Genomic DNA, 72,089 nt, shown 5'->3' on the forward strand with positions numbered 1-72,089 from the left:
AAATAACATATAAATGCATATAAAACATCCAAGATAGATAATATAATAGCATGGAACAATAAAAAATTATAGATACGTTGGAGACGTATCACATGCCCATCTAAATTTTCAACCAAGAGATCTTTAATCATAGCAACACTAGGTTCTACCTTGATTTGTTCAGCTGGTTTAGGTGCTCTAATATTAGTTTTATTAACCATAATTGAAACTTTAGCATGTTCCTTTATCCTAACAGGGAAAGGTGGTTTTTCAATATAAGCAGTAGGAACAACCGGATCAATATTATAGATAATAGTTTCATCTTTAGCTACTACCAGTTCTTTAATTTCTTCTTTAATAGGTGGGTGATATTTAAACCACTTCTCCTTAGGGAGATCAACATGAGTAGCAAAAGATTCACAAAAGGAGGCTACTATCTCAGAGTCAAGTCCATATTTAGTGCTAAACTTTTGAAATGCATCGGTATTCATAAAATATTTAACACAATCATACTTAAGCTTAATACCTGACTCTTTACCTTCATCGAGTTCCAATCTTCAGAGTTGCATTTAATTCTTTCTAAAAGATCCCACCGGAATTCAATAGTCTTCTTCATAAAGGAACTAGTACAAGAAGTATCAAGCATGGATCGATCATCATGAGAAAGCCGAGCATAAAAATTCTGAAAGATAATTTCTCTTGAGAGCTCATGATTGGGGCATGAATATAACATTGACTTAAGCCTCCCCCAAGCTAGAGCGATACTTTCTCCTTCACGAGGCCAAAGATTATATATATAATTCCGATCACGATGAACTAGATGCATAGGATAATTTTTTTGGTGGAACTCCAAATTCAATTGATTCCAATTCCAAGATCCAATATCATCGCATAGCCTATACCATGCCAATGTTTTTCCCTTCAAAGATAAAGGGAAAACCTTCTTCTTAGCTTCATCTCTGGGTAAACCTGCAAGCTTAAACAATCCACAAATTTCTTCCACATATATCAAGTGCATATTAGGATGTTTGGTTCCATCTCCTGCATAAGGATTAGCTAGCAGTTATTCTATCATACCCGAAGGAATTTCATAATCAATATTTTTAGTAGGTGCAGTAGGTTGAGGGGTGACTAATTGTGGTTCCGGTCGAGGCGAAGATACCCCGAACAAACCTCTCAAAGGATTGTTTTCCATAGTAACAAGTGACAGTAAATTTCAACACGTAGTAATAATTTTTCCTTACCAATTTCCACCTACCAAGAGCGCTTCACTCCCCAGCAACGGCGCCAGAAAAGAGCCTTGATGACCCAAAATTATAGGGGATCAATCGTAGTCCTTTCAATAAGTAAGAGTGTCGAACCCAACGAGGAGCAGAAGGAAATGACAAGTGGTTTTCAGCAAGGTATTCTCTGCAAGCACTGAAATTATAAGTAACGAGTAGTTTGATAGCAAGATAATTTGTAACGAGCAAGTAACAATAGTAGTAACAAAAGTGCAGCAAGGTAGCCCAATCCTTTTGAGGCAAAGGACAGGCCAAAACGGTCTCTTATGATAAGCAAAGCGTTCTTGAGGGTACACGGGAATTTCATCTAGTCACTTTCATCATGTTGATTTGATTTGTGTTCGCTACTTTGATAATTTGATATCTGGGTGGACAGGTGCTTAGGTGATGTTCTTACTTGAACAAGCCTCCTACTTATGATTAACCCCCTCACAAGCATCCGCAACTATGAGAAAAGTATTAAGAATAAATTCTAACCATAGCATTAAACTTTTGGATCCAATCGGTCCCTTACGGAATAGCGCATAAACTAGGGTTTAAGCTTCTGTCACTCTCGCAACCCATCATCTAATAACTACTCCACAATGCATTCCCTTGGGCACAAATATGGTGAAGTGTCATGTAGTCGATGTTCACATGACACCACTAAGGGAATCACAACATACATACTATCAAAATATCGAACACATATAAAATTCACATGATTACTTGCAACAAGATTTCTCCCATGACCTCAAGAACAAAAGTAACTACTCACAAATGATAATCATGCTCATGATCAGAGGGGTATTAAATAGTATATTGGATATGAACATATAATCTTCCACCAAATAAACCATATAGTAATCAACTACAAGATGTAATCAACACTACTAGTCACCCACAAGTACCAATCTATAGTTCCGGTGCAAAGATTGAACACAAGAGATGAACTAGGGTTTGAGAGGAGATGGTGTTGTTGAAGATGTTGATGGAGATTGTCCCCCCAAGATGAGAGAGTTGTTGGTGATGATGATGACGATGATTTCCCCCTCCGGGAGGGAAGTTCCCCCGGCGGAATTGCTTCGCCGGAGGGCAAAAGTACTCCTGCCCAAGCTCCGCCTCGAGACGGCGGCACTTCGTCCCGAAAGTCCTCTCCTGATTTTTTTTCTAGGTCAATATGACTTATATACTAGAAGATGGGCACCGGAGGTGGGCTGGGCTGAGCACAACCCACCAGGGCGCGCCCTGGTGTCTTGTGCTCACCAGGTGGGGCCCCTCCGGTAGTTATTTGCTCCAGTATTTTTCATATATTCCATAAAAATTCCTCGTGAAGTTTCAGCTCATTTCGAGTTGTGCAGAATAGGTAGCCTGACGTAGCTTTTTCAGGTCCAGATTTCCAGCTGCCATAATGCTCCCTCTTTGTGTGAACCTTGCATATTATGAGAGAAAAGGCATTAGAATTACTCCAAAAAGCATTATCATGCATAAAAACATTATAAATAACAGTAGGTAAACATGATGCAAAATGAATGTATCAGGGCGAACCGAAGGGAGGAGCCCTAGGGCTGCCGCCACACCTGTTGGGGTGCCCTAGGGGCTGCCTCCTCCCCTCCCACACCTATATATATGTGGGGAGGGGTGCCACACAAGACACAGCTTATTCCACGCCGTGTGTCGGCACCCCTCCGCCTCTAGTTTACTCCTCCGCTCTAGATCGTCGCAGTGCTTAGGCGAAGCCATGCGAGATTACTTCACCACCACCATCACCACACCATTATGCTAACGGAACTCATCTACTACCTCGCCCCGCTTGCTGGATCAAGATGGCGAGGACGACACCGAGCTGAACATGTGCAGAATGCGGAGGTGCCGCGTGTTCGGTACTTGATCGGGTGGATCGTGAAGGTGTACGACTACACAATCGCGTTGTATAAACGCTCCCTCTTATGGTCTACGAGGGTACGTAGACACACTCTCCCCCTCGTTGCTATGCATCTCCATGGATAGATCATTGCATGTGCGTAGAATTTTTTTTTGTTTTCCAGGCAACGATTCCAACAGCCACATCAAAGTTGAATTTGGTATTTGAACATCAAACCACCCTTTTCATACATATATTTGGTCCACATGCAAGTGTGTTCGTGTTCTGACCCTCTCCCACGCCATTTTTTGCCAAATTTATGAACATTAGACAAGTCAGATGACGCAACAGACACGGTTCACTCACACTAACCGTGTGCCACGCCAGTGCCCCTGTCACGCACATCCGCACAGTACATTGGGTTTCACGAGGCTTACCCTCTCAAAATATCTACCCGCATGCAGCTTTTTCTGTTTGATAACACACGGTTATTATGTTTCGACCGTGTGTGATGTTTCTTGTTCCCACTCCGCCTGCATCCCTCGAAAAGATTTGCCCGCCTCGAGGGTTTTTCTGTTTCATAACACACGGTTGTTATCTCCGGACCATGTGCGATGCACCATCATCCAAATTTTCAATAGCCCCGCCATTTGACTCCCGTGTAGTAAAACTTTTAGTAGCCGCATCATTTCCTCAAACACACCCCCCGCCCACCCTCCACACACACACACACACCCCAAAACCTCCTCGGGCGCACGCGCGCACACACACACACACCCCTCCGTCGCACCCTAGCAAGGTTGCCGCCACCGCAAGGCCTCTAGTGTCAACATCTGCCGGTTTGCCCGTGCAGCTTACTCACCGATCTCCATACCCAGGCCGCCCTGAGTTTCTTAGATGACGCCTGCCAAACACCCCCATTCCCACATATCCCCATCCCCCGCTCTAGAGCGTCGCAGCCTAAGCCCGGCTATGCTTCCCGTGGAGCTCGAGGAGCGACTAGCCCAAAAGAGGTGTATAGCGGTCTCTTCGCCCGACGTCACCAAGGAAGCTGACGACCATTACTGGCCGCAGACACTCAATCAGCGGGCTAGAGTATGCGGGTATGTCACAGACGCCGGCTATGACATCGAGGTCATCGACAGCGACGGCCTGAAGCAGGCTATGTCATAGGTTAAGTGGCCCACCCCCAACCCCCCGGGTTCAACTGCCGACGATCTCATCCATGGCCCCGCCACTGATCTCCTCTGGCTCACTGTCAAGAATTTGCCATCCTACATCGCCATCGAGCCCCTTTTCTCATTTATGAAGGACACGTTCTGCGACGCTAGCTTGGGATCCATAGCTTCCAAGTCAGACCTCATCGACGGCGACCACGATGAGGCCACCCTCTCCAACTCTTCCAAGGGGAAAGAGCTCATCTGCTCTTCCAAGGGGAAAGAGCCCGTCTGCGACAACAGGGAGGGCACCCTACAGGCGTGCTCTTCAAAGGGGAAGGAGCCCATCTGCGACAACATGGAACGCATCCAGGGTTTGTGCTCTTCCCGTGGGAACGAGCCCATCTGTGACAAGTGAGGAAACCCATGATTTTTTTTTCGTGCCTCTTCACATGGGGGAACCCATGATTTGTTTTGTCAAGTCCCTTTTGTAGTGTAGTGAGAATATGTCCAGTTTTAATTGCTATATTTGGTTGTTTGCAGTATGTCTTGTTTATTTTAGTTGTTCACAATGTGATGCTCTATATGTGCAATTATTTATTGTGCAGTACATTTCATCAATCCAGTTTTAAACATACCGATAGGAATGCATATATTTGCTTGCTGTTAAGCCTGTTATAGCTACCATATGCCTCTTTTAAAGTTTTTTGATTGTTCGGTTGTTTGTAGTTAGCATATGCCCAGTTTCAAATGCTATCTTTGTTTGTTCGTAGTATGCCTTGTTTATTCCATTTATTCACAACGCGGTGTTCTATATGTGCAAGTATGAACTATGCAGTTCAATTTCATCAATACCAGTTTCAACAATACCACTATGATGACTATATTTGGTTGCTGCATCTTGTAGTTAACACGAATTTCCATTTTTATTTAACAATAACTAGTGTACTTAGACTGGCACAATACCAGTTTGAATGACTATGTTTGCTTGTTGTTAAATGTTAGGCCTGTTGCAGTTACACACATTTCCACTTGTTTTGCTTTACTAGCATGCTTAAACTTGCACACTGAAGCTATCTTTTGGAGATTATTTTGTCTGCCATGGATATATTTGGTTGATGTTTAGCCTGTTGTGCTTAACATGCCTCTCGATGTACCTACACAGGACAATTTTGGGAACGATTGATGTTTTCCATCGAGGTTAGTTTCATCCCATGGCTTATATATACTCACTGTTCAGGATATCGGTAGCTAGTACCATATAGGCCGGGAGCTGATAAGGGACTAATCGGTGAATCGTACTTTTAACTGAATATATCTGTAACCCATTTATCGTTAGGTTAACTAGGGCCATATGTAATATATCCAAGGCTACATAGCAACATGCATTGTTATTAATGTCTAAATATGCAATCCTAGGCTACATAGCAACAAGGAAGAGTGTTACCTTAATGTTCTGATGATGTCTAGATATACGTAGAAGAGCACCAGCAACAACAACAACACAGCCCTGTTTGGATACTCAACTTAGCTAGAGGTTAGAGTTAGTTTCTAGCTCATGACTAACCCTGAACTAACTCCATCCAAAGAGGTGTTTGGATGGCAGGGTTAGATTGACAATAAATGCACTAGGAGAACTAGCTCCAATTAGCACCTCTTGGGTTGGATAGTTTTTTGGGTGGGTTAGATGCAACTAGCTCAAACTAGTCCTCACGTTTGGATATACTTTAGGGCTATCTGAGCCCGAACTAGCTCAAACCAACTCTAACTCATGGATACAGCAGCAGTTAATCAGCCGATAATTTGTAAGAATGCAATAAACTCCTTCCGGCCCATAATATAAGATGTTAATTCATCTAATATGTGAGTATATTGGATGTTATAAGATATTATAAAAGAGTGTCGTACTACATCATTGTGCAATTGCTGTTTAGCTTCTAATATTAACTTGGTGCTTTTAGGTACATATGTCATTGGTAAAGATCCATGCTTCAACCCTTTCTGCGTATGGGGCAATGAGATATCGATGAACCAACATCAAGTGAGGAAGCTGATAAAGATTGTTAGTAAAATGGGTCAAAATATGGCAATTAAACTATTTGTTTACACTTTATCGAAGACAATAGCGAATTGCAGGATGGTAAGTAAGAACTCTGCACCCTTCTTTTTACTGCCCATATGAGTTGTGTTAGACAACAATGTTTGAACCTTTTTTCTTTGCAGTGGTTCCCAAAGCAGTTTTCTCAAGATTACCTCTCAAACTACATGATTTGTGGGCATGCAAAGGTTAAAGTATTTCTACCAGAACACGATGATTATCTAGATGTTTTCATGAAGATCGTGAAGGATGGGCGGTCAGCCATCACAAGGGGTTGGACTAGAGTCGTGCGTTCCTTCTGCATGGAGGAGGGCATAATATGGGCATTTCGCTTCACCTTGTTCAGCAACCAGAAGGTATTTCACCTCTTTATTTACCGTCTTTAATAGTACAAGTATACAACTGTGGTTCATTATTCTTTATTTGGTTCTTATGTAATTCTTGAACATATGTACCTATGAATCAAATAATGCATTGGTTGTTTGAACCTGATGGATATGAATAAAGTTATAGCATACATTCAAATTCAAATCCGGTACAATTTGAAATAGCAGCAATTAAATTACGGTGAAATTACGCTCTGCAGGTCATTATGGCACACACGGTTGGTAAAACACAAACGTCTGCGATATACACCATAATCCGACATGGTTCACAGAGAGGAAACGTGTGCAAGCATGCACACAGTTGCCGTTTGCAAAGCGTGTGCAATGTCAGACAATATCATAAACGGTGCGGGCAAACTAAATGTTTGTGATAGTTGCCTTATCATACACGATTCGCAACCATGAACTATTTCTGATGTGGTATGCATCGTAAACGTTGCACCACAGAATAGCATATGCGATAGTAGTCGTGTACGACAATGTTATGACGGTCCGACGTTTCGTAATCCTGTCCGACACTCGTACGACGACTAGCTAATCTTCTTAATTAGTTATCGCATATGGTTTGGGAAAAGTGAATTTGTGTGATTACCTGATTATCATACACGTTCTATAATAGTGAACCGTTTGTTATGGTGCGGGTTGGGCCTGTTTCCAATCATATATTTAGGGATACCGGTACATTATCGGAGACTCACAAATGTTGAATGGAAACACGTCGAGGAGAGACTACAAAAAATATTTAGCAGTTGGAAAGGTAAACTGTTGTCTCTTGGTGGAATATTGGTCCTCATAAATTTAGTACTAAGTAACATGGTACTATATATGATCTCCTTCTTCTAGTTGCCGAAAGGAGTTTTATGTAGATTGGATTATTTTCGATCAAGATTCTTTTGGCAAGGAGATAGAGAGAGAAAGAAATATCGACTAGCTAAATGGAGTGTGGTTTGTCGTCCCAAAGACCAAGGTGGGTTGGGCATTCATGACCTTGAGGTTAAGAATAGGGCCCTCCTTGCAAATGGTTGTTTAAATTACTGACCAAAGATGGTGTATGGCAAACCCTCCTGGGGAGGAAATATGTGGGTTCCAAGGCGGTATCCTAAGTATACTGGAAGCCCGGGGATTCTCACTTTTGAGCAGGTCTAATGGCCACAAAGAATTATTTCTTCTCTTATGGATCCTTCTCGATTAAGGACAACTCGGCAATTAGATTCTAGGAGGACAAGTGGCTAGGGAATGCCACACTCCGGAAACAATATCCGGCTCTATACAACATTGTGTGTCACAAGGGTGATACTATTGTTGGGGAACGCAGTAATGTCAGAAAAATTCCTACGCACACGCAAGATCCATCTAGGTGATGCATAGCAACGAGAGGGGAGAGTGTTGTCCACGTACCCTCGTAGACCGAAAGCGGAAGCGTTATGACAACGCGGTTGATGTAGTCGTACGTCTTCACGATCCGACCGATCCTAGCACCGAAAGTACGGCACCTCCGTGTTCAGCACACGTTCAGCTCGATGATGTCCCTCGTACTCTTGATCCACTTGAGGCCGAGGGAGAGTTCCGTCACCACGACGGCGTGGCGATGGTGATGATGAATTTACCGGCGCAGGGCTTCGCCTAAGCACTACAACGATATGATCGAGGTGTGTAACTGTGGAGGGGGCACCGCACACGGCTAAGACAAATCTTGAGTCCCTTTGGGCTGCCCCCTAGACACGTATATAAAGGAGGGGAGGGAAGAGGTGGCCGGCCCAAGGGGGGCGCGCCAGGTATGGGGAATCCTACTAGGACTCCCCGGTCCAAGTAGGATTCCCCTCCTCTTTCCTATTCGGAGTAGGAGAGAAGGAAAGAGAGGGAGAGGGAGAAGGAAAGGGGGGCCGCGACCCCACCGCTTGTCCAATTCGGTTTGGGCAGGGGGGAGGCGCGCGCCACCTCTTGGACCTTCTCCCCTCTCTCCACTAAAGCCCAATAAGGCCCATTACTTCTCCCGGCGAATTCCCGTAACTCTTCGGTACTCCGAAAAATACCCGAATCACTCGAAACCTTTCCGATGTCCGAATATAGCCTTCCAATATATCGATCTTTACGTCTTGACCATTTCGAGACTCCTCATCATGTCCATGATCTCATCCGGGACTCCGAACAACCTTCGGTACATCAAATCACATAACTCATAATACAAATCATCATCGAACGTTAAGCGTGCGGACCCTATGGGTTCGAGAACTATGTAGACATGATCGAGACACATCTCCGGTCAATAACCAATAGCGGAACCTGGATGCTCATATTGGCTCCTACATATTCTACGAAGATCTTTATCGGTCAAACCGCATAACAACATACGTTGTTCCCTTTGTCATCGGTATGTTACTTGCCCGAGATTCGATCGTCGGTATCCTCATACCTGGTTCAATCTCATTACCGGCAAGTCTCTTTACTCGTTCCGTAATGCATCATCCCGCAACTAACTCACTAGTCACAATGCTTGCAAGGCTTATAGTGATGTGCATTACCGAGAGGGCCCAGAGATACCTCTCCGATACACGGAGTGACCAATCCTAATCTTGATATATGCCAACTCAACAAACACCTTCGGAGACACCTGTAGAGCATCTTTATAATCACCCAGTTACGTTGTGACGTTTGATAGCACACAAGATGTTCCTCCGGTATTCGGGAGTTGCATAATCTCATAGTCAAAGGAACATGTATAAGTCATGAAGAAAGCTGTAGCAATGAAACTGACACGATCATAATGCTAAGCTAATGAATGGGTCTTGTCCATCACATCATTCTCTAATGATGTGATCCCATTCATCAAATGGCAACACATGTCTATGGCTAGGAAACTTAACCATCTTTGATTAACGAGCTAGTCAAGTAGAGGCATACTAGGGACACTCTGTTTGTCTATGTATTCACACATGTACTAAGTTTTCGGTTAATACAATTCTAGCATGAATAATAAACATTTATCATGAAATAAGGAAATAAATAATAACTTTATTATTGCTTCTAGGGCATATTTCCTTCAGTCTCCCACTTGCACTAGAGTCAATAATCTAGTTCACATTGCTATGTGATTTAACACCAATAGTTCACATCACCATGTGATTAACACCCATAGTTCACATCGCCATGTGACCAACACTCAAGTGTTTACTAGAGTCAGTAATCTAGTTCACATCGCCATGTGATTAACACCCAAAGAGTACTAAGGTGTGATCATGTTTTGCTTGTGAGAGAAGTTTAGTCAATGGGTCTGCCAAATTCAGATCCGTATGTATTTTGCAAATTTCTATGTCTACAATGCTCTCCACGGAGCTACTTTAGCTAATTGCTCCCACTTTCAATATGTATCCGGATTGTGACTTAGAGTCATCGAGATCGGTGTCAAACCTTGCATCAACGTAACTCTTTGCGACGAACTCTTTATCACCTCCATAACCGAGAAACATTTCCTTAGTCCTCTAAGGATAATTTTGACTGTTGTCCAGTGATCTACTCCTAGATCAAAATTGTACTCCCTTGCCAAACTCAGGGCAGGGTATACAATAGGTCTGGTACACAACATGGCATACTTTATAGAACCTATGGCTGAGGCATAGGGAATGACTTTCATTCTCTCTCTATCTTCTGCCGTGGTTGGGCTTTGAGTCTTACTGAACTTCACACCTTGCAACACAGGTAAGAACTCTTTCTTTGACTGTTCCATTTTGAACTACTTCAAAAACTTGTCAAGGTATGTACTAATTGAAAAAACTTATCAAGTGTCTTGATCTATCTCTATAGATCTTGATGCTCTATACGTAAGCAGCTTCACCGAGGTCTTTCTTTGAAAAACTCCTTTCAAACACTCCTTTATGCTTTCCAGAAAATTCTACATCATTTCTGATCGACAATATGTCATTCACATATACTTATCAGAAAGGTTGTAGTTCTCCCACCAACTTTCTTGTAAATACAGGCTTCACCGCAAGTTTGTATAAAACTATATGCTTTGATCAACTTATCAAAGCATATATTCCAACTCCGAGATGTTTGCACCAGTCCATAGATGGATCGCTGGAGCTTGCATATTTTGTTAGCACCTTTAGGATTGACAAAACCTTCTGGTTGCATCATATACAACTCTTCTTTAATAAATTCATTAAGGAATGCAGTTTTGTTTATCGCCAGATTTCATAAAATGCGGCAATTGCTAACATGATTCGGACAGACTTAAGCATCGCTACGAGTGAGAAAATCTCATCGTAGTCAACACCTTGAACTTGTCAAAAACCTATTTTCGATAAGTCTAGCTTTGTAGATAGTAACACTACTATCAGCGTCCCTTGAAGATCCATTTATTTTCTATTGCTTGCCAATTATCGGGCAATTCAACCAAAGTCCATACTTTGTTCTCATACATGGATCCCATCTCAGATTTCATGGCCTCAAGCCATTTTGCGGAATCTAGGCTCATCATCGCTTCCTCATAGTTTGTAGGTTTGTCATGGTCTAGTAACATGATTTCCAGAACAAGATTACCGTACCACTTTGGTGTGGAACGTATTCTGGTTGACCTACGAGGTTCGGTAGTGACTTGATCTAAAGTTTCATGATCATCATCATTAACTTCCTTACTAATCGGTGTAGGCATCACTGGAACTGATTTCTGTGATGAACTACTTTCCAATTCGGGAGAAGGTACAATTACCTTATCAAGTTCTACTTTCCTCCCACTCACTTCTTTCGAGAGAAACTCCTCTAGAAAGGATCCATTCTTAGCAACGAATATCTTGCCTTCGGATCTGTGATAGAAGGTGTACCCAACAGTTACTTTTGGGTATCCTATGAAGACGCACTTCTCCGACTTGGGTTTGAGCTTATCAAGATGAAACTTTTTCACATAAGCATCGCAACCCCAAACTTTAAGAAACGACATCTTAGGTTTCTTGCTAAACCACAGTTCATACGGTGTCGTCTCAACGGATTTAGATGGTGCCCTTTTTAACATGAATGCAGCTGTCTCTAATGCATAACCCCAAAACAATAGTGGTCAATCGGTAAGAGACATCATAGATTGCACTATATCCAATAAAGTACGGTTATGACGTTCGGACACACCATTATGCTGTGGTGTTCCGGGTGGCATGAATTTGTGAAACTATTCCACATTTTTTAATTGAAGACCAAACTCGTAACTCAAATATTCGTCTCCACGATCAGATCGTAGAAACTTTATTTTCTTCTCACGATGATTTTCCACTTCACTCTGAAATTCTTTGAACTTTTCAAATGTTTCAGACTTATGTTTCATCAAGCAGATATACCCATATCTGCTAAAATCATCTGTGAAGTCAGAAAATAACGATACCCGCCGCGATCCTTAACACTCATCGGACCGCATACATCAGTATGTATTATTTCCAATAAGTCAGTTGCTCGCTCCATTGTTCCGGAGAACGGAGTCTTAGTCATCTTGCTCATGAGGCATGGTTTGCAAGCATCAAGTGATTCATAATCAAGTGATTCCAAAAGCCCATCAGCATGGAGTTTCTTCATGCGCTTTACACCAATATGACCTAAACGGCAGTGCCACAAATAAGTTACACTATCATTATTAACTTTGTATCTTTTGGCTTCAATATTATGAATATGTGTATCACTATGATCGAGATTCAATAAACCATTTATATTGAGTGTATGACCATAGAAGGTTTTATTCATGTAAATAGAACAACAATTATTCTTTGACATAAATGAATAACCATATTGCAATAAACATGATCCAATCATATTCATGCTCAACGCAAACACCAAATAATATTTATTTTAGGTTCAACACTAATCCCGAAGGTAAAGGGAGTGTGTGATGGTGATCTTATCAACCTTGGAATCACTTCCAACACACATCATCACCTCGCCCTTAACTAGTCTCTGTTTATTTTGTAACTCCCGTTTCGAGTTACTACTCTTAGCAACTGAACCAGTATCAAATACCGAGGGGTTGATATAAACACTAGTAAAGTACACATCAATAACATGTATATCCAATATACCTTTGTTCACTATGCCATCCTTCTTATCTGCCAAGTATCTAGGGCAGTTCCACTTCCAGTGACCATTTCCTTTGCAGTAGAAGCACTCAGTTTCAGGCTTGGGTCTAGCTTTGGGCTTCTTCATGGGAGTGACAACTTGTTTGTCATTCTTCTTGAAGTTCCCTTTCTATCCCTTTGCCCTTTTCTTAAAACTAGTGGTCTTGTTAACCATCAACACTTGATGCTTTTCTTGATTTCTACCTTCACCGGTTTTAGCATCGCGAAGAGCTTGGGAATTGTTTTCGTTATCCCTTGCATATTATAGTTCATCACGAAGTTCTAATAACTTGGTGATAGTGACTAGAGAACTTTGTCAATTACTATCTCATCTGGAAGATTAACTCTCACTTGATTCAAGCAATTGTAGTATCCAGACAATCTGAGCACATGCTCACTGGTTGAGCTATTCTCCTCCATCTTGTAGGCAAAGTACTGTTAGAGGTCACATACCTCTTGACACGGGCATGAGTATGAAATACCAATTTCAACTCATGGAAAATCTTATATGCTCCATGGCATTCAAAACGTTTTTGAAGTCCCGGTTCTAAGTCGTAAAGCATGATGCACTAAACTATCAAGTAGTCATCATACCGAGCTTGTCAAACGTTCATAACGTCTGCATCTGCTCCTGCAATAGGTCTGTCACCTAGCGGTGCATCAAGGACATAATTCTTCTGTGCAGCAATGAGGATAATCCTCAGATCACGGACCTAGTCTGCATCATTGCTACTATTATCTTTCAACATAGTTTTTCTCTAGGAACATATCAAAAATAAACGGGGAGCTACATCGCGAGCTATTGATCTACAACATAGTTATGCAAATACTATCAGGACTAAGTTCATGATAAATTAAAGTTCAATTAATCGTATTACTTAAGAACTCCCACTTAGATAGACATCCCTCTAGTCATCTAAATGATCACGTGATCCAAATCAACTAAACCATGTCCGATCATCACGTGAGATGGAGTAGTTTCAATGGTGAACATCACTATGTTGATCATATCTACTACATGATTCACGCTCGACCTTTTGGTCTCCAGTGTTCCGAGGCCATATCTGCATTATGCTAGGCTCGTCAAGTTTAACCCGAGTATTCCGCGTGTGCAAAATTGGCTTGCACCCGTTGTATCTTATCACACCCGATCATCACGTGGTGTCTCGGCACGATGAACTGTCGCAACGGTGCATACTCAGAGAGAACACTTATACCTTGAAATTTAGTGAGAGATCATCTTATAATGCTACCGCCGAACTAAGCAAAATAAGATGCATAAAGGATAAACATCACATGCAATCAAAATATGTGACATGATATGGCCATGATCATCTTGCGCCTTTGATCTCCATCTCCAAAGTACCATCATGATCTCTATCGTCACCGGCACGACACCATGATCTCTATCAACGTGTCGTCACATGGTCGTCTCGCCAACTATTGCTATCGCATAGCGATAAAGTAAAGCAATTATTTGGCGCTTGCATCTTATGCAATAAAGAGACAACCATAAGGCTTCTACCAGTTGCCGATAACTTCAACAAAACATGATCATCTCATACAACAACTTATATCTCATCACGTCTTGACCATATCACATCACAACAAGCCCTGCAAAAACAAGTTAGACGTCCTCTACTTTGTTGTTGCAAGTTTTACGTGGCTGCTACGGGCTTAGCAAGAACCGTTCTTACCTACGCATCAAAACCACAACGATTTTTCGTCAAGTGTGTTGTTTTAACCTTCAACAAGGACCGGGCGTAGTCACACTCGATTCAACTAAAGTTGGAGAAACAGACACTCACTAGCCACCTGTGTGCGAAGCACGTCGGTAGAACTAGTCTCGTTTAAGCGTACGCGTAATGTCGGTCTGAGCCGCTTCATCCAACAATACCGCCGAATCAAAGTATGACATGCTGGTAAGCAGTATGACTATTATCGCCCACAACTCTTTGTGTTCTACTCGTGCATATAACATCTACACATAGACCTGGCTCTAATACCACTGTTGGGGAACGCAGTAATTTAAAAAAATTCCTATGCACACGCAAGATCCATCTAGGTGATGCATAGCAACGAGAGGGGAGAGTGTTGTCCACGTACCCTCGTAGACCAAAAGCGGAAGCGTTATGACAACGCGGTTGATGTAGTCGTACGTCTTCACGATCCGACCGATCCTAGCACCGAAAGTACGGCACCTCCGTGTTCAGCACACGTTCAGCTCGATGACGTCCCTCTTACTCTTGATCCAGTTGAGGCCGAGGAAGAGTTCCGTCAGCACGACGGCGTGGCGACGGTGATGATGAAGTTACCGACGCAGGGCTTCGCCTAAGCACTACGACGATATGACCGAGGTGTGTAACTGTGGAGGGGGCACCGCACACGGCTAAGACAAATCTTGAGTCCCTTTGGGGTGCCCCTGGCCACGTATATAAAGGAGGGGAGGGAAGAGGTGGCCGGCCCAAGGAGGGCGCCAGGTGTGGGGAATCCTACTAGGACTCCCCAGTCCAAGTAGGATTCCCCTCCTCTTTCCTATTCGGAGTAGGAGAGAAGGAAAGAGAGGGAGAGGGAGAAGGAAAGGGGGCCGCGCCCCCACCCCTTGTCCAATTCAGTTTGGGCAGGGGGAGGCGCGTGCCACCTCTTGGCCCTTCTCCCCTCTCTCCACTAAAGCCCAATAAGGCCCATTACTTCTCCCGGCGAATTCCCGTAACTCTCCGGTACTCCGAAAAATACCCGAATCACTCGAAACCTTTCCGATGTCCGGATATAGCCTTCCAATATATCGATCTTTACGTCTTGACCCTTTCGAGACTCCTCGTCATGTCCGTGATCTCATCCGGGACTCCGAACAACCTTCGGTACATCAAATCACATAACTCATAATACAAATCGTCATCGAACGTTAAGCGTGCGGACCCTACGGGTTCGAGAACTATGTAGACATGACCGAGACACATCTCCGGTCAATAACCAATAGCGGAACCTGGATGCTCATATTGGCTCCTACATATTCTACGAAGATCTTTATCGGTCAAACCGCATAACAACATACGTTGTTTTGTCATCGGTATGTTACTTGCCCGAGATTCGATCGTCAGTATCCTCATACCTAGTTCAATCTTGTTACCGGCAAGTCTCTTTACTCGTTCCGTAATGCATCATCCCGCAACTAACTCATTAGTCACAATGCTTGCAAGGCTTATAGTGATGTGCATTATCGAGAGGGCCCAGAGATACATCTCCGATACACGGAGTGACCAATCCTAATCTCGATATATGCCAACTCAACAAACACCTTCGGAGACACCTGTAGAGCATCTTTATAATCACCCAGTTACGTTGTGACGTTTGATAGCACACAAAGTGTTCCTCCGGTATTCGGGAGTTGCATAATCTCATAGTCAGAGGAACATGTATAAGTCATGAAGAAAACTGTAGCAATGAAACTGACACGATCATAATGCTAAGCTAACGAATGGGTCTTGTCCATCACATCATTCTCTAATGATGTGATCCCGTTCATCAAATGACAACACATGTCTATGGCTAGGAAACTTAACCATCTTTGATTAACGAGCTAGTCAAGTAGAGGCATACTAGGGACACTCTGTTTGTCTATGTATTCACACATGTACTAAGTTTCCGGTTAATACAATTCTAGCATGAATAATAAACATTTATCATGAAATAAGGAAATAAATAATAACTTTATTATTGCCACTAGGGCATATTTCCTTCAACTATCTCCATGGTAATGCAATCATTTCCACCAAATGTGGCATTCAGAAGAGATTTAACTGGACCCAGACTTCAATCGTGGTACATCCTGCTCCAGCGGTTGTCCACGGTGCAACTGTCACATGAGTCTGATATATTTCGATGAAACCTACATGGGAATGGTCAATTCTCAGTGGAGTCTATGTATAGAGCGTTAATCCAGTCTGATGTGCCAGTTGATAACAACAAGAAAATCTGGAAGATGAAGATACCTCTTAAGAATAAAATCTTTGCATGGTATCTTCGTCGCGAAGTCATTCTTACTAAAGATAACCTTATTAAGAGAAATTGGCATGGAAGTCCGCGATGTGTCTTTTGTCACCATGATGAGACAATAAAACATTTGGTCTTCCAATGCAAATTGGCTCGTTCTATATGGTCACTAATCCAGATAGCTTCTAGCTTGTATGCTCCTTGTAGCGTTGCTAATGTATTTGGCAACTGGTTACATGGGATTGCTCACAGGTTCATAACTCTTCTTAGGGTGGGAGCGCTTGCCGTTATTTGGTTGCTTTGGCTATGTAGAAATGATAAGATTTTTAATGATAAAAGTACTTCTCTCATGCAGGTTATCTACATATGTACCGGGACTCTTCGTTTATGGTCCTCTCTACAACGCGTGGAAAATCTAGACCTGTTTACGGAGGTGTGTACACGATTGAAGGATACGGCAAGGGATACTTTTACCCAACATGGGTGGCAGCATGATCTTAGGATTGGCCCACCTCCGCTTTAGTCGTTATACAGACTCTACATGTTTCTTGGTATTTCGCCTTTTTATTTTTTGTTTGTGCGAGAGGACTTTATTTGGTTGTGTGCATCTTAGTTATACAGAGCCGGGTGTAAGGCTTAAACCTTTCAAGTAATAAAGCGCCCCTTTTCGAATATTTACCCCACGTCACTAGTAGGCAACAACCCAAAATTAGAAGAAGAAAAAAGATTTTTCCACATGCCATTGCAAAACAGCATAAATAACACCATGGACCACTAATCCACACACACAACCAAAAGCTTGCCCATGAGCGAATGGCCATCATAAGAGCAAGCAATGGTGGTTCACAATAAAAAAAACCCAACGTTAATCCAGGCCAAAACTCAACAAAAAACTCTAAAGAACACCAAAAAGTCTAGACACTCAAAGAAAATGAGAAGAACACACCACCCTATGGGAAGACGACGAACAAATGAAAGGAAAAGACACCACTCCCGCCCGATACGGTCTCAACCACCGATGACCTAGCCAGGAAAGATCGCTCCCAGCTAACGAGGTTGCAACAACCGAATGTCCAACCGCCTGGTTGCAGCTGCCAAATTGCCGATTGGAAAAGACGCCGCTCCTAGGCGCGTGCTCGCAGCCACCGAACGCCCAACGGGGAAGATGCTGAACTCCCCTCAAGCCGCGTACTCCAAGCCGTCGTGATCTTTTCAAGTTGCCTTTGCGCACAACCGCATCTGATTTTTCCCTCTCTGCCTTCACATGGTCTTTTCTCTGCCAACACAACCAGCACAAACAGTAAAAGAATCTCTTGTCACCTAGAGACGCAATGTGGCAGGAACGGGTGGCACGATTGATGACACCTGGACCAAGGCGTGCAAGACGTGGTTAACACCGGTTGACTAGTGGGGAAAGGAGCAAAACAAACTCCAGATTGACGTGGACTCGCAAAATCATTGCCCTGAATCAACTCGTATCCCTCCACCACGCAGCCACATGCCAATGGTCCACCCATCAGCAGATTACTTCACAAATCACAACGCGTTGCCCAAATCAAAATCATAGACCAAATCTCAAATCGAAGACCTCAGTTGATTAAGAGAGCTTCCACCCCTAGGGAGGTCATCGTGAATTAAACGATTTGGTGTTACAAGTAGTATCAGTTAGAAACCTTTTAGCTATTGAGCATAATTGTAAAACATGAGAGTATTCTCCTGTCAATTCTCATCATTGATCATTCGGTAGAGCCCGGCCAGAAAGAACATCCCAAAACGAAGTTGAAAAGCTGAAGCCACCAGGAGGCATTTCAAACGTTCAAATTTCACCAGTCCTCGCGCGTTACCGATACTTTCCGCTGCAGCCCTCCTGCGCTTCCTACTGCCCTACTCCTACAGGCGTCCCTTCTTGGAAGAGAGAGAAAGAGGCCAGTCCCCTTGTTTCTGTGGACCAACTCCAGTAGACCGTCTTGGCTGACGCGGCGGCCTATGGGGAACTCGATACACAGCACCCGGTGGACCAACCCCACCAAGCTCTTCTAACAAAACGTCAAAACCGACTCCTCGTTCGGAAAAAACTCCTCATTCCGCTCCGCTAGTCCAGTGTCCATCCAGTCCACAGCACACCGCCCGCGATGGCGCTCCGGCTCCACTCTGCCCTCTCCGCCGCCGCCTCCGGACGCCTCTTCTGCCACCGGGCTCTCTCCGCGGAGGCCACCTCGCGCCCTCAGTGGGGTGTGATCGCCGGCACGCGTCCGGTCAAGTCGCCGGCGCTCGGTGCGACCTTCCACCTCGCCGAGCCCCCGCGCGCCTCCCGCCTCCTCGTCCCCGACCACCTCCTCGGGTCGGGGCCACTCCCGGGCGTCGACAGAGGAATCATGGGCGCGCTCTTCTGCGACGTCCGCACCGTGAGCGCCGACGGCTTCCTCCTCCTCAACTTCCTCGACGTCCGCACCACGGGCCCCGTCCTCGAGAGTCAGCGCGCTGACCCATTTCGGGACGCGACCCTTTCAGCGCTCCCCGAGGCCACGCGGTTCGTCTGCAACCCTCTCAGCGGCGACCTGTTCCGCCTGCCGGACATCGACGGCACCAATAAGACCCTGTGCGACAACCGCCTCGGCCTCCTCACCAAGGCCCGGCGCGGTCACGGCCCGCCCGACAGGTACGCCGTCGCCGAGCTCCTACAGGAAAAGGAGCCCTCGAGGCGCTTCTCCATGAGGCGGTTCCTCTCCGAGACAGGGGAGTGGGAGAAGCTCACGGGCCTGCCGTCCCCGCTCCCACTCCCGCTGGCGCGTCGGATGGAGGTGGACCACGAGGCCGTGGCCTTCGGCGGCCGGCTCTGGTGGGTCGATGTGAGCTGTGGTGCCGTCTCCGCGGACCCGTTCAGCGACCGGCCCGAGCTCCGCTTCGTGGAGCTCCCGGAGGGCAAGGAGCGAGTGGCCCCTGATCCCCGGACCCTGTGCAGATACCGGCGCGTTGGGGTCAGCGAGGGGAGGCTGCGTTACGCCGTGGTGTCCCAGTGGGAGCCCTTCCTTCTCCGCTCGTTTGCCCTTGATGGCGACGACGATTGGACACTGGAGCACGAGGTGGCGCTTAGCCCACTCTGGACGAACGGGGGCTACCCCTGGCTGCCTATGGAGGAGACACCGCGGATTGCCGTCATCGACCCCATGAACGCGAGCATCATGCATCTCACCATCGGCAACTATGTTGTCACCGTGGACATGGACACGGGGAAGGTGGTTGCTAGTGTAATTGTCTCGGCGGAGCATCAGCTTGATCTAATCATGACCGATGGTTTCTTTCGGGCTTTTGTGCTCTCGCCGTGGCTTGGATCAAACAGGATTCCTCGTGCAGGTAATCGACTTGTGCATGACTCATTCTTCTGAAATGCAAAAGTTGTTTAGCATATAAATAGTAGAATAAGTAAGATCTAATGAAAGTTGTATGTTAAATACTTAATCGTAATGTGTGCACTAAAATTCAGAGAGGCATTTGACATGCACATGCTAAGTACAATACTCAGCTATTAAGCCATAAAGGACACAATTTGTTAATCGATTGGGATTTAGAAATACACGAAGAGTTTGATTTGCCTTGGCGAAAGATTGTGTGAACCTCCCAAAATGATTTATTGGGAATTAGGTGTGAAACTGTAATCATGCTTTTGAACTTTGTGTTCGAACGTGAGAATGGTTAAATATGAAGTTACGTTCTAATTCAATCAAACAATGTTGTTGGCTTCGCAAGGATAGGATTAGTTGACTGGTGTGAGAATAAGAAGTAAGGGAAGCGTGCGTTTGACCCATATCCACAATGAATTATTATTTTCTGCTTCAAACTAGCAAAGCTCCCAATTTGTTGACTTGCTGCAAGCTAAAACATTTCCAGTCTAAAGCATGGTAATCTGCCAAATTTCAAAGTTACCGATATATGTTGTACATTTTTTCATCTTTTTGTCAGACAGTTTTAGGTTAAGGATGTTGTAGCCTTTTAATCATTCCTCTATACTTCCTTTGTTTCATGGACTACTCAAGTATACTGTTGTCCCAAAAAAAAGTTTGACCGCTCTAACTAGCGTATGCTGTGATGATCTACTGGAAAACTTAAATTCTTCATTTGTTTCGGAAGGAAAAACTCAGTTCTTAACTTTAGTGCACAGAAAACTCAGTGTTATACTCCCTCCGTCCTAGTTCTTTTGCGTTAGTATTGTGGGCTGATGCTATCGTTTAAGTTTTTTCAAACGTTTATGACGAAAAAGAGCTATTTTCAGGCAAGCTGGGCAATGCCAGGAACAAGACTCTGGCAGACGTTCTGATTCGCTCAAACTGATACTAGAGCAGATGAAGCATGCAAGGTAACCAGCCAATATATATCTGTTGATACTTTCTCATATCTAATGCTTCTATGGCATCATGAGGATACTGCGTTCCTTTCTACCCATCCAGCGTGTATACATATCTGTGCTCCTGCTAGGTATTCTTGTTGTGTGTTCAGACTTCTGAGAATCTGTAGGGGAGTTGTTGATCTGGATAAAACAGATCAGGGGTGCTGGACAGCGCTAGTTTAGATTGTTGCTGCTGCTGCTCTTTCCTGGCCCCTTTGGCGTACCAAAACGATTTGAAATTTTGAAGCTACCAAGCTAATCCATCATCTGGCTGATGCAGTTCGTCAATTTGCAGCAACGGCGCGCGTTTTGGAGTTAGATGCAACAGGAGGCGTTCAAGATCCTCTTCGGCGGGATTCAACCTATCATCATCAGGGGGGCCAGTGGAGTTTGGGGAGTTCTTAGCTTCGATCAAGACTCTTGCCTTTCCAAATTTTATTTTGCTTTGTATGGCTATCTTGTAAACAGGGCCAAACCTGAAACCTGACAACTTTTGAATGGAAGCTGCGCGATAAACCTTTTCTCTAAAAGCGTTATGCATATTTTACCAATTATATACTACTCCCTCCGTTCCAAAATAAATGTCGTGGCTTTAGTTGTTAATACCGGTTCCTAGATATTGATTATAAAATACTCCATCTATTCACTATTATAAGATGTACCAACTTTTTTTTCTAAATTGAATGCATGTAAACATGTTTTAGTGTGTTTGTTCACCAATTTCAGTCTGTATGTAGTCCATATTAAAATATTTGAAATATCTTATAATAGTGAAAGGAGGGAGTAGTATACTGAGAGCAATACGTTATGTATTTGTTGTGGTTACATCAAATCCAACCCAGGAGTCCTGCCTAATCAAATTTAGCAACATTATCAAGGTCAGGGCAAGTCAAAGAAGAAAGAAGATAAAAAGAGGAAGTCAAAGATGAAGGCACATGAAGAAAGAAGCACATTCAGGTAAAGAGATTGTAGGCTAGTCCATGATAAACCATGCACCACCTCATTGTCCTTACCTTTCCATAGACAAGTGGACCAACTTATCTTGATAGCCTCGATCTTTTATGAAGGATTCCTAGCTTATGTACACCCCAAATGGGAAGCTCGTTCATCTAACAGAGTCGGCATCTAGAACCGTGCCCTTGCAAACCTGCACCAGGTGAAGGGCCATAAGACTTTTAGGGAGCATTTCGGCATGACTACTCACCTTTGTTTGATCACTTCCTTGACTTTGATTACACCGACTACATCAATTTCATCGCCATGACCAGCACTGGCAAGAACACAACCGATGTTTTTTTTTCGTAAAGGGGGGTTGCCCCGGCCTCTGCATCAGAGTGATGCATACGGCCATCTTATTAACCAAATAAAAAGGTTCTAACAAGGTTCCAAAATCTCTGACTGAAAAGAACTAAAAAGACAGCTCACACAGAGCTAAAAAGGCTAGAAAAACAAACTAGCCAAGATAAGACGCCACAACCGGCTGGCTAAAGATAGATAGGTAAACTAATTGCCTATCCTATTACATGACCGCCATCCAAACCGGTTGAAGATATCCCGAGCTACCATCTCCCAGCGGATAGATCCAGTAACCAAATGCTCCCTGGCCTCCATCGGAGTGAGTAGCGACCATGAACGGATCACGGCCGTGGCTCGAAAAATAACCTGCAAAAAGTGAATACGTGATGTTCTGTTAAAAACCAAATCATTTCTGCAAGTCCAGATAGTCCACAACAAAGCGCAAACTCCAACACGAATATGTCTCGCTAAGTCAGGCTCAATCCCAGTGAGCCATGTCCCAAATAACGTGGTGACAGAATTCGGTGGAGTAATATTAAAGGTAATGTGAACCGTCCGCCAAAGGACTCTGGCAAACGGGCAATCAAGAAAGAGATGTTTGATCGTCTCGTCCCGATCACAGAAGCTACACCTCGTAGGTCCTGTCCAATTACGCTTAATCAAGTTATCCTTGGTTAAAATAACTTGTTTATGGACAAACCACATAAACACTTTTATTTTCAAAGGAACTTTGACAGCCCAAACATGCTTGGAGGTAGGAATGGAGCTCGAATTAATAACATCAATATACATTGATTTAACCATGAATACTCCAGACCTAGTCAGTTTCCAGCATAATTCATCGGGTTGTTGAGAAAGCTGTACGTCCATTAGTCTCCGAACTAGAAGGAGCCATTCTTCCCAACGATTGCCCACTAACGACCGTCTGAACTGAATATTAAGGGGGATAGATTGAAATACCGTTGCAACGAACACCTCACGTCGTTGAACAATGCGATATAAAGACGGATATTGAATGGCCAAGGGTGTCTCGCCGAGCCAAGTATCCTCCCAGAAGCGTGTACTAGCGCCGTTGCCAATAACAACCTTTGTCCTATTAAACAAAGATTGTTTGACTTTCATCAGTCCTTTCCAGAAAGGCGAGTCAGTTGGCCTGACTGTGACCTGGGACAAGGATTTTGTCTGTAGGTACTTGCTGCGAAGGATTTGGGCCCACATGGCATCAGTCTCAAAAGAGAGCTTCCACAGCCACTTACTAAGAAGGCATCTGTTCTTAACTTCAAGATTTTTCAATACCAAGACCCCCTTGGTCTTTCGGTCTACAGATGATATCCCATTTTGTAAGTCTGTATTTTCTTTTTAGATCATCACCCTGCCAAAAGAAACGCGATCGATAAAAGTCCAGTCTTTTCCTAACACCAACTGGGACTTGAAAGAACGATAAGAGAAACATAGGCATACTCGTGAGCACCGAATTAATCAGAATTAATCGGCCTCCGTATGACATGAGCTTGCCCTTCCAGCAACTCAGTTTCTTCCCAAACCGGTCTTCGATGCACTTCCATTCTCTGTTAGTCAGCTTTCGATGGTGGATTGGAATACCTAGGTAAGAGAAAGGTAAATCCCCCAAGTCGCACCCAAACAATTGCCTATAAGCCTCCTGTTCGTCTTTGGCTCTACCAAAGCAGAACAACTCGCTCTTATGAAAGTTAATCTTTAACCCGGTCAATTGTTCGAAAAGGCATAACACCAGCTTCATATTTCTCGCCTTGGCCAAGTCATGCTCCATAAAGATGATTGTATCATCAGCGTACTGAAGGATGGATACACCTCCATCAACCAGATGAGGAACCAAGCCACCTACTTGACCATTCTCCTTAGCCCTTCCTATCAAAATGGCTAACATATCAACCGATGTGATCATACTGTATGTTCTGATCACTGTTTTGTCGGTTCATGCACTTGTTGTTCATGTCAATTGCAGTCTTTGTTGCGCACTCGTGTGTCTACTTTTTGGCATGTCAACAATATCGCTATCATGCTTTTATCTGAGTTAAATTAATTTAAAAAATAGCTAATTATATTCTAATAAACCAAGCCGGTTGTTGTGTTTGTCAAATTAAGTCGAGCATCTTCAGGTAACTTAGCCAGGTTCAATCTCCTTGCAGTGTAAAAAAAGGGTCCAATCTCCTTTATGTCGGTTTGCTTGTAGAAGAGAGCCAATATTTGATCATCCTTGTGTACTCTTATTATTGTCTTTTGAGTTCGTTTTTACCTCCCGTTAGCTTGATCTTGTACTGTCTTAAAACCTTGATCGGTCTCGACCTGACTTCAGGAAGACCAACAGCAGTAACTAGGGAGAAGTAAATCAGTGGAGAAATTGGCGTGCCGCATGATGGTTTTGTGAGAATCATCACAGACGGGGCGTTCTCGTCTACGACCTACTTCTGCTCAAGGGCAGCTCTGCGGGGTGAGCCAAAAAAGATTTTACATTATGGGACGGAGGAAGTATTTGACATGATATTGTGGCCTGAGGCAATGGAACGATTTCGTTCCACCAAAATAACAAACTTCTAAATACGATCCGCAAAATCGCAAATGCAATGCTTTCCCTTATCCATCCAACTGTGCCCCAAATGTGCCAAAACTGATTCAGATCAAAACAACCTGTGTTGAGAGGCTACAATGCCAGAAATACATCAAAATTTCTGTAGCGTCGACACGGGGTGTTAAATGCTGCAGTACTGGAAACACAATGTTACTATATATGCCTATAAAACACTGACTGATCCAGGAGAAACTAATGCCATATTGGAGTGTCAGCAGATATGTGCAAAATGGACTAAAAGGGAATCTTCTAACTCTCCGGCCAATCCAAGTGCCTGATCGGCCCTGCACTAACATGCCACGCTCCTTCGGATAGCTCGTCAAACAGTTGGCTGTAACCCCAACCAGCGTAGCCGAGGAAAAACCACAGGTCCTCGGCAGATTGCTCGCCTGCTCTGATCCCCGCAATTACCCGGCTTGTAGCAATTATGTTTCCGTAATAGAGGTCGGGTATGACTTGCGTGTACCCCTCCAGGGCGGCTCTGGACAAACTCACAAGGTGGTAACCCTGCACCACAACAGGTCCGCCGTAGAAGAGAGGGGCAAGTTTGATAGGCTCCAGGGAGCTGTCCAGGTTCTTTAAGGCGTCCCAGCTTAACCTTTTGTTGATGATTAGTCCATGAAATCCCTCGTGAGAATCAGCCGATACGATGAGCACTCGAGCATTATCGAATGGAACTGCAGCACCAAGCTTTTCGGTGGCGTCGAGGATGGACCCCGTGATGATATGCACCTTGCGCTTTTCAGGTTGACTTGGCGGATCGGAACCAACACTGCTGCCGCTCTTGTCCTTCATGTGAAACCGGACCGTCTGCGGTGCTTCATGTTGCATTACCATCCTCTTCTTTCGCAGAAATCCTGTTTGCCAGAAAGAGCAAGGGTTTAGAATGTTTATTATATATCACAACATTACCGAGTAATACATTCATAATAACTTTCTTGTTATCTGTGATAGTTGGGGATGCAAGAGTCAGCTGTGAAACAGTCAAGTAATACATTATAGGCAATATTCCCTCAAATTTTGTTTGAGCAGAACTTTCTTGTTGTGGCACTCTACAAAGCATGGACACGGCCAAAACAGCCGAATTGCCGTTAGTTCGGCGGGACACGGCGATACGGCTGGATACGCCAGGATTCGTGTATCCCCCAGTATCCCCTGATTTCCGAATTAGAAAAAAAAAAGTACACGGCGTTAGGGACACGGGAAGCCCAGTAATAGTCTCGACCAAATACAGCGCCACGAAAGTAACGCTGCTCCACGATCCAACGAACATGCCGCTGCTGCCTGGACTCGACGCTACTGCCGCCTGGACTCGGCCTCCCGACGGCAACCACGCTCGAGCGGGTAACCCAGCAGCCTCTCCTCAACCTCTTCATATATTTCCTCAATTTCTTGATGCTGAGTTGCTGCTGCTTCCTTCCCCATGTGCCCATGCCATTGTTGTTTGCTGTTGAGCTGCCGCTCACTTGAATGCTGGTGTTGCTGTTTTGATTGTTGCTTGCTGTCAAATTGTTCCAAATATCGGCCGGGCGAGTTACTGCTACTCGGAGGGTGCCCGGTACGAAAAAACCCTGATCGCTGCGTTTCTCGGCCAGCCAGTTAATCGGGCTGTCAGACCGATTTATCGGCTGTCAGAACGAGAAATCGGCCCGCAGCGATTAACTGGGCTGCCACTTTGGCCTATTTAGAGCCCAAAATATCCACCCCGTCCACATCTCACAGCCGCGCCCGTGTCTAGGGTTAGGGAAATTGGGGCTCCCGCGCGTCCTCCTCTCCTCTCCCGCTCACAGACGAGCAGCCGCCGGCGCCACCTCGACCACCAAGCAGTGCAAGGACTCGTCGTCGATCATGACCGACGCATGGATGGACAAGAAAAGGAGCATAATTAATGAACTTGTGTGTGCATTGCAAATTGGAGACTGCCTTTCTTGAATCAAAAGAGGCATCGACTGATGCACACATGAGTCTATACATCTTCAACTATGTGGATGAATGCATTGCAAAACTTGGTATGAAGCTGAATCTTAACTACTGCATTACTTCCATTGTTTCTTTCATTGCTTTGCATCAATTTTCTTTCACTCATTGCTGGTATCATTCATTGCTTTGTAGGTGCTGATAATGTTGTGCAAGTAGTCACGGATAACGCTTCCAACATGGAGCAAAGGCATTGCTCAAAGACTCGAGACCAAAGATCTTTTGGACCTCATGTGCAACTCACACCCTCAACTTAACACCGTAAAGCTTCTCCTTGTTGCTATGTAGCGTAGGATTGCATATTTAGAAATTTAGTACATTGAATGGTGTACTACGTTAAATGGTGCTGTATGGCCTAGGATATATAGATATGGCTCTAGTTAACCTACCAATAAATGAGTTACCGATAAATTCAGTTACATGGTCGATTTGTTGATTAATCCCTACTCGGCACCTGACCGAGATGGTGATATCCCGAACATTGGCTGTCAAGGAGCATGGCCTTTGGGAGCGCCATTGCCTGTGCCAATTGTCTGTGGGTGAGAGTGAAAGGCAGCCTGGTCTCTACTCTCTAATAGACTAATACTAGCATTTGCCATTTGATGTACTGTTTTATTTTTAACTGTATGTGTATTACATTTCATTTTTTTATATATATACTTGCCGTATCCACGAATGGCTGTTTTTGGAAAATGCCGTATCCTGTGTCCCCGTATGCGTAGTCGCCGTGTCCGTGTCTACGCCCATATATTTTTTTTTGAGGGAAACCTTAAAATGAGCCTCCAACACCTCATATGCTCAGGATTCGGGGGAAAAATTTCAGTTCACCTTAAGCAAAAAAGACGGTAGGCGGGAGGAAAGTTTCACGTCAACCGCCACCGCCGCCGCCGCTAACTCCTGATTCCAGCCATCCCCGCCGCCGCCGATTAGCCGGCTGACGTTCCCCGCCCTTCCTCACCTCATTCTCAACGGCCATCATGCCCCTCGAGCTCTCGGGTGGCTGCGGCAACTCCACCATGGATGCGGGCTCGAGGTCGCAGCCGGGGCCTGACGGACATCGCCCCTCGCCGCGCGTCCTTGCGCTCTTCACTGCACGACCAGCGCGCCGCCGGATGGCCAGCAGAAGCTCGTCGTACTCTTGCAGCTAGCTCAACACGACGGGCAGCGAGGCGGCCGCCAGGGGACTTGGCTCTTCGGCGGAAGCGGTCGCCGCGGAGTGTCGGAAGCGGTCACGGCTGGGGGTGGCTGCTTATGCGGGTGATTTGGGGAAGAAGATGACCATGGAAATAAAAGAGAAAGGAAAAAAAATAAAAATGCACCGATGGATGGAATATTCGTTTTTTACTGTAGAGATTTGTGGTACCTGTGCTACCGCAGCCTGCACGGTATTGTAAAACAGTTTTGGGTTTCCTTTATAGTGGTTTTACGGTACCATGATATAAGGGATCAGCTAGAGATGCTCAAAGATATTAGTAATCTGCACTTCTGCAGTTGTATGCTTGGACAGCAAATGAACACAGGAGGGTGAAAACTCTTGTGAACAGTAGACAAACATAGATTACAGTACTTCGCGGATCCCAAATTCTTACATAGGGGTAGACGCTGCTTTTTGCACCAACCTTTATATACCGACATATGGCGAGAATTGCTCGCATGCGACTCCAAAAATTCAATTAAATTACCCACAGACATTCCTCCTCCATATGATATTGCGCTTTTGTTCTCTGCCGGGAAAAGCAACACCGTAGGATAAAGCTCCTCCTGTGAGCATATGGAAATTATATCAATATTAGTCAAGTAAGCACTCAATACCAAAAAAAATGGTCATGTCATGCAAGGCAACAATTCAAGTGGGCTTGAGAGGAAAAGGTTTCCTAAAATATCCACTTAAACCTGGGTTGTTGAGAAAACACTGATAGCCATATAACATACCTATGGAACTCTGAGGAATGTTGGGTGTGATATTGTAATGATCACTGGATCATTGCAAAGGTAGCGGGGGGGGAGGTTTAGCGGAAGTCCAGTTTATTGACTGACGATAGATGGATACACGTATCCGTGTATATAGGGATGCCTTACTTGGTTCTCAAGCTCAAGTTTTATCTTATCTAATCTCATCTCTAATTCAAGGAAAGCTAAACCGATCTCTAGCTCTGTTTTCGTAGCTAATCTTTATTTGATTGTTGCCTGGTGCTATGGGTGTGGACATACCAGTGGAAATCTCTAGTACCGCAAAAAAAAATGTATTCAAACATTTTAATACAGAACAATTGTCTTGTGTTAAATGAATTGAAATTCCTGGTCAGCATTCTGCTAACAACATTATGTCCATAAACTGAACGGGCGGAGGGAGTTAAAATATCCCATTATTTCATCTAGCTCTTTCAGAAGGGATTGGAGTATGGGCCAGAAAGGAAGATTTGAATTTTGCACGAACCAAATGCTAAGTTGGGCCTATCATATGTAGATTACAAAATATGCTAATTAGATTGGCCATCTCTGTATTTTAGTTACAGCTCACACCGCTGCTTAACAGAACTGTAGATATCAGAGTGAACCTAATGGTTGAATGACGACCAGAAGCTAATGTACTTCCTGCATGATTATTACCAGTGCAAGCACCTCTATTACAGGTTATGACAAGCTATGAGGTCACCTATTCTCTTCAACTTGAGCACATGTCCTGGCTGGATGCCTTCACTAAGGCGTTGTTTGGATAAGAGGAATATAGAGAACGCGATCTACGTAAGCCAAAGAAACTGCCTAACCGTACAAAATCTTGTTTGGCTCGTCTAACAACACCACGGATATAGGAAACTCGTTTCTCAAACACCCAGAATTCCGGGTTTATGGGAAAACGAGTATTACTCGTTTTTCCACAAACGCGATTAGTATATACGGATGCAACTGCTTTTCTCCGCCCCCGCCTTTTCCTCAACAAACTCAGCTGGCGCCAATTCTGCTGTTTGTGATTCCGTGCAGCCTGCTGCCCCAGGCGCCACCGGTCCAATGGTAAAACGGCTGATTTCCGTGCAGCCTGCATGGCCGGCGTTGAGTGGAGGCAGGGCCTGTGAGTTGACCTGAAGCAGGACCGCTCGCAGGGTAGAGCTTGTGCGGGGCCGACGGCGGACGAAGCGTAGTAGGCCTGGCAACCTAGCAGTTCAGAGGGGCGGACTGGCGGAGGCGCGCAGTAGCCGGCGTCCGCGCGCGGCGGCGTGTACCTGGCGACCTGGGAGTCCAGCAGCAATCGGCATCCAGGGGGGTGGAGGCGCGCTCTAGCCGGTGTCCGCGCGCGGAATCTTCCACGGGCGAGACAAGGGAGCAGCGGTGTCATGGAGCGGAGGAAGAATCAGAGCAGAGCAGCATCTCCCCGAGCTTGGATGACGCGATGATGTGTGATTTGGGGAAAGTGTGAGTCACTCACGGAGTCACGGGAGGAGAATGGGAATAGAAACAGCTAGTGGTCGTGGGTATCCAAACAAGGAACTGGGCGGACCAGTTTTCCGAATTTTCTAACCAAATGTAGTTTTTTATAAACTGATTATTCGCAAAAACAAACTTAAAACGGGTTTTCCTAAAAATCGGCTAAAAACTCATTTTCTATAATCCTAACGCTAATCTCCACTATCCAAACAACGCCTAAGTGTGCAACAGTGCTACTATCTAGCTAGCTAACTAACAGTTTAAAGAGTTTACTAAGCACCATGCTCCCCATACTCTAGACTACTAGCTAATACAACATATTCCTAGCCAAAGCATGCTAACACAATGCGGAGAACTCATTACCAGTAATAAAAATAGGGCTGTGTTTTTCCCGTACGACAAAAAATTGGGCTCATAAGAGAGTTCTTTTTGTAAAAACTTGGAAAAGTTAAATAGATAGAATATGCAATCGGTTATTCATTACTACCTTGTCTGCTGATTTTAGTAAATGATGGCAATCGTTTGCTGTGCAGTCCATCATGTAAATAGTTGGAAGGCCCAAGTCTCCGCCATTCTCTGCATACAATATAATGATCTTTTTTGTGACAATAAATAAATAGCATTTGAAATGCAAGTAATAAAGATACATTCTTAGCAATGAACGGGCTATAATAAAATGTTTTCTGTACAATGGTGTTCCATTAATGTTCATATACTTTGCCAGTCTGCTTTATAAGTTGTACCTTGTATTAGTGTCCTTAAAAAGAAGTCATAAAGCGTCATGGTCCACTGGGTTAAGGCATTACTTTCGTTATAGATAATGCAAATTGTGCAGGACAATTCCAGTCTTTTCTTGCTTCTAACTCGTGAGGTATGATTCATAACACCTAGGAGCCTAAGATAAGATTATATTTTCTAGTCACCAGCATAAATGAATATATGCACAGAATGACTAGCATTACATCCCAAAAAATAAGTGCACTGAGATAGAAGGAAATGTTTGCACAGTTCAAAAGATAAGCTCTCCGCTTTCAGCTGATGAGTTCAGGTTAGTACCTTCGGTCTGCAAACCTTGAGCCTTCGCAAACTGAGAATTCAAACTCATATAACTTTTGAATGATCGGTGCAATTCACGGACAACAAGCTCTGTTCTCTGGCAAAACCCACACCAAGAGTTGCTGAACAACACCAGCACATCCTTCTTCCAAGCAACACCAAGAGTTGCAGTATTCAAAAATGGCGTTTCATTTTTGGAATCACAACCTTCAAATCCAAAGACCAAGCGACAAAAACTACTCGCTGTCAACAGAGGGATAGAATTTGCCTCATGGAAATCTTGATTGAACAAAGGCGGCCTTGGAAGCTCCTTTGAACTGACAACAGATGAGGCTGAACGATAATACGGAGAAAGACTTCGATTCACAAAACTATCAAAAAAAATTGCCAAGGAAGGGTAGCTAAATTCACTTTCCTGAGGAAAGACATAATGCTTTTGTTGAACTGGATCAATTATTACCAGGGATGGCATTCTTGATCCACCAGTTAAAGTTCTCAGAAGCCTATTACCACCATCAGAAAAGAAGAATGAACCAACAAACTGGTTATCTGATATACTTGAAGTTACCTGCTCCGTATATTCAGTGTTGTCACTTGCAAGGATGCTGGAAGAGCTAAATGTTGCACGTGGAGAATATTTGCTGTCACTTTTTTCTGATTCTTCATCTATATTAAACAAATCATCCTCAGAAATGAAATTTTCAATTCTTTCAGATTCTTGACTCAGGACTGAAAATACATTTTGCTGATTTGGCGGTCCTGATTTCTCTTTGTTAGAGTTCGCTTTTCTGCCATCAGGTTTCAAAATGTCCAGAACTTCTGTAACAATTTTCTCATCTCTGTGCTTTTGTAACTTGTCATGAACTTCATTGCTGCCATGCACATCAATGGGGGCCTCTTCCCGAAGATCAGGGCTTACATCAGAGGCCTCGACGGCTTGTTGTTCCTCCATTTCTGTATCACTACAATGAAGATCATTATCATCGATACCACAGTAGTGTGCAGGAGTTTTCTCAAGTATAGTCGGTGTTTGTCCATCATCAATATATTCAACTTGTGTTGCCTTGTTGTTTTCATGCACAGAAACTTCAGCGATACCATCATTGACATTGTCTGAGCTGGCAAATAAATCATCCATTCTTTGACTTTCTTGAATTGACACGGAATCCACCACTTGGACTTCAGGATCGTCAGACAGCAACTTTAGATCATCATCTTTTGCTACAAAACTTATCCTTGTTTTCTTTGACCTATGTGCTGATCTTGTTTTGTGAATCAGTTTTGTTAGAATTTCATATAAAGGACTATTAGTACTACCTTCGCTAGCACTTTTGTATGAAATACTTTCTCCATCTCTAACAACCATTACTGACATTTTCTCCCCTAAATCCATATACTTCGAGGCCAAATCATGCAACCTAGCTGTCCCAGAGTGGCCATCTGACTTACTTGTGCTCAGTGCAGAAGGATCCGCTTTTGTGCGCATTCTGGAGTTACCACTATTTAGATCACCAGAAATGACATAAGGTGGATAATTTTTCTGAGCATACTCCCGTAGTAACTTGAGAGATAACTTGCTTTCATCTCTAATTTTTAAGGAATCAGATAATCTATCGATAAATAGAATAGCTGAGGGCCTATTTGCAGGAAAGGTAACCTCGCCGCCACTCGCATCAGTATCAATCTACAAATATAACATGTAACTCCAAAAGTCATGGCATGATGCATGTAAAATTAGAAGCATTGGATATTTGGATAGGCCATGAGAAAAATAATGTAGCAGAAATTCATAAAACAATGCCTTTTTACCAGAAAAAACAAGATACTCTGTTATAGAGATCAACAAATTACATACTCTTACTATATTAATTATGAATAAACTGGATTGTTCTCTTTATCTTTAGCTTAAGAACAATTTTTGTGAGATATATTTGCAATAATAGAACCTGGTTCAAAGGATTTGATTGGTAAGAATAGATAAACAAAGGAGATATGTGCAAAGTAACAAGAATACAATAAACACATCATTCTGACATGCATTCTCCTCCTTTATTACCTACTAATTGACAACCACACCGAGAATGCATGGAGAGAATAGCTATCTTCGCCTCAGAGTAATATTTAGCACGTGTCATGTTCTTTTGGTAAATTTATAACGTACATGAAACGGACTTTCACTGACCTCTTTAACGTCAAGATTATGATAGGATTGCAGCAGGCTTCTTAGGTCATCCTCCTCTTTTGCTATAACTGAACAGGATGTGCATCCCAGATAATGAACACTGAGGAACCATGTCTCTGAATTGCTTGCATTGGCAATATCGAATGAAGATAATGGCAATTTTTCAGTTACAAGGCCAAATCTAACTTTCTCCGGTGGAAGAAAGTATTCTCTTGACAGGGCAGTAAGCTTTGCATAGAAGCTTTCAAACTGTTGGAACTTTTGCACTGTGCACAACTTACTATTTTCATCAGTTGATATTCTAATTTGATCTGAGACGCTTTGATTTGCTGTGGTAAATCCACCTTTCCAAGGAGAACCAGTAAGCTGACTCCCACCTCCAAAGGTCAGTTCATCATCTTCTATAACCTGTTTGTCATCTCAAATAAGTACATTTACAGGGATCTGTCCTCATATATGCTCAACCGTCATAGTTCAGACAGACAGGAGTTCTCTCAAAAAAAAAATCAGGAATATTAACCAGAGATAAATGCGACTTTCTTTGCTAAACTTACAAGCTCTAGACGCCCATCTGATTGTCTGGTCACTGTCTTCCCAGAAACGTCAACTGTATGATATCAGTGAGTATAGCATCCAAATGTCAGAATCGAGTTGACATGATTTATCATCCATTCAGAAGTTTTATGATGATCATGGAACATGAAATAGAAGGATTAAGGTAGATCAGTTTGAAAGAATAGACCACCTAAAACTATGTCATCCTGAGTTTCCGATTATGGATATTTTACCAACTTACACCATATGTTCTTGTGAGATCTTGAATCATTTATTAATCATTAACGTTGGTCAAGATGGAAACCTAAATTTAAGGTGTTTCTTCCCGTAAAGTTCTCAAAAAATGCATGCTCACTTTTGAGAGAAAGGGAGAGAGACAAAGAGCTATTCATGAATCGTAGTAGCCAACCTCAATTTTAACAAGTGCCTCGTCACAAAGCAGAAAACAATACAAAATGTTGGATGAATCGAGGACGGATGACACAGAGTTGACTAACCATTCTCTGCGTGAGTTTTTGATGGAGTGACCCCACTGCTTCTGTTGCTTCTGCCACTAGCCAATCGAGTAAACCAACCACAGAACTCGGACAGAAGTACAGCTCTGTCAGTTGATTGAATAAACTCCTCCACATCATCTTTTGTATGCAAAGCCACAAAAGGGGCCTCCTCATGCTTAAGTGACATGATATGTCGTACTGAATACAATATATCACGTGCACGAAGTTTTCCTTGATATTTGAACTGTATGGATTGTTGGTAGTATATGAACTTTGTTCCTTCAGTTGCACCAATAGCATCCGACAGCAACTTCTCAGAATTTCTGTACACGACCATCAACTTAAGGCGACCTAGCTCCATCTCCTCGGTTGCGACCAGCTGCTGTATTTCGGCCATCAGTGATCTTGACTCACCATACCCTATAAATGATCATAAGAAATAACAGTTACAGTGAGTTGGGACTCAATCTGATGCACACATTCTCATTTTCTTGAGCATGTGGGGCTTACCCCGATGCATGGTAATGCCTATGGAACAAACCTTGTACGTATTTGGAAATAATAATGTCGAAAACGTGAAATTGTGGAAAACTCATCGTAGTTTAAGAAGCGGCTCCAAGTCAATTTGGTCAAATAAAAAATGAACAGACAGACTGCTTAAAATTGTCCAGGATAGTGTCATCGTGCAGAGTTTTGGAGTAAGAAATCGCACAGTTTGCCTTGTCATGTCGGCTGCATCAAGTACTTCCTTGGCGCAATGGATTTTAGTGATTGCTTACTTATCCTTCCATGTACTTCAGAACTACTAGATTTCGAATGCAACATGGACAGAAAATTCTCGACTGTTTGATTCAACAACTTGACCTTGGCAACTACTCATGCAGTCAGAAACCAGAGCTTTCAGCTAGACAGGATAGGTCGGAGGGCTCACATGTCATGGTGACGACGAGGAGGATGTGGGGGTGGAGCCGGATCTGGGAGGAGAAGTTGGCCCTGGTCAAGACCTGCCACTCTGGGCGGCCAGCGGTGGCGCCGAAGCTCGACGCCGCCTTTGACTGTGGGGCGACGAGGAGGAAGGAGATAAGGAGGTGCGGCCATGCCGCCACGAAAAGACGGCGCATGGAGGCCGCCGTCCTCGGCTCCTCGCGGCCGGAAAGAAGATTTTTTTTTTTTTTGAGAGAGAGGGGGAAGATGAAGTTTGGCGACACCGAGCGCATGATTAGTTTTTGGGCAAGTACATGGATGAACCCATGGCTCGGAAAGCTTATTTCTAAATGACAACAAATTGTGAAAAATGTTTCATGCATACATCTTGACACTATATGTGTGGGCAAAAAGTTTAGCAAAAAACAACTTTTTTTGGCCTGTGTAAAAAGACAAAAAAAATGTGTCGTGGAAAGTTATTTAGTAGCACTAAAATTTATCTTTTTCAAGGAGGCAAAATAAAAGATATTTTTTCATAAAACTTTGTGGGGCGCACACATGTTATAAGATGTATGCGTGAAATTTTGTTTTGAATTTTTTGACACTAAAATGCGTTTTAAATGCACTCTTAAAAATGGATTCATATGCCCATGAGTTCAGAGAAGTCGAAACTGAGCATATGATTAATTATGTAGTTGTGAGGAATGAGAAGACAAGGTTGAGTAAAATGCATCGAACCACCACAATAGCAGCATCATTAGCGAAAAACAGTCACTTTACAAATCATGGTAAAAACACCGCACCAAAAAATTAACAGTGACAAAAAACACTAACGGTAAATGCTAAGTGCTTTGATAATGTCACTAATTGTTGGGGTCCACCTGTCAGATTGAGTTGGCAAAAAAAGTGTCATGCGGACATGTTGTCTTGGTATTCTTCTCTCTCCTTTTCAACACGCACCTCATGCCCACCAGCCAGTCACCCATGCCGCGGTTTATATACGAAGCTCACACTGCAGCCGTCACAGTCCAAGGACGCAAGTACACAACACCATCGTACCCCTGGCGGCGCTGGCCCTCTTGCGCCGGCAATATCTCATGTCTGTCGTGGCGGCGGCACCGTCGGTGCAGCGTGGCTGCTACTCCTGTAGGAGTTGTTGGATTTCCCCGAATAGAAAGGGTGATGTAGCACTGTAGCAGAAAGTATTTTCCTCGGTGAAGAACCGAGGTTTAATCGAAGCAGTAGGAGTCCACAAGCTAACAAGATAAGCGGCACCCAAACACAAATAAAATAAATGCTTGCACCCAACTTGGCAAGGGGGTTGTCAATCCCTCGTCTTACTAGTCGCAAGGTTAAAAGCAAATAGTGGATGATAATAAAATAGTGGAGCGATAAAATAATGGACGTAAGGATTAATGAGAATAGACCCGGGCCATAGGTTTACTAGTGGCATCTCTCTCGAAAGCAGGTAATGGCATAGTAAACAAATTATTGTTGGGCAATCGACAGAAAAGCAGCATTCACAGCTATTATCATTCATGTCATAATCTTGTATAGGCATCACGTCCATGATAAGTAGACCGTAATCCAACTGCATTATTACTCTAGCCCGAAACCGCTATCCAGCATGCATATGAAAGTATTAAGTTGAATAAAAAATAGAGTAACGTAATAAGAAAGATGACATGATGTAGACAGAAAGAAAATCTAGCAATAAGATTAAACCACGTCGATTTATCCTTAATGATAACAATACAAATATATTTTGTCCATTGTTGTCATTGGGATATAGGACACCGCAAGATTGAACCCACTACTATGTGATACGTCTCTAATGTATCTATAATTTATGAAGTATTCATGCTATATTTATATCAATTCTATATGGTTTTGATGCACTTTTATATTATTTGTATGGACTAACATATTAATACAGTTCCCAGTGCCAGTTCCTACTTTTTGTTTCGCAAAATCCATACCTAGGAAGGTCCAAACGCGAAGAAAATTTACGACGATTTTTTCTGGACCTAGAAGCTTCAGGAGGCAACCAAAAGAGGCCCGAGGGGTCCACAAGCCACTAGGGCATGCCCCAGGGATGTGGTTGTGCCCGTGGCTTGTTTGGTGTGATTCCAACACTGACAAATCCTATAAATAGAGAAACCCCCAGAAAGAAACCTAAAACTTTTCCTCCGCCACCGCAAGCCTTTGTTCTGAAGCGATCTCGCCTGGAGGCCTTCTCCGGCACCCTGCCGGAGGGGGAAACATTAGGGAGGCCATCTTCATCAACCTTGTTGTCTCCATGGTGATGCATGAGTAGTTCATCCTTGGGTTGAGGGTTTATACCAGTAGCTATGTGTTTGATCTCTCTCTCTCGTGTTCTTGATTTGACACAATCTTGACGTATCATGAGCTTTCTTAATAAAGTTGGATCACATGATGTCCACCTCCCTCTTTATTTTCGTGGTGAATTGAGTCTTGCTCTTTGAAGTTTCTTATGTGGGATTTAATACTTTGGATTTGAGATCACTTGATGCATGTCTTAACTTGCGGATACCTGCGGTGACATTGGGGTGTTCCAGGTGGCATAAAGGTTAATTGATGTGTATCATTTGGTGTTGTCATAGGATGATCTCTAGGAGTTTTCGTGATAATTTGGGGGTGGTTCAATATATTGATTAGAATGACAACTTTGAGGTGGTTTGCTACCTATGCGATTTCATCCTACTTTCCCTGATAGAAATAGAAACTTTGGAGTGATTCTTTTCCGCACTTTGCGGGGTTGTCATGTGATTCAATTATGTTAATGATGTTGTGAGATTGCACTAGCAAAAGTATGAACCATGGGCCTTATTTCTAAGCATTGAGACACCGTTTTTACTCACTTTTGTTAATTGTTACCTTTCTGTTTTTATTCGTTCAGATTTCAGAAACCTATTTCTATTATCCATATTACACATCTATCATCACCTCTTCGCCGAACTAGTGCATCTGTACAACTCACAATTGTATTGGGTGTGTTGGGACACAAGAGATTACTTGTATTTGATTGCAGGGTTGCTTGAGAGAACCACCTTCACTTATAAGTTATAAGTACATATGTTGTTGTTCTGTGTGCAACGACATCGCACACGGACCATACTGGGAAACCCGTCGGTGATGATTTCATCAATCGCTGACAATTGTATACCACCAAGCGTTTGCCCAGAACACACACGGCTTATTAGCAGCAATCGTCTGTATTATTATCGGCCTTCGCACATATTTCTTATTACAGACCTGTTTGTCGCGTATCACACACATCCTGTTAAATTGAACCGTTTCTGTTCTCTTGGCTCAAAGCAAACAATTCATCTAAGTGAATCGTATGCCATATATCGCACACACCTTGATCTGGCTGACCGTTTCTTTTGTGTTGCCTAATCACAAACAGTTCATCCCAGTGAACCGTATGATGTATATCGCACACACCTTCATCTGGCTGCCCGTTTCTTGTGTTCCTCCTCATCGCAAACAGTTAATTGAACTGAACTATATGCCCTGCATCGCACACGCAACTAAAATCTGAACAGTATTTGATGCATCTCTCATGATAGACGTTTTACACCACCGTTTGCGATTAATGCATCACACACAGTTTCGTCGGAGGGTCTCTGATCGTAGTGTCGCGTTAGCAGCATCCTGCAGTAGTGTAGGGTGCTCAAATACCCAAGAGTAACAAGATCCGCAAGGGATTAGTGGGGGGGATCAAATTTCCCTTGGTGGAAGTGTAGATCCGGGCCTTCTCAACCAATCCCTAGAAAATCAACAAGTTTGATTGGCTAGGGAGAGAGATCGAACGAAAGTGAGCTTTGAAGCAACAATGGAGCTTGGAGGAAAAGAGGTAGGTCTTCTTGGGGAAGAAGACTCCCTTTTATAGTGGGGAAAGCAATCCAACCGTTATCCCCTCTTCAGCCCGCACAGAGCGGTACTACCGCGAGGGGGAGCGGTACTACCGCTGGCCGCAGCAGTACTACCGTTGGCCGTAGCTGTACTACCGCGGAGACTGTGAGCAGGGGCCTTGTAACACCCCGAGAATCATGCTACAGTAACTCCCTGTGATTAAGCTAATCATGTTGCTAAACAGGGCTTGATCACATTTGAATCATATTCCTTTTCAAACTCCTAATTCAAACTTTAATTAAATTTAAAAGTGGAAAATAAAAGTTTTCAAAAATTCAAACAAAAATGTTCGGGCCCTGCCAGAAATTGCACGGATAATTATTGTGGAGAAAACACATTTTTATAAAATTCCTAAATACTTTTAAATGAAATAAAACAGAAAAGAAAATAAACAAATAAAAAGAAAACTGAAAACTGAACAGACAGGGAAAAAAAGAGGAGAAGGCCCTCCCCCCCACTGGACCGTTGGCCCAGCCGGCCTAGCCCATCTCCCACTCCCCCTCGCCCCCTTCCCTGTTCCCCCGACCGGGGTCGGAACAGGGGCCGTCCCCGCCGCACCCCCTCGCCGGCGACGGGGAGGATAAGGGCGCCAGCTCCCCCCGCCTCCTCGGGCCTCTCTCCCACTCGCCCCGCTCTCCTCTCGGCCCCTGCGCCTCCCTCTTCCCCCCAGATCCGCGCCGCTCTCTTCTTCCCCACGCCCGACGCGCTCGCCGCCGTTCCCGTCGTTCACACGGCCACCGTGCCCCAATCGCCACCTCGCCGTGTCATATGCCGTCGCCGCCCTCGACTACGCCACCTCCGCCTCTCCGTTGAAGCTCGGAGCCACTGCAACGGCCTCCCCGAGCTCGTCTTCAACTTCGGACGTCGGCGACCCCCTCCTTCCCCGGCGCCGACCTGCTGCTCCTAAGCTCTCACCGGCCTCCGTGTGCCGCGCGGTGAGCCTCTTCCCCCTCCTCCCCTGTCCTTTCTCTCTCGCGCGCCCCCTAGCTTCTTCCCCGCGCGCGCCCGAACGCCGCGCCGCGGAGCTCGCCGCCGGCGGATCTCCGGTGACCTTATGGTCACGGGCTCAAGCCCGTTGCACTCCCCACCTCGCGTAGATGCCCCCCAGTCCCTCCGCTTGCTCGATAGCCCACCGTAGCCTCGTTTCCGTCGGGCACCCGTGCGCGCCGCCGCCTCCGCCGCTCGCCGGCGCCGATTCCGGCCAAGTCCGGCGAAGCCCCGGCCACCCCTGGATGCGGCGCTGCGAGCCCTTTCGAATGGGCCTAGCCCCGCTCCTCCCCGAGCCCCGTAGCGCGATTCCGGCCAACTCCGGCGAGGGGCCGCCGCTGTTTTGGTCGCCGGAGTTGCTCCGGCGCCGGCCGCCGACGTGGCTGGCCTGGCCCCCCCAGTGCCACTGCCAGTGGGCCCGTGGGCCCCGTTGACTAGGTCCACCCAGTCAACGTGCTGACTGGGCAGGCCCAGCCACTGACATGCGGGCCCCGCCGCAAAGAAAGAAAAAAAAAGAAAAGGAAAATGTTTTATAAATAAAAATAATTAATTAATCTAATCACTCACTGACAGGTGGGCCCAGTAGTTAATTAACTAAAAATTAATTAGTTTAATCTTCTGTTAACCCACTGTCTATGACAGGTGGGTCCCCCGTGTCAGTTTTGACCAGTCAACCGAACTGTTGACCGCCGACGTCACTCATACGTCATGCTGACGTCATATCCCTTTTCTGTTAATTAAATAATTCCAGAAATTCAAATAATCTTTGAAAATTCATATCTTTTAAACCGTAACTCGGATGAAAATGTTTTCTATATGAAAGTTGCTCAGAACGACGAGGCAAATCCGAATACGCAGTCCGTTCGTCCACCACACCTCCCTAACCTATCGAACTAGCAACTTTCCCCCTCCGGTCTGTCTGTCCGAAAACGCGAAACATACTCCCGGATGTTCCCCCCTTCGCCGGTATTACCTACTGTCGCGTTAGGGCACACCTAGCACCGTTCATTGTCATGTCACGCATCGTCATGCTTATGTTTGCATTGTATTTACTGTTTCTTCCCCCCTCTTCTCTCCGGTAGACTACGAGACCGACACTGCTGCTGTCCAGTTCGACTACGGAGTCGACGACCCCTCCTACTTGCCAGAGCAACCAGGCAAGCCCCCCCCCCTTGATCACCAGATATCGCCTATTCTTCTCTATACTGCTTGCATTAGAGTAGTGTAGCATGTTACTGCTTTTCGATATCCTATCCTGATGCATAGCCTATCCTTGCTACTACAGTTGATACCTTTACGTGCAATCCTACATGCTTAGTATAGGATGCTAGATTTCCATCAGTGGCCCTACATTCTTGTCCGTCTGCTGTGCTATACTATCGGGCCGTGATCACCTGGGCGGTGATCACGGGTATATACTTATATACTACATACATGACACATGTGATGACTAAAGTCGGGTCGGCTCGTAGGAGTACCCGCAAGTGGATCTTTGTGGCGGAGCGACAGGGCAGGTTGAGACCGCCTAGGTGAGAGGTGGGCCTGGCCCTGGTCGGCGTTCGCGGATACTTAATACGCTTAACGAGATCTTGGTATTTGATCTGAGTCTGGCCATTTGGTCTATACGCACTAACCATCTACGCGGGAGTAGTTATGGGTATCCCGGCGTCGTGGTATCAGCCGAAGCCTTCTTGACGTCAGCGACTGAGTGGCGCGCGCCGGATTGGACTGGAACGCCACTAGGCTAGGTCTGCTTCCGGCCGCGTACGCAACGTGCAGGTGTGCATAGGGCGATGGGCCCAGACCCCTGCGCGCATAGGGTTAGACCGGCGTGCTGACCGCTCTGTTGTGCTTAGGTGGGGCTGCGACGCGTTGATCTTACGAGGCCGGGCATGACCCAGGAAAGTGTGTCCGGCCAAATGGGATCGAGCGTGTTGGGTTATGTGGTGCACCCCTGCAGGGAAGTTTATCTATTCGAATAGCCGTGTCCCTCGGTAAAAGGACGACCCAGAGTTGTACCTTGACCTTATGACAACTAGAACTGGATACTGAATAAAATACACCCTTCCAAGTGCCAGATACAACCCGGTGATCGCTCTCTAACAGGGCGACGAGGAGGGGATCGCCGGGTAGGATTATGCTATGCGATGCTACTTGGAGGACTTCAATCTACTCTCTTCTACCTGCTGCAAGATGGAGATGACCAGAAGCGTAGTCTTCGACAGGACTAGCTATCCCCCTTTTATTCTGGCATTCTGCAATTCAGTCCACTGATATGCCCCTTTACACATATACCCATGCATATGTAGTGTAGCTCCTTGCTTGCGAGTACTTTGGATGAGTACTCACGGTTGCTTCTCTCCCTTTTTCCCCTTTCCTATCTTTCTGGTTGTCGCAACCAGATGTTGGAGTCCAGGAGCCAGACGCCACCGTCGACGACGACACCTACGACACTGGAGGTGCCTATTACTACGTGCAGGCCGCTGACGACGACCAGGAGTAGTTAGGAGGATCCCAGGCAGGAGGCCTGCGCCTCGTTCGATCTGTATCCCAGTTTGTGCTAGCCTTCTTAAGGCAAACTTGTTTAACTTATGTCTGTACTCAGATATTGTTGCTTCCGCTGACTCGTCTGTGATCGAGCACTTGTATTCGAGCCCTCGAGGCCCCTGGCTTGTATTATGATGCTTGTATGACTTATTTATGTTTTAGAGTTGTGTTGTGATATCTTCCCGTGAGTCCCTGATCTTGATCGTACACATTTGCGTGCATGATTAGTGTACGGTCAAATCGGGGGCGTCACAAGTTGGTATCAGAGCCGACTGCCTGTAGGAATCCCCCTTTCCACACTCCTTGGCCGAAGTCGAGTCTAGACATTACAAAACTTTTACTAACATGGCTGTGTGTCTTACGGGCCCACGTCGCCATTGGGTGGTACTAGTATCTTTTACTCCTCGACCTTTACTCTGGGACTCTGAACTCTCTTCTACTCGGGTTAAACGAATTTACTAACTTTAACACTAGGATCCCGTGACCGCATTCACCCCAAAGTTGGATAAACCATAGATGTTTCTTAGAGTAGTATTTTGAACAATTCACACACTGTCATTTGACTCCTTTGAAACGTCTTTGCTTTCAGATGGAACCCTCGAGGCAGGTCGTGCGCCACACGACGGCCATTGGTGCCTCGGGATCACCTGCGGTGCTAGCTGAGATGATGACCTATCTGGGTTATCGCTGGCACCCTGAGTACACCGTCTACGAGGAGTACCAGGACTTTAACCAGGAGCAGTACCGTGCCATCGTCCACCTCTACTCTCGGGAGTATGACTCCACTACTGTGCTTCACACCGCACATGGAGTTGGTGTGACCATCGATATGGCTGTCCACGATGCTGCCTATGCTGCTCTGACACGTCTTCGTGGAGAGTATCGAGAGTTGGACACCTCCCCTTTCAGGCACATTGCTATCGCATCCGATGATGGTGCGGAGGGATACTATACTGCTGCCTACTCCACTGTCACCCGAGAGCCCTTCTACCATCAGAACCTGGTTCTGCATGCTGATGGGCTGGATCGAGCTAACCAAGCTCTTCGCCACGAGATGTACACCACCCGTCAGCACCTTTACCGTGCTCTGACGCTGCTGCACCCCTTTGTCCGATCTGGACAGGTACCGCGTACTGCGATCTACCCAGCCAGGACCGTGATGCCCCACGGTGTCGGTTGGCCAGAGGTGGGAGGCTACTCTCCCGCACTTGGTCCTCTTCTGCCACCTGAGCGCCGGGCTCTACACCTGAGTATCCGCGGCCCCCAGTCTGCTGACGTGGAGGGCTATCCGTTGCCTCACTACCAGCTGTCGGGCTACGATTACCTCCACAGTACCTCTTGGGACTGATGTAGGCTTGCTAGTAGTATTAGTTGCAGTCGCCGCGAGCCTGTGTGCCGCCTATGATGTATTAGTCTATGTACTGAACTCTATGCATGACCCCTTTTGTAAGTTATGCCGACTACTATGTAGTAGCTATCGTGCTCCTTTCATTATGCATGTTTCATCATGAATGATTCTTGTCATTGCAAATTTCTCAATGCTGAACTACCCCTGTTATATATTAGCAGGATGGTTAGACCAGGTGGTCGTGGTCGTGGTGGCGATGCCCCACCACCACCTGAGTACATGGCTGGTATGATCCAACAGTTTGAACTGAACCGCCAATTCATGGAAAATATGATGGCCCAGTTCCCTCGCCCCAATATGAACCAGCAGCCAGCTCAAGTGACTCTTCAAGATTTCATACGCCTCAACCCAACCATCTACCGCAGCTCAACTCAGCCTCTGGATGCTGATGACTGGCTCCGTGACATCACCTATGAGATGGAGTCTGCTGATGTAGCCCCTGCCAGCTATGTCACCTTTGCTTCCTTCTTCTTGAAGGGATCCGCAGCTCAATGGTGGGACAGCCACAGGCGTACTCTGCCAGCTGGAACAATCATCACATGGCCAGACTTCCAAGCTGCTTTCCGTGCCCGCTTCATTCCTCAAGGAGTCATGGACCGGAAGAAGCGTGAGTTCCGCAACCTCACCCAAGGCAACAAAACTGTCGAAGCTTATCAGCGGGAGTTTCTGGACTTGTCCCGCTATGCTAAAGAAGACATTGCAACTGATGCACGCAGACAGGAGAAGTTCCGTGATGGCCTTCAAGCTGACATCAAGCTCGCACTTCTAGTGCATGACTTTGCTGATTTCGCCACCTTGGTGAATAAGGCCATCAATGTCGAGACTGGTCTGCAGGAATACCAGAGCTCTCACAGGCGCAACCGTGACACGGGCTCATCTTCGGGCTCGCCCGCACAGAAGCGTAAGATATGGATCCCGAACAGCATGTACCGTCCAAATGCATCTGCCCCAAGGCAGACCTATGCTGCACCTCGTCTGCCTCCACCACCATCTAGGCAGTCAAGACTTCCAGCTCCACCATCCCAAGCTCCTGTTCCCACTCCGAATAATGGCTTGTGCTTCAGGTGTGGTCAACCAGGACACCGTGCTAGAGAATGCAACCAGAACCAGAATCAACTGGCCCTTCCAGCAACTGGCCGTGGTAACAATCAGCCTCGCAACAACAATGCTAAGTCGTATGGTCGTGCTCATGCCAACCACGTTGATCTCAACGAAGCTCAAGACCAGCCTGCTACTGTGCTGGGTACACTCCTCGTAAATTCAGTACCAGCATCCGTTTTATTTGATACAGGTGCATCGCATTCATTCGTGTCAGAAGATTTTGCATACAAGCACGACGTTAAATGTGAGGAGATGAACACCTCTGTATTGGTCAAAACCCCCGTGGGACAGTGTCAAACCTCCTTGGTTGGCATCGATGTCCCCGTGGAAATCGAAGGGCTGGAATTCTATGCCTCTCCCATTATCCTGAAGTCGTCTAACATCGACCTCATTTTGGGTATGGATTGGTTGAAAGCGCATACTGCTTCTATAGTTTGCGCCACTAAAACCGTCCATCTGCTACACCCTTCAGATGAAATAGTTGCTTACCAAGCTCATTTGGTGCAAAATGCCGAGGCAAGGCTCTATGCATTGAATGCATTGAACGCTGCACCACTCGAGGGCATTGAAAACATTCCCGTCGTGCGTGAATTCCTCGACGTGTTTCCTAAAGAACTTCCAGGGATTCCCCCTGCTAGAGCTGTCGAATTCATCATCGACTTGAAACCAGGCACCACTCCTATAGCCAAGCGACCCTACAAAATGCCGCCGCATGAACTCCTTGAGCTTAAGGAGGAAATCGACAAATCTCTTCGCAAGGGATTCATTCGCCCAAGTTGCTCTCCTTGGGGAGCACCTTCTCTCTTTGTCAAGAAGAAGGATGGGACAAACCGGTTAGTTCAAGACTACCGTCCTATAAACCAAGCTACCATCCAGAATAAATACCCCCTTCCTCGGATCAATGATCTGTATGATCAACTGGCGGGTTCGTCAGTGTTCTCTAAGCTCGACTTGAGGTTGGGCTACCACCAGATCCGTGTTCCCGAAGAGGATATCCCAAAGACCGCCTTCGTGACTCGCTATGGTTCATACGAGTACACCGTCATGTCTTTCGGTTTAACCAATGCTCCAGCCACCTTCTCTCGTCTGATGAACTATATATTCATGGATTACCTCGACAAGTTCGTCGTGGTTTATCTGGATGATATCCTGGTATTTTCCAAGAACGAAGAAGAACATGCTGAACATCTTCGACTTGTGCTGGAAAGCTACGAGAGCATCAACTATATGCCAAGTTCTCCAAATGTGAATTCTGGCTACCCGAAGTAACCTATCTCGGGCATGTCATCTCTAAGGATGGTATTGCCGTCAACCCTGAATGAGTTCAGGCTATTCTTGATTGGACTCCTCCCAAGAACGTTAAGCAAGTCAGAAGTTTTCTCGGTCTCGCCAGCTATTGACGTCGATTCGTCGAGAACTTCTCTAAGATCGCCAGGCCTCTGACTAACCTGTTGCATAAGGGTGTCAAGTTCCAATGGACAGACAAATGTTAGGAAAGTTTCCAAGCACTCAAAGACAAGTTGACTTCTGCTCCAGTTCTAGCTCCACCTGATACTAAGAAGGACTTTGTCATTTACTGCGACGCTTCCCGTCAAGGATTAGGCTGTGTCCTAATGCAAGACCGCAAAGTGATTGCTTATGCCTCTCGGGAATTGCGCCCTCACGAAGAGAACTACGCAGTTCACGACCTCGAACTTGCTGCTGTCATTCATGCGCTGAAGCAGTGGCGACATTACCTTCTCGGTAATCGTTGCGAGATCTTCACTGACCACCAAAGTCTGAAGTATCTGTTTACTCAGCCAGATCTGAACCTCCGTCAACAGAGATGGATGGAGCTTGTTGCAGACTTTGACTTGGGTATTTCCTATACGCCAGGCAAGGCTAATGTAATGGCTGATGCCTTGAGCCGCAAGTCTTACTGCAACCACCTCCAGGTTCACAAAGTTCAGCCCTCGCTTGTTGAAGAATTCAGGAAGCTGAACCTCCATATTGTCCCTTCGGGTGCACTCACTCCCCCTCCTAAGGAGTTTGGCAAGGTGAACCTCCACGTTGTTACCCAGGGTTCCCTCAATACCCTAGTTGCTAAACCAGATCTCGTGGATAGCATCAAAAGGCTACAGAAGTATGACTCTGAAGCCCACAAGATTAAGCGCTACCTCGCAGAAGGAAAGCCCTCATTCTTCACCATTGCTGAAGATGGCACCCTATACTTCAAGGGCCGCCTAGTGGTGCCATGTGCAGAGAAAAACCTGGATATGACACAGGAAGTTATGAAAGAAGCTCATGATACACCTCTGTGTATCCATCCTGGTAGTACAAAGATGTATCAAGACATCCGTCAGAGATTCTGGTGGTCTAATATGAAGCAAGCCATTGCTCGTTATGTTGCTGAGTGTGACGTTTGCCGTCGTATCAAAGCAGAACATCAAAGGCCTGCTGGAACTCTGCAACCTATCTCTATTCCTGAATGGAAATGGGACCATGTTGAGATGGACTTCGTCACTGGATTTCCCAAATCACAGAAAGGTAATGATGCTATTCTTGTCGCCATTGACCGACTTTCCAAAGTTGCACATTTTCTGGCGGTCAAAGAAACGATCACTGCTAGCCAGTTGGCAACGCTCTATATGACCAGGATTGTTTCACTCCACGGTATTCCATTGGTTATCAGTTCAGACCGTGGCAGCTTATTCACTTCAAGATTCTGGGCAAGTTTCCAAGAAGCTATGGGAACTCATCTGTCATTCAGTACTGCGTTTCATCCTCAATCGCAAGGGCAAGTTGAACGCGTCAACCAAGTTCTCGAAGACATGCTTCGAGCTTGTGTTATTTCCTCCGGCAAGAAATGGGAGGAATCTCTCCCGTATGCTGAGTTCTCTTATAATAATAGCTATCAAGCTAGTCTGAAGATGGCCCCCTTCGAAGTGTTATATGGACGAAAGTGTCGAACCCCTCTGAACTGGTCAGAAACTGGGGAACGTCCACTCTTCGGTCCGGATATTATCCAAGATGCCGAAGAACAAGTCCGCATTATTCGTGAGAATCTCAAGACTGCTCAGTCACGTCAGAAGAGTCAGTATGACCGTCATCATAAAGACATGCTCTATCAACCTGGCGAAAAGGCTTATCTTCGAGTCACACCTATGAAGGGTGCTCACCGCTTCGGGATCAAGGGCAAACTAGCTCCTCGCTATATTGGCCCATTCACTATTCTCGAAAGGCGTGGAAAAGTGGCATACCAACTGGAGCTACCGCCGAACCTTGCTCAGGTTCACGATGTGTTCCATGTGTCACAGCTCCGCCGTTGCTTCAAGGATCCAATCCGAGCTATGGATCATGAAGTGCTCGAATTGTAGCAAGACCTCTCCTATAAGGAGCATCCGGTCCGCATTCTCGACCAAGCTGAACGCCGCACACGTCAGAAGGCGATCAAGTTTCTCAAAGTCCAGTGGTCGCACCATTCTGAAGATGAGGCCACTTGGGAACGAGAGGATCGTCTGCGCGAAGAATACCCCGCACTGTTTCCTTCTACCTCCTAAATCTCGGGACGAGATTTCTTGTAGTGGAGGAGATTTGTAACACCCCGAGAATCATGCTACAGTAACTCCCTGTGATTAAGCTAATCATGTTGCTAAACAGGGCTTGATCACATTTGAATCACATTCCTTTTCAAACTCCTAATTCAAACTTCAATTAAATTTAAAAGTGGAAAATAAAAGTTTTCAAAAATTCAAACAAAAATGTTCGGGCCCTGCCAGAAATTGCACGGATAATTATTGTGGAGAAAACACATTTTTATAAAATGCCTAAATACTTTTAAATGAAATAAAACAGAAAAGAAAATAAACAAATAAAAAGAAAACAGAAAACTGAACAGACAGGGAAAAAAAAGAAAAGGAGAAGGCCCCCCCACTGGACTGCTGGCCCAACTGGGCCGACCCCCGGCCCAGCCGGCCTAGCCCATCTCCCACTCCCCCTCGCCCCCTTCCCTGTTCCCCCGACCGGGGTCGGAACAGGGGCCGTCCCCGCCGCACCCCCTCGCCGGCGACGGGGAGGATAAGGGCGCCAGCTCCCCCCCGCCTCCTCGGGCCTCTCTCCCACTCGCCCCGCTCTCCTCTCGGCCCCTGCGCCTCCCTCTTCCCCCCCAGATCCGCGCCGCTCTCTTCTTCCCCACGCCCGACGCGCTCGCCGCCGTTCCCGTCGTTCACACGGCCACCGTGCCCCAATCGCCACCTCGCCGTGTCATACGCCGTCGCCGCCCTCGACTACGCCACCTCCGCCTCTCCGTTGAAGCTCGGAGCCACTGCAACGGCCTCCCCGAGCTCGTCTTCAACTTCGGACGCCGGCGACCCCCTCCTTCCCCGGCGCCGACCTGCTGCTCCTAAGCTCTCACCGGCCTCCGTGTGGGCGCGGTGAGCCTCTTCCCCCTCCTCCCCTGTCCTTTCTCTCTCGCGCGCCCCCTAGCTTCTTCCCCGCGCGCGCCCGAACGCCGCGCCGCGGAGCTCGCCGCCAGCGGGTCTCCGGTGACCTTATGGTCACGGGCTCAAGCCCGTTGCACTCCCCACCTCGCGTAGATGCCCCCCAGTCCCTCCGCTTGCTCGATAGCCCGCCGTAGCCTCGTTTCCGTCGGGCACCCGTGCGCGCCGCCGCCTCCGCTGCTCGCCGGCGCCGATTCCGGCCAAGTCCGGCGAAGCCCCGGCCACCCCTGGATGCGGCGCTGCGAGCCCTTTCGAATGGGCCTAGCCCCGCTCCTCCCCGAGCCCCGTAGCGCGATTCTGGCCAACTCCGGCGAGGGGCCGCCGCTGTTTTGGTCGCCGGAGTTGCTCCGGCGCCGGCCGCCGACGTGGCTGGCCTGGGCCCCCCAGTGCCACTGCCAGTGGGCCCGTGGGCCCCGTTGACTGGGTCCACCCAGTCAACGTGCTGACTGGGCAGGCCCAGCCACTGACATGCGGGCCCCGCCGCAAAAAAAAAGAAAAAAAGAAAGAAAAGGAAAATGTTTTATAAATAACAATAATTAATTAATCTAATCACTCACTGACAGGTGGGCCCAGTAGTTAATTAACTAAAAATTAATTAGTTTAATCTTCTGTTAACCCACTGTCTATGACAGGTGGGTCCCCCGTGTCAGTTTTGACCAGTCAACCGGACTGTTGACCGCTGACGTCACTCATACGTCATGCTGACGTCATATCCCTTTTCTGTTAATTAAATAATTCCAGAAATTCAAATAATCTTTGAAAATTCATATCTTTTAAACCGTAACTCGGATGAAAATGTTTTCTATATGAAAGTTGCTCAGAACGACGAGACGAATCCGAATACGCAGTCCGTTCGTCCACCACACCTCCCTAACCTATCGAACTAGCAACTTTCCCCCTCCGGTCCGTCTGTCCGAAAACGCGAAACATCGGGAATACCTCCCGGATGTTCCCCCCCTTCGCCGGTACCACCTACTGTCGCGTTAGGGCACACCTAGCACCGTTCATTGTCATGTCACGCATCGTCATGCTTATGTTTGCATTGTATTTACTGTTTCTTCCCCCCTCTTCTCTCCGGTAGACTACGAGACCGACACTGCTGCTGTCCAGTTCGACTACGGAGTCGACGACCCCTCCTACTTGCCAGAGCAACCAGGCAAGCCCCCCCCCTTGATCACCAGATATCGCCTATTCTTCTCTATACTGCTTGCATTAGAGTAGTGTAGCATGTTACTGCTTTTCGATATCCTATCCTGATGCATAGCCTATCCTTGCTACTACTGTTGATACCTTTACATGCAATCCTACATGCTTAGTATAGGATGCTAGATTTCCATCAGTGGCCCTACATTCTTGTCCGTCTGCTGTGCTATACTATCGGGCCGTGATCACCTGGGCGGTGATCACGGGTATATACTTATATACTACATACATGACACATGTGATGACTAAAGTCGGGTCGGCTCGTAGGAGTACCCGCAAGTGGATCTTTGTGGCGGAGCGACAGGGCAGGTTGAGACCGCCTAGGTGAGAGGTGGGCCTGGCCCTGGTCGGCGTTCGCGGATACTTAACACGCTTAACGAGATCTTGGTATTTGATCTAAGTCTGGCCATTTGGTCTATACGCACTAACCATCTACGCGGGAGTAGTTATGGGTATCCCGGCGTCGTGGTATCAGCCGAAGCCTTCTTGACGTCAGCGACTGAGTGGCGCGCGCCGGATTGGACTGGAACGCCACTAGGCTAGGTCTGCTTCCGGTTGCGTACGCAACGTGCAGGTGTGCATAGGGCGATGGGCCCAGACCCCTGCGCGCATAGGGTTAGACCGGCGTGCTGACCGCTCTGTTGTGCTTAGGTGGGGCTGCGACGCGTTGATCTTACGAGGCCGGGCATGACCCAGGAAAGTGTGTCCGGCCAAATGGGATCGAGCGTGTTGGGTTATGTGGTGCACCCCTGCAGGGAAGTTTATCTATTCGAATAGCCGTGTCCCTCGGTAAAAGGACGACCCGGAGTTGTACCTTGACCTTATGACAACTAGAACTGGATACTGAATAAAATACACCCTTCCAAGTGCCAGATACAACCCGGTGATCGCTCTCTAACAGGGAGACGAGGAGGGGATCGCCGGGTAGGATTATGCTATGCGATGCTACTTGGAGGACTTCAATCTACTCTCTTCTACCTGCTGCAAGATGGGGATGACCAGAAGCATAGTCTTCGACAGGACTAGCTATCCCCCTTTTATTCTGGCATTCTGCAGTTCAGTCCACTGATATGCCCCTTTACACATATACCCATGCATATGTAGTGTAGCTCCTTGCTTGCGAGTACTTTGGATGAGTACTCACGGTTGCTTCTCTCCCTTTTTCCCCTTTCCTATCTTTCTGGTTGTCGCAACCAGATGTTGGAGTCCAGGAGCCAGACGCCACCGTCGACGACGACACCTACGACATTGGAGGTGCCTACTACTACGTGCAGGCCGCTGACGACGACCAGGAGTAGTTAGGAGGATCCCAGGCAGGAGGCCTGCGCCTCGTTCGATCTGTATCCCAGTTTGTGCTAGCCTTCTTAAGGCAAACTTGTTTAACTTATGTCTGTACTCAGATATTGTTGCTTCCGCTGACTCGTCTGTGATCGAGCACTTGTATTCGAGCCCTCGAGGCCCCTGGCTTGTATTATGATGCTTTTATGACTTATTTATGTTTTAGAGTTGTGTTGTGATATCTTCCCGTGAGTCCCTGATCTTGATCGTACACATTTGCGTGCATGATTAGTGTACGGTCAAATCGGGGGCGTCACAGGCCTCAGAGGGGAAGGGGCACGAGAGAGAGAGCCCGGGCGGCACTAGCAGCGGTGGTAGGGTGGTACTACCGCTTGCGAGCAGTACTACCGCTCCTACTGCCGCTGAACCCGACACGAGACTCGTCAGTCTCGAACCGAGGCGATACCAGCGGGAAACTGGAGTCGTACTACTATTGATGGCCATGAGCGGAACTACCGCTGTGAAGCAGCGGTACTACCGCTTGAGGCTATCAGCGGTACTCCCGCTCCGGCCCAGCAGTACTACCGCTGGCTCTTCCCATGTGTCACTTCCGCGATAAAGGTATACTCCAAGGAAGAGGGAAGGAGCTAGGGTGCGAAAAAGATGTGAACGTGTTGATTCCACCCTAGCCTTTCCGATACGGACCCCCTCTTGATAGTACGGTGTCTCCTACGACTCAAGTCCACCAAAACCGAAACGAAAGAGACTACACCGTCTTTATGTTGAGCTTCGAGGGGAAAGAATCGTCTCATGCCAATGAATGAATATCTGAAATGCTCAATGCACACGATTATGTTGGGGAACGTAGCATGCAATTTCAAAAAAAAATCCTACGATCACGCAAGATCTATCTAGGAGATGCATAGCAACAAGACGGGGAGAGCGTATCCACGTGCCCTCGTAGACCGAAAGTGGAAGCGTTAGGTTAACACGGTTGATGTAGTCGAACGTCTTCACGGTCCAACCGATCCAAGTACCGAACGTACGGCACCTCCGTGTTCAGCACACATTCAGCTCGATGACGTCCCTCGAACTCTTGATCCAGTAGAGGGTCGAGGGAGAGTTCCGTCAGCACGACGGCGTGGCGACGATGATGGTGATGTGATCCACGCAGGGCTTTGCCTAAGCACTACGACGCTATGACCGAAGGAGTAAACAGTGGAGGGGGCACCGCACACGGCTAAGAGAATAACTGTTGTGCCTTTGGGGTGCCCCCCACCCCCGTATATAAAGGAGGGGAGAGGAGGACGGCCGGCTCTAGGGGTGGCGCGCCATGGGGGGAGTCCTACTAGGACTCCACTCCTAGTAGGATTCGGCTCCCCCCTTCCTTCCAATGGAGAGGGGAAAGGGGAAAGAGGGGGGAGGGAGAAGGAAAGGGGGGCCGCGCCCCCTCCCCTTGTCCAATTCGGATTGGGCAGGGGGAGGCGCGCGCCTCCTCCTGTGGCCTTCCTCCCTCTCTCCACTATGGCCCATTAGGCCCATTAACTTTCCCGGGGGGTTCTGATAGCCTCCCGGTACTCCGATAAATCCCCGAACTTCTTCGGAACCATTCTGGTGTCCGTATACAACCTTCCAATATATGAATCTTTACCTCTCGACCATTTCGAGACTCCTCATCATGTCCGTGATCTCATCAGGGACTCCAAACAAACTTTGGTCACCAAAACACATAACTCATAATACAAATCGTCATCGAACATTAAGCGTGCGGACCCTACGGGTTCGAGAACTATGTACACATGACCGAGACACATCTTCGGTAAATAACCAATAGCGGAACCTGGATGCTCATATTGGTTCGTACATATTCTACGAAGATCTTTATCGGTCAAACCGCATAACAACATACGTATCCCCTTTGTCATCGGTATGTTACTTGCCCGAGATTCGATCGTCGGTATCATCATACCTAGTTCAATCTTGTTACCGGCAAGTCTCTTTACTCGTTCTGTAATGCATCATCCCGCAACTAACTCATTAGTCACATTGCTTGCAAGGCTTATAGTGATGTGCATTACCGAGAGGGCCCAGAGATACCCCTCCAATACTCGGAGTGACAAATCCTAATCTCGATCTATGCCAACTCAACAAACACCTTTGGAGACCCCTGTAGAGCATCTTTATAATTACCCAGTTACGTTGTGACGCTTGATAGCACACAAGATGTTCCTCCGGTATTCGGGAGTTGCATAATCTCATAGTTAGAGGAATATGTATAAGTCATGAAGAAAGCAATAGCAATAAAACTAAACGATCATAATGCTAAGCTAACAAATGGGTCTTGTCCATCACATCATTCTCTAATGATGTGATCCCGTTCATCAAATGACAACACATGTCTATGGTCAGGAAACATAACCATCTTTGATCAACGAGCTAGTCAAGTAGAGGCATACTAGGGACACTCTGTTTTGTCTATGTATTCACACATGTACTAAGTTTCCAGTTAATACAATTCTAGCATGAATAATAAAAGTTTATCATTATACAAGGAAATATAAATAACAACTTTATTATTGCCTCTAGGGCATATTTCCTTCAGTCTCCCACTTGCACTAGAGTCAATAATCTAGATTACATAGTAATGATTCTAACACCCATGGAGTCTTGGTGTTGATCATGTTTTGCTCGTGGAAGGGACTTAGTCAACGGGTCTGCAACATTCAGATCCATATGTATTTTGCAAATCTCTATGTCCCCCTCCTTGACTTGATCGCGGATGGAATTGAAGCGTCTCTGGATGTGTTTGGTTCTCTTGTGAAATCTGGATTCCTTCGCCAAGGCAATTGCTCCAGTATTGTCACAAAATATTTTCATTGGACCCGATGCACTAGGTATTACACCTAGATCGGATATGAACTCCTTCATCCAGACTCCTTCATTTGTTGCTTCCGAAGCAGCTATGTACTCCGCTTCACACGTAGATCCCGCCACGACGCTCTGCTTGGAACTGCACCAACCTACAACTCCACCATACAATATAAATACGTATCCGGTTTGTGACTTAAGAGTCATCCGGATTAGTGTCAAAGCTTGCATCAACATAACCATTTACGACAAGCTCTTTGTCACCTCCATAAACGAGAAACATATCCTTAGTCCTTTTCAGGTATTTCAAGATGTTCTTGACCGTTTTCCAGTGATCCACTCCTGGATTACTTTGGTACCTCCCTGCTAAACTTATAGCAAGGCACACATCAGTTCTGGTACACAACATTGCATACATGATAGAACCTATGGCTGAGGCATAGGGAATGACTTTGATTTTCTTTCTATCTTCTGCAGTGGTCGGGCATTGAGTCTGACTCAACTTCACACCTTGTAACACAGGCAAGAACCCTTTCTTTGACTGATCCACTTTGAACTTCTTCAAAACTTTATCAAGGGATGTGCTTTGTGAAAGTCCAATTAAGCGTCTTGATCTATCTCTATAGATCTTGATGCCCAATATATAAGCAACTTCACCAAGGTCTTTCATTGAAAAATTCTTATTCAAGTATCCTTTTATGCTATCCAGAAATTCTGTATTATTTCCAATCAACAATATGTCATCCACATATAATATTAGAAATGTTACAGAGCTCCCGCTTTCTCGTAAATACAGGCTTCTCCAAAAGTTTGTATAAAACCATATGCTTTGATCACACTATCAAAGCGTATATTCCAACTCCGAGAGGCTTGCACCAGTCCATAAATGGATCGCTGGAGCTTGCACACTTTGTTAGCACCTTTAGGATCGACAAAACCTTCTGGTTGCATCATATACAACTCTTCTTTAAGATATCCATTAAGGAATGTAGTTTTGACATCCATTTGCCAAATTTCATAATAATAAAATGCGGCAATTGCTAACATTATTCGGACAGACTTAAGCATCGCTACGGGTGAGAAGGTCTCATCATAGTCAACTCCTTGAACTTGTCGAAAACCTTTTGCAACAAGTCGAGCTTTGTAGATAGTAACATTACCATCAGTGTCAGTCTTCTTCTTGAAGATCCATTTATTCTCTATGGCTTGCCGATCATCGGGCAAGTCAACCAAAGTCCATACTTTGTTCTCATACATGGATCCCATCTTAGATTCATGGCCTCAAGCCATTTCACGGAATCTGGGCTCATCATCGCTTCCTCATAGTTCGTAGGTTCATCATGGTTAAGTAACATGACCTCCAAAACAGGATTACCGTACCACTCTGGTGCGGACCGTACTCTGATTGACCTACGAGGTTCAGTAGTCACATGATGTGAAGTTTCATGATCATCATCATTAGCTTCCTCACTAATTGGTGTAGGAATCACTGGAACTGATTTCTGTGATGAACTACTTTCCAATTCGGGAGAAGGTACAATTACCTCATCAAGTTGTACTTTCCTCCCACTCACTTCTTTCGAGAGAAACTCCTTCTCTAGAAAGGATCCATTCTTAGCAACGAATATCTTGCCTTCGGATCTGTGATAGAAGGCGTACCCAATAGTTTCCTTTGGGTATCCTATGAAGACACATTTCTCTGATTTGGGTTCGAGCTTATCAGGTTGAAGCTTTTTCACATAAGCATCGCAGCCCCAAACTTTAAGAAACGACAGTTTGGGTTTCTTGCTAAACCACAGTTCATATGGTGTCGTCTCAATGGATTTAGATGGTGCCCTATTTAACATGAATGCAGTCGTCACCAAAGCATAACCCCAAAACGATAGCGGTAAATCGGTAAGAGACATCATAGATCGCACCATATCTAATAAAGTACGGTTACGGCGTTCGGACACACCATTACGCTGTGGTGTTCCAGGTGGCATGGGTTGCGAAACTATTCCACATTGTTTCAAATGAAGACCAAACTCATAACTCAAATATTCACCTCCACGATCAGATAGTAGAAACTTTATTTTCTTATTTCGATGATTTTCCACTTAACTCTGAAATTCTTTGAACTTTTCAAATGTTTCAGACTTATGTTTCATTAAGTAGATATACCCATATCTGCTCCAATCATCTATGAAGGTCAGAAAATAAAGATACCCGCTGCGAGCCTCAACACTCATCGGACCGCATACATCATTCTGTATTATTTCCAATAAGTCAGTTGCTCGCTCAATTTTTCCGGAGAACGGAGTCTTAGTCATCTTGCCCATGAGGCATGGTTCGCAAGCATCAAGTGATTCATAATCAAGTGATTCCCAAAGCCCATCAGCATGGAGCTTCTTCACGTGCTTTACACCAATATGACCTAAACGGCAGTGTGATACGTCTCCAATGTACCTACTTTTCCAAACACTTTTGCCCTTGTTTTGCACTCTAACTTGCATGATTTGAATGGAACTAACCCGGACTGACGCTGTTTTCAGCAGAACTGCCATGGTGTTATTTTTCTGCAGAAATAGAAGTTCTCGGAATGAGTCCACGGAGACACGTATTGGAATTAATAAAAAATATTGGCAAAAGAATCGGCATCAGGGGGCCCACACCCTGTCCACGAGGGTGCAGGCCCCCCCGGGGCGTGCCCCCTGCCTCGTGCCCCCCTGGGACTCCACCGACCTCAACCCCAACTCCATATATTCACGTTCGGGGAGAAAAAAATCAGAGAGAAGGATTCATTGCGTTTTACGATACAAAGCCGCCGCCAAACCCTAATCTTCCTCGGGAGGGATGATCTGGAGTCCGTTCGGGGCTCCGGAGAGGGGAATTTGTCGCCATCCTCATCATCAACCATCCTCCATCACCAATTTCATGATGCTCACCGCCGTGCGTGAGTAATCCCATCGTAGGCTTGCTAGACGGCGATGGGTTGGATGAGATTTACCATGTAATCGAGTTAGTTTTGTTAGGGTTTGATCCCTAGTATCCATTATGTTCTAAGAATGGTGTTGCTATGATTTGCTATGCTTAATGCTTGTCACTAGGGCCCGAGTGCCATGATTTCATATCTAAACCTATTATGTTTTCATGAATATATGTGAGTTCTTGATCTTATCTTGCAAGTCAATAGTCACCTACTATGTGTTATGATCCGGCAACCCCGAAGTGACAATAATCGGGACCTCTCCCGGTGATGACCGTAGTTTGAGGAGTTCATGCATTCACTAAGTGTCAATGCTTTGGTCCGGTACTCTATTAAAAGGAGGCCTTAATATCCCTTAGTTTCCAATAGGGCCCCGCTGCCACGGGAGGGTAGGACAAAATATGTCATGCAAGTTCTTTTCCATAAGCACGTATGACTATATTAGGAATACATGCCTACATTACATTGATGAACTGGAGCTAGTTCTGTGTCACCCTATGTTATAACTGTTGCATGAGGAATCGCATCCGACATAATTATCCATCATTGATCCATTGCCTACGAGCTTTTCACATATTGATCTTTGCTTAGTTACTTTTCCGTCGCCACTGTTACGATTGCTACAAAAACTGCTACTGTTACTTTTGCCACCGTTACCATTACTTCCATACTACTTTGCTACTAAATACTTTGCTGCAGATATTAAGTCTTTTAGGTGTGGTTGAATTGACAACTCAACTGCTAATACTGAGAATATTCTTTGGCTCCCCTTGTGTCGAATCAATAAATTTGGGTTGAATACTCTACCCTCGAAAACTGTTGCGATCCCCTATACTTGTGGGTTATCAAGACTATTTTCTGGCGCCGTTGCCGGGGAGCGTAGCTCTATTCTTTGAGTCACTTGGGATTTATATTTGTTGATCACTATGAGGAACTTGAAAGATGAAAGAACCAAGATTTTCCCCTCAACTACGAGGGGAGGTAAGGAACTGCCATCTAGCTCTGCACTTGATTCACCTTCTGTTACGAGTAAATTTGTGACACCTACACCTGTGATTGATTCTGATATGTCGCATGTTATTGATGATGCCACTTCTGCTATGCATGATGCTTATGATGAAACTACTTCTATGCTTAATAATACTGTGCCATTAAGTGAATTTCTTGATGAACAACTTGCTAGGGTTAGAGAGAATGAAATTATTGAAACAGATAATATTGATGAAAGTGATGATGAAGATTCTTCCCCTATATATGAATTGCCTGATGTGCCTGAGGGTTATGTTATGGATGAAGAAACTGCTAGAGACCTTTTTGCTTGCAAAGATAGATATGATCTTAAGAAACTATTAGCTAAGCTGAAAGAAAAGTCTTTGAATGCTAGAATGAAATATGACCCTGCTTTTGCTACTTCACCTATCTGTATTTCTGTTAAGGATTATGATTTCTCTGTCGATCCTGAGTTAATTACTTTGGTTGAATCTGATCCTTTTTATGGCTATGAATCTGAAACTGTTGTGGCACATCTTACTAAATTGAATGATATAGCCACCCTATTCACTCATGAGGACAAAATTCGTTACTACTATATCCTTAAGTTATTTCCATTCTCATTAAAGGGTGATGCTAAAACATGGTTTAATTCTCTTGCTCCTGGTTGTGTGCGTAGTCCCCAGGATATGATTCTCTGCTAAATATTTCCCCGCTCATAAGAAACAAGCTGCCTTAAGGAAAATATATAATTTTGTGCAAATTGAAGAAGAGAGTCTCCCACAAGCTTGGGGGGGCTTCTCCGATTACTTAATGCTTTGCCTGATCATCCTCTCAAGAAAAATAAAATACTTGATATTTTTTATAATGGACTAACCGATGCTTCCAGAGACCACCTGGATAGTTGTGCTGGTTGTGTTTTCAGGGAAAGAACTGTTGAGCAAGCTGAATTACTATTAAATAACATATTGAGTAATGATAATGATTGGACACTTCCTGAACCAATTCCTAAGCCAACTCCGAAGAAAAGGGGTATTCTCTTTCTCAGTCCTGAAGATATGCAAGAGGCAAAGAAATCTATGAAAGAAAAGGGTATTAAAGCTGAAGATGTTAAGAATTTACCACCTATTGAAGAAATACATGGTCTAAATAACCCGACACAGGTAGTAAAGGTAAATTCTCTCTATAGATTTGATGAAGGTGATATTCCTCGTAATAAGTCTGCTAGCCAATGCTTGGATGAGTTTGATAATTTTATTGTTAAACAAGAAAGCTTCAATGCTTATGTTGGTAGACAATTGAAACGTAATGCTTATATGTTAGAACACTTGAGTGATTATATGTCTAGAGTTAAAGGTGACCTTAAACTTATTAGTAAACATGCTTCTATGGTTACCACTCAGGTAGAACAAGTGCTTAAAGCTCAAGATGATTTTCTTAGTGAATTAAATAATAAGAAAAAAGATAATGCTATTAGAGTTATGACTAGAGGGGGTAGAATGACTTTGGAACCTTTGTATCCTGAGGGCCACCCTAAGAGAGTTGAGCAAGATTCTCAGATAACTAATGTTGATACACCTAGTCCTTCTAAGAAGAAGAAAAAGAAAAATGATAGGACTTTGCATGCTTCTAGTGAACCTGTTGTTGACACACCTGAGAATCCCAATGATATTTCTATTTCTGATGCTGAAACACAATCTGGTAATGAAAATGAACCTAGTGATAATGTTAATGATGATGTTCATATTGATGCTCAACCTAGCAATAACAATGATGTAGAGATTGAACCTGCTGTTGATCTTGATAACCCACAATCAAAGAATCAACGTTATGGTAAGAGAGACTTCGTTGCTAGGAAGCACGGTAAAGAAAGAGAACCATGGGTTCAGAAACCCATGCCTTTTCCTCCTAAATCATCCAAGAAAAAGGATGATGAGGATTTTGAGCGCTTTGCTGAAATGATTAGACCTGTCTTTTTGCGTATGTGTTTGACTGATATGCTTAAATAAATCCCTATGCTAAGTATATGGAAGATATTGTTACAAATAAAAGAAAGATACCGGAAGCTGAAATCTCCACCATGCTTGCCAATTATATTTTTAAAGGTGGAATACCAAAGAAACTAGGAGATCCAGGAGTACCAACTATACGATGCTCTATTAAAAGAAACTATGTTAAAACTGCTTTATGTGATCTTGGAGCCGGTGTTAGTGTTATGCCTCTCTCTTTATATCATAGATTTTATTTGAATAAGTTGACACCTACTGAAATATGTTTGCAAATGGCCGATAAATCAGCTGCTATACATGTCGGTATTTGTGAGGATGTGCCTGTTGTGGTTGCAAACGTTACTATTTTAACGGACTTTGTTATTCTTGATATTCCCGAGGACGATAGTATGTCTATTATCCTTGGTAGACCCTTTTTGAATACTGCAGGGGGTGTTATTGATTGCAACAAAGGCAATGTCACTTTTCATGTTAATGGTAATGAGCATACAATACACTTCCGAGGAAACAACCTCAAGTCCACAGTATCAATTCTATTGGAAAAATTTCAACGATTACTATTGGAGGTTTTGAATTCCCTCTTCCTACTGTCAAGAATAAATATGATATTCTTATTGTTGGGGACATGCATATCCCCGTTGAGGTAACCTAGTGTTATTCGAAAATTCTCCGGTTTCATGCGATTCGGAAAGAGTTTGTTAACAAGACTTGATCAACCTTGTTAGTGGATTCCTTTTGATGAGCACGAGATGGATGAAGTTAGAAAGCACAACTCTCCGTACCCTCCTTTTACTTTCTGTTATTTAGATAAAATAAAGCAAAAGTAGTATTTTTTTGTCTGTTTTCTGAATTATCCTTGCAATAAAAATACCCCGAAAATAAAAGTTCCCCAAACATCCTGAAAATGAAATATGATTTTTTGTAGAATATTTAAGAATTTCTGGCACTAAGAACACACCAGGGGGGCCCACCATTTGGCCACAAGGGCACAGGGCGCGGCCCCCGGCCTCGTGGGCCCCACGTGGACCCCCTCCACTTATTCCAGCGCCCACTCACTTTGTCTTCCTCCAGAAAAAATCCTCCCATAGCTCAAACCCATGTTCTAGCTCAACTTGCTGCCATTTTCGATCTCTTTGCTCAAAGCTCCATTCACAAAACTGTTCGGGGAGATTGTTCTTTGGTATGTGACTCCTCCAATGGTCCAATTAGTTTTTGTTCTAGTGCTTTATTTATTGGAAATTTTTGCTGCTAAAGTGACCCTGTTCTTGAGCTTGCATGTCAAATTTATATGGTCCAAAGTAGTTTTAATGCATGATATAGCCTCTAGGCACTTATGAGAGTAGTTGATATCAATCTTGTTGAGTTTGGTTCACTTTTATTTTGAGTCACTAAAATTTCAGAATTTTTTCAGAGAAAGAAAAATGCATAGGAAAATGTACCAAGGTGGTTCCGCAAGGAAGCAAGGACCAAGGCTCGCGATAGGTGAGCCGGACTATGAACCACCGAGGGAAGCTCAAGTGCGGCCTTGTGAATGGCCGTCAGAGGAGTTTATGGTCCAGGCAGGCATCAAGGATGAATTTGACGCATATGTGCGTAATGCTGATCTTGAGGACTTCGTGTCAGATAAGTGCCTATAGCACCACTACCTAACTGATTCCTTTGTGAGGAGGTTTAAATTTACATCCTCGCGCAATTCTCACACTTTTTTATTTGATCTTTATGATAAATAATATACTATGGACTTAGAAGATTTTAATACTGCTTGTAAACTCCCGTAGTGGGGCAATGTTAGTGAACCTCGCAAATCTGAATATAAAGACTTTCTTGCTAGTATCACTGTGGGGGAATCTAGAGAAATCACACAAGCTACCATAGGGAGCATTAATTTCCCTTCCATACACTATTTTGCTCTCTTTATAGGTAGATGCATTAACGGTAAAGATGAGGCTAGTCACATGTGCGTTCCAAATCTTAGTGTCCTCAAGAGTGCGGTATTAGGTGATAAACAATATAACTTGGGGGCCATTGTTGCACGAAGGTTGCATCTTAGCAGTACAAGTGGAGATTTGTTTGGTGGAATTTATGCAACTCGTGTAGCTAATTATCTTGGTGTACCCATACATGGAAAATGATATGGAGTTGCCTCATGCTTATCTAGATTATAGTGCTATGGTTCGCCATCAGTTTCTTGAGAGGAATGAACAGTTCCTCCAGTACCGACTAATCTTTGATAGACAGCGCACTGTCCATGTTGCCCTCCCTGCTCCTACTTTCTTTAACTTTCAGGCAAAAAGGAGATATGTTATAACCAGGGAGGAGGCAAACGAGTATGAGAGGATGACGGAGGCAGCTCGCCTCCAAGCTGCAGCTCTTCAGGCAGTAGCTGTTGCATCTCAGTACGACCCCAGCTACAACTTTGGATATCCGCTAGGCCAGCAGTGGCCATAGACCAACTTAGGCTAAAAGCCTAAGCTTGGGGGAGTACGTATTTCTCACCGACATTACATTCATGTTCACACACTCATGCCAGTTGTCGGTGCTCATACTTTTCCATTGTACTATCCATGCTAGTTTATTTTCTTTTCTAAGCCTTCTTCTTGTGTGTTTGAAAAAAACCTTAAGAAAAACCAAAAAAATTTAGTTATAGCTTTTAGCTAGTTTACTTTCCGTGCCTGTAGTAGTAGTAATTAAAAGAAAACCCAAAAAGATTTCTCGTTCTTCTTTTGCTTGTTGGGAGCTTTCCCGTGTAAATAGTTTTATTTCTTTTCTTATTCTTTGGGGGTCGAGAGGAGAAGACCATGATGAAAATGTTGAGTGACTCTCATATGCATTATTGTTGATTTAACCAAGAGCCCATATTACCTTGTCTTCTCCCTTGTATTAAATGCTTGCAGATTCCAGCTTAGTCCAATGCACGTGCACTATTATTATTATCCACACCGTTTGGTCGTGCGAGTGAAAGGCAATAATGATGATATATGATGGACTGATTGAGATGAGAGAAGCTGGTATGAACTCGACCTATCTTGTTTTTGTAAATATGATTAGTTCATCGTTCCTGATTCAGCCTATTATGAATGATACATGTTTGCAATGACAATTAGAGATTATAGTTGCTCATGCCATGCTTAATTTGCTAGGAGTTTATAATGGTTTACCTTGCGTGCCAACATGCTATTAAAATGGTTGTGATGTGGTATGATAGGGTGGTATCCTCCTTTGAACGATTTGAGTGGCTTGACTTGGCACATGTTCACGCATGTAGTTGAAACAAAATCAAAATAGCCTCCATGATATTTATGTTCATGGTGATTTATATCCTACTCATGCTTGCACTCATTGTTGATTAATCTTAATGCATGTTCATGACTGTTGTCACTCTCTAGTTGGTCGCTTCCCAGTCTCTTTCTAGCCTTCACTTGTACTAAGCGGGAATACTGCTTGTGCATCCACTTCCATAAACCCCAAAGTTATTCCATATGAGTCCACCATACCTTCCTATATGCGGTATTTACCTGCTGTTCCAAGTAAATTTGCATGTGCCAAACTCTAAACCTTCAAATGAAATTCTGTTTTGTATGCTCGAATAGCTCATGTATCAACTAGGGCTGTCTATATCTTCCATGCTAGGTGGTTTATTCTCACGATGAGTGGACTCCGCTCATCATTCACGAGAAAATGGCCGGTAACCGGGATGCCCAGTCCCATGCTCAAATCAAAATAATTGCAAACATAACTCCCCCAGGATTGTTGTTAGTTGGAGGCACCCGTTGTTTCGGACAAGCCATGGATTGATGTTTGTTGGTGGTGGGGGAGTATAAACTTTACCATTCTGTTTGGGAACCGCCTATAATGTGTGTAGCATGGAAGATATCAAGATCTCTTGGTTGTTATGTTGACAATGAAAGTATGCCACTCAAAATATTATTTATCTCTGTTTCAAAACTCGAGCTCTGGCACCTCTGCAAATCCCTGCTTCCCTCAGCGAAGGGCCTATCTATTTACTTTTATGTTGATTCGTCATCCTCTTATTAAAAAGCACCAATTGGAGAGCACCGCTGTCATTCGCATGCATTGCTATTAATTTACATTGAGTATGATTGTGAATGGATCTCTTTTACCATGAATTACAATGTCTAGTCAGTCCTTGATCTTCAGGGGTGCTCTACATTTATGTTTTGCGGTCTTAGAAAGGGCTAGCGAGATACCATCTTGTTATATCATGTTATGATTGCTTTGAGAAAGTGTTGTCATCCGAGATTTATTATTATTGCTCGCTAGTTGATTATGCCATTGATATGAGTAAACATGAGACCTAAATGTTATTGTGAATATGGTTAGTTCATAATCTTTGCTGAAAACTTGAATGCTGGCTTTACATATTAGCGACAACAAGATCAAACCGAGTTTGTAAAAGTTTTCTTTATCACTTTCAGTTTGTCAACTGAATTGCTTGAGGACAAGCAAAGGTTTAAGCTTGGGGGAGTTGATACGTCTCCAACGTATCTACTTTTCCAAACACTTTTTCCCTTGTTTTGGACTCTAACTTGCATGATTTGAATGGAACTAACCCGGACTGACGATGTTTTTAGCAGAACTGCCATGGTCTTATTTTTGTGCAGAAATAAAAGTTCTCGGAATGACCTGAAAATCCACGGAGACACGTTTTGGAATTAATAAAAAATATTGGCGAAAGAATCAGCATCAGGGGGCCCACACCCTGTCCACGAGGGTGCAGGGCGCCCCCCCGGAGCGTGCCCCTGCCTCATGGGCCCCCTGGGACTCCACCAACCTCAACCCCAACTCCATATATTCACGTTCAGGGAGAAAAAAAATCAGAGAGAAGGATTCATCGCGTTTTATGATACGGAGCCACTGCCAAGCCCTAATCTTCCTCGGGAGGGCTGATCTGGAGTCCTTCGAGGCTCCGGAGAGGGGAATCCGTCGCCATCGTCATCATCAACCATCCTCCATCACCAATTTCATGATGCTCACCGCCATGCGTGAGTAATCCCATCGTAGGCTTGCTGGACGGTGATGGGTTGGATGAGATTTACCATGTAATCGAGTTAGTTCTGTTAGGGTTTGATCCCTAGTATCCATTATGTTCTAAGAATGGTGTTGCTATGACTTTGCTATGCTTAATGCTTGTCACTAGGGCCCGAGTGCCATGATTTCATATCTAAACCTATTATGTTTTCATGAATAAATGTGAGTTCTTGATCTTATCTTGCAATTCAATAGTCACCTACTATGTGTTATGATCGGGTAACCCTGAAGTGACAATAATCGGGACCACTCCCGGTGATGACCGTAGTTTGAGGAGTTCATGCATTCACTAAGTGTCAATGCTTTGGTCCGGTACTCTATTAAAAGGAGGCCTTAATATCCCTTAGTTTCCAATAGGACCCCGCTGCCACGGGAGGGTAGGACAAAAGATGTCATGCAAGTTCTTTTCCATAAGCACGTATGACTATATTAGGAATACATGCCTACATTACATTGATGAACTGGAGCTAGTTCTGTGTCACCCTATGTTATAACTGTTGCATGAGGAATCACATCCAACATAATTATCCATCATTGATCCATTGCCTACGAGCTTTTCACATATTGATCTTTGCTTAGTTACTTTTCCGTCGCCATTGTTACGATTGCTACAAAAACTGCTACTATTACTTTTGCCACCGTTACCGTTACTTCCATACTACTTTGCTACTAAATACTTTGCTGCAGATATTAAGTCTTTCAGGTGTGGTTGAATTGACAACTCAACCGCTAATACTTGAGAATATTCTTTGGCTCCCCTTGTGTCGAATCAATAAATTTGGGTTGAATACTCTTGTAACATCCCAAATTTTCAATTTGGAATATTATACATTAGATCATCATTGCATATCATATTTTATTGCATTTTGGCTTGATCCTAGAAATTCTACGCAACTCAAGGACCCACGGAGAGAGTTGGGGATTTCGCTAGAAATTCTACGCAACTCAAGAAATTCTACATCCCAAAATCCGTTCGGACCGACCGGGCCGAAGGCCCAGCCGGCCCAGCCGCTCGCCGCCTCGCTCGCGCCCGCCGTGGCCGAGCCGGACTCCGCCGGAGTCCGGGAGTCCGCCGCCGCCCCGGTAGCCCCTCCCCCAAGCCGACGCGCCCCCTCCCCTTTAAATACCGCCCCACCCCGCCGCCACCACCCCATCCCGCCGCCGCCCGCAGCCCGCAGCAGCAGCAACCGCCGCCGCCTAGCGCCGCCACCCTCCACCGCCGCCGCCGACGCCACCCAACCCCGCCGAAGCCCCGAGCCCCGCCGGATCCGACGAGGTAGCCGCCGCCGCCGGTTTTCTTTAAAAAACCGAGCCGTTTTTTTAGAAAACCCTAGTTTTCGTTTTTTCGAATAGATCGGTTTTATTTTTCTTTCGGTTTATTTATTTAGCGGACGTTCGTCCGTACGTTCATTTTAACGAACGGTATTCACCGTTTAGCCGCAGACAGCGAACATTCGTTAGCCTCTTCGTCAGTTTTTCTTTTTCTCGGATTTTCCGCGATTATTTTCGATTGCGATTTTTGATCAGATTTTCGTTCTAGTATAACATTTCGCTCGTTTATCGGAATCAGGCGATTCAAGCGCCTAGAGTTTCGTCTCAAAACCCTCTTTCTGTTTAACCAACTTAAACAAGTTTTTGCTACTGTAAAATTTGACTTAGGTCCAGATTAGTAAATGAAGCTTGTTTCTTTCGCCGTTTGAGTTTTGTTGCTTCATTTGATTTGATTCTTTTTGCTAACCGGAGTTCTTAAGTTGAACTTTCTGGTTAGATCTCTTATTTGAGTTTTACCCGTGCCTTTGCTTGATTGCTTATTGTATGCTTGTTTGTTTGCGATAGAGTACCCGGAGTGCAAAGCATGCTTCTACGAGTCTCTAGGTTTCGCGGATCATCAGCAAGGCAAGTAACACTTTGATCATACTTCTTTACTACCCAGTTTTATTGCATTAGATCAATCCTCAAACAATTGCATGGTTAGGATCTGATTTAAATTGTGGGTTTTGGGAAGTAGATGGGGTAGTACCTATTCACCTGTTTATTATCAAACCCTGGGAGTTACTTCTACGTTGCTTATATTGCTATGCTATGCTCGTAGACGTGGATTGGGCTTGAGTGTATCCATGACAGATGTGAGATTGTTAATTAATGGTTCAACTTAAGGTGGCAACTTTAATACACATCTGGGTGGATTGAGGCACCTGGGGAATTCCAGTGATTGCCTGTATTTTTGGAAATCCCGGGGTACCGTGTGATTCTCCTATGGACTGCCACCCAGGCTCAAAGGGATCATAAGATTATTCATGCTAGAAACTTCCGTGTGCAGCCACAAGCTATTATGGGCTCTAGCATAGTTGATTAAGTTGTGTGAACTCTTATAGTGGTAGACCAGCAGATGTAGGGGATGTAGGTGTACCGGTCTACCCATCGTAAGGTGCTAACGCTTCTGAAAGACTGTGTCTCGGTCATCCGTTTCTCAAACAATATGTAGTGCGAGAAATCCAATGGAGGAGATCGAGTCTTGTGGGGAAAAGTGCGCAAACCTCTGCAGAGTGTACAAACTAATCATGGTTAGCCGTGTCCCCGGTTATGGACATCTTGAGTATCTGGTTCTTGGATTATCATGTGGATCTCATCACTCTTAATTACAAAATTTGATTGGGTTATTGATTACTTTTTAATTGGGATTGAGATGGGGTTTACCTTCTCAATGTTTAACAACCACCATGATAGTTAAATAAACCTTATTCTTTTGCAGTAGGGAAAAATTGGCTTTTCGCAAAACATATTAACCCTACAGCCTCCACCAGCCATATATGCATATAGTGATAGCATTACTCTGTTCATTACTCTCTTGTGTTACATTGCCAGCATATTCCATGTGCTGACCCGTTTTCGGGCTGCAACGTATCATGTTGCAGACTTTTCAGACGATGAGTAAGGAGCCTTAGGTCGTGGTCTTTCACTCAGTGATGCCGTTGGAGTTGATGGACTCACTTTATCTTCCAAGCCTTCCGCTGTTATCGTTTTAGATGGCCTTAAGCCATATTTATTGTAATAAGTTCTTTTTTGAGAGATTTGATGTAATAAGTGTGTGATTGCTACTCTGTTATAAATCCTTTAAGTACTGTGTGTGTCAGCATTACCGATCCAGGGATGACACTTATGCACAGAGATCAGACTGTTTGAGGTCTGGTCGCTACAACTCTACCCTCGAAAACTATTGCGATCCCCTATACTTGTGGGTTATCACAGTGCCACAAATAAGTTGCACTATCAATATTAACGTTGCATCTTTTGGCTTCAATATTATGAATATGTGTATCACTACAATCGAGATTCAACAAAAATAGACCACTCTTTAAGTGTGCATGACCATAAAAGATATTACTCATATAAATAGAACAACCATTATTCTCTGATTTAAATGAATAACCGTCTCGCATCAAACAAGATCCAGATATAATGTTCATGCTCAACATTGGCACCAAATAACAATTATTTAGGTCTAAAACTAATCCCGAAGGTAGATGTAGAGGTAGGATGCCGACGGCGATCACATCGACTTTGGAACCATTTCCCACGTGCATCGTCACCTCGTCTTTAGCCAATATTCGTTTAATCCGTAGCCCCTGTTTTGAGTTGCAAATATGAGCAACAGAACCAGTATCAAATACCCAGGCGCTACTACGAGCATTAGTAAGGTACACATCAATAACATGTATATCAAATATACCTTTCACTTTGCCATCCTTCTTATCCGCCAAATACTTGGGGCAGTTCCGCTTCCAGTGACCAGTCCCTTTGCAGTAGAAGCACTCACTTTCAGGCTTAGGTCTAGACTTGGGCTTCTTCCCTTGAGCAGCAACTTGGTTGCTGTTCTTCTTGAAGTTCCCCTTCTTCCCTTTGCCCTTTTTCTTGAAACTAGTGGTTTTGTTAACCATCAACACTTGATGCTCCTTCTTTATTTCTACCTCCGCAGCCTTTAGCATCGCGAAGAGCTCGGGAATTGTCTTTTCCATCCCTTGCATATTATAGTTCATCACGAAGCCTTTATAGCTTGGTGGTAGTGATTGAAGAACTATGTCAATGACACTATCATTAGGAAGATTAACTCCCAGCTGAGTCAAGTGGTTATGGTACCCAGACATTCTGAGTATGTGTTCACTGACAGAACTATTCTCCTCCATCTTGCAGCTATAGAACTTGTTGGAGACTTCATATCTCTCAACTCGGGCATTTGCTTGAAATATTAACTTCAACTCCTGTAACACCTCATATGCTCCATGACGTTCAAAACATCTTTGATGTCCCGATTCTAAGCCGTAAAGCATGGCACACTGAACTATCGAGTAGTCATCAACTTTGCTCTGCCAGACGTTCATAACGTCCGGAGTTACTCCTGCAGCGGGTCTTGAACCTAGCGGTGCTTCCAGGACGTAATTATTCTGTGCAGCAATGAGGATAATCCTCAAGTTACGGACCCAGTCTGTGTAGTTTCTACCATCATCTTTCAACCGAGCTTTCTCTAGGAACGCATTAAAATTCAAGGGAACGGTAGCACGGACCATTGATCTACAACAACATAGATATGCAAAAACTATCAGGTACTAAGTTCATGATAAATTAAAGTTCAATTAATCATATTACTTAAGAACTCCCACTTAGATAGACATCCCTCTAGTCATCTAAATGATCACGTGATCCATATCAACTAAACCATGTCCGATCATCACGTGAGATGGAGTAGTTTTCAATGGTGAACATCACTATGTTCATCATATCTACTATATGATTCACGTTCAACCTTTCGGTCTCAGTGTTCCGAGGCCATATCTGCATATGCTAGGATCGTCAAGTTTAACCCAAGTATTCTACACGTGCAAAACTGGCTTGCACCCGTTGTATGTGAACGTAGAGCTTATCACACCCGATCATCACGTGGTGTCTCGGCGCAATGAACTGTAGCAATGGGGCATACTCAGGGAGAACACTTATACCTTGAAATTTAGTGAGGGATCATCTTATAATGCTACCATCGTACTAAGAAAAATAAGATGCATAAAAGATAAACATCACATGCAATCAAAATATGTGACATGATATGGCCATCATCATCTTGTGCCTTTGATCTCTATCTCCAAAGCACCGTCATGATCTCCATCGTCACCGGCTTGACACCTTGATGTCCATCGTAGCATCCTTGTCGTCTCGCCCACTATTGCTTCTACGACTATCGCTACCGCTTAGTGATAAAGTAAAGCAATTAGATGGCGATTGCATTTCATACAATAAAGCGACAACCATAAGGCTCCTGCCAGTTGCCGATAACTTTTACAAAACATGATCATCTCATACAACAATTTATATCTCATCACGTCTTGACCATATCACATCACAACATGCCCTGCAAAAACAAGTTAGACGTCCTCTACTTTGTTGTTGCAAATTTTACGTGGCTGCTACGGGCTTCTAGCAAGAACCGTTCTTACCTATGCATCAAAACCACAATGATTTTTCGTCAAGTGTGCTATTTTAAC

The 72,089-nt window shown here is 44.9% G+C and overlaps 2 protein-coding genes across 5 annotated transcripts; one reads left to right on the forward strand and one right to left on the reverse strand.

Moving 5' to 3' along the window:
- Positions 1–18,902: 18,902 nt before the first annotated feature.
- On the forward strand, positions 18,903–21,766 carry LOC109771618 (uncharacterized). 2 transcript variants are annotated; one of them, XM_045234149.1, is made up of 3 exons: positions 18,903–20,182; positions 21,099–21,182; positions 21,493–21,766. In XM_045234149.1, exons 1-2 carry the CDS (start codon positions 18,961–18,963, stop codon positions 21,155–21,157), a joined length of 1,281 nt encoding a protein of 426 aa, XP_045090084.1. In that variant the 5' UTR covers positions 18,903–18,960; the 3' UTR covers positions 21,158–21,182; positions 21,493–21,766. The 2 variants fall into 2 exon arrangements, with proteins under 2 accessions (XP_045090084.1, XP_020185902.1); XM_020330313.3 differs by having other exon boundaries at positions 21,508–21,766.
- A 3,393-nt stretch (positions 21,767–25,159) lies between these two features.
- Positions 25,160–36,045, reverse strand: LOC109771617 (uncharacterized). Of its 3 annotated transcripts, none has more exons than XM_020330311.4 (8): positions 35,738–36,045; positions 34,807–35,226; positions 34,309–34,361; positions 33,755–34,162; positions 31,573–33,256; positions 31,004–31,092; positions 28,713–28,854; positions 25,160–25,973 (listed from the first exon to the last, which is right to left on the reverse strand). In XM_020330311.4, exons 1-8 carry the CDS (start codon positions 36,021–36,023, stop codon positions 25,366–25,368), a joined length of 3,690 nt encoding a protein of 1,229 aa, XP_020185900.2. In that variant the 5' UTR covers positions 36,024–36,045; the 3' UTR covers positions 25,160–25,365. The 3 variants fall into 3 exon arrangements, with proteins under 3 accessions (XP_020185900.2, XP_020185901.2, XP_073367507.1); XM_020330312.3 differs by having other exon boundaries at positions 28,683–28,854; XM_073511406.1 differs by lacking the exon at positions 34,309–34,361 and having other exon boundaries at positions 35,738–36,015.
- Positions 36,046–72,089: the final 36,044 nt, after the last annotated feature.

The sequence above is a fragment of the Aegilops tauschii genome, chromosome 1 (assembly GCF_002575655.3).
Source record: "Aegilops tauschii subsp. strangulata cultivar AL8/78 chromosome 1, Aet v6.0, whole genome shotgun sequence".
NCBI lineage: Eukaryota > Viridiplantae > Streptophyta > Magnoliopsida > Poales > Poaceae > Aegilops > Aegilops tauschii.

Excerpts from the sequence above, each read along its gene's own strand:
- LOC109771617 (XM_020330311.4), bottom strand. The coding sequence starts at position 36,023 with ATGCGCTCGGTGTCGCCAAACTTCATCTTCCCCCTCTCTCTCAAAAAA. Across the intron at positions 35,227-35,737 it reads CCTCGTCGTCACCATGACAT|GGTATGGTGAGTCAAGATCA; the intron begins GTGAGCCCTCCG and ends GATCATTTATAG. Across the intron at positions 34,362-34,806 it reads AAAAACTCACGCAGAGAATG|TTGACGTTTCTGGGAAGACA; the intron begins GTTAGTCAACTC and ends GATATCATACAG.
- LOC109771618 (XM_045234149.1), top strand. The coding sequence starts at position 18,961 with ATGGCGCTCCGGCTCCACTCTGCCCTCTCCGCCGCCGCCTCCGGACGC. Across the intron at positions 20,183-21,098 it reads AAACAGGATTCCTCGTGCAG|GCAAGCTGGGCAATGCCAGG; the intron begins GTAATCGACTTG and ends AGCTATTTTCAG.